This window comes from Rutilus rutilus, assembly GCF_951802725.1.
Source record: "Rutilus rutilus genome assembly, chromosome: 16".
In the NCBI taxonomy this organism is placed as follows: Eukaryota; Metazoa; Chordata; class Actinopteri; order Cypriniformes; family Leuciscidae; genus Rutilus; species Rutilus rutilus.
The window spans coordinates 8,264,383-8,336,471 of NC_140224.1; the positions used below are offsets into that span (position 1 = coordinate 8,264,383).

The 72,089-nt window shown below is 38.7% G+C and overlaps 2 protein-coding genes and 1 pseudogene across 8 annotated transcripts in view; 2 read left to right on the forward strand and 1 right to left on the reverse strand.

The window, feature by feature from the left end:
* Positions 1–4,581, forward strand: part of sun1a (Sad1 and UNC84 domain containing 1a) — a 113,695-nt gene extending 109,114 nt beyond the window's left edge. For all 5 annotated transcript variants that reach the window (XM_084434667.1, XM_084434668.1, XM_084434665.1 and 2 more), the window contains 2 exons: positions 968–1,060; positions 3,912–4,581. In XM_084434667.1, the coding sequence (XP_084290793.1) occupies positions 968–1,060; positions 3,912–4,028 (210 nt within the window). In that variant the 3' untranslated portion in view covers positions 4,029–4,581. The remainder of the gene's footprint in view (positions 1–967; positions 1,061–3,911) is intronic.
* Positions 4,582–9,267: 4,686 nt separating this feature from the next.
* Positions 9,268–44,511, forward strand: LOC311306223 (ras-related C3 botulinum toxin substrate 1-like). Of its 2 annotated transcripts, XM_084434508.1 has the most exons (8): positions 9,268–10,089; positions 10,199–10,285; positions 14,467–14,577; positions 14,964–15,026; positions 16,943–17,035; positions 26,707–26,824; positions 31,706–31,768; positions 40,520–40,635. In XM_084434508.1, exons 5-8 carry the CDS (start codon positions 16,950–16,952, stop codon positions 40,532–40,534), a joined length of 282 nt encoding a protein of 93 aa, XP_084290634.1. In that variant the 5' UTR covers positions 9,268–10,089; positions 10,199–10,285; positions 14,467–14,577; positions 14,964–15,026; positions 16,943–16,949; the 3' UTR covers positions 40,535–40,635. The 2 variants fall into 2 exon arrangements, with proteins under 2 accessions (XP_084290634.1, XP_084290633.1); XM_084434507.1 differs by lacking the exons at positions 9,268–10,089; positions 10,199–10,285; positions 14,467–14,577; positions 14,964–15,026; positions 16,943–17,035 and adding exons at positions 20,455–21,533; positions 40,759–40,926; positions 41,745–41,837; positions 43,485–44,511.
* A 16,624-nt stretch (positions 44,512–61,135) lies between these two features.
* On the reverse strand, positions 61,136–65,141 carry LOC311305690 (annotated as a pseudogene). The gene is made up of 9 exons: positions 65,087–65,141; positions 64,797–64,937; positions 62,520–62,735; positions 62,317–62,436; positions 62,194–62,241; positions 62,025–62,102; positions 61,870–61,947; positions 61,286–61,346; positions 61,136–61,190 (listed from the first exon to the last, which is right to left on the reverse strand). The product of its transcript is annotated as an uncharacterized misc_RNA (transcript).
* Between the last annotated feature and the right edge of the window lie 6,948 nt (positions 65,142–72,089).

Consider the following 72,089-nt stretch of genomic DNA (forward strand, 5'->3'; position numbering starts at 1 on the left):
GGCTTTCCTAATCAAGTCCAATCAGTATAATCAAACACAGCTGGACTCAAATGAAGGTGTAGAACCATCTCAAGGATGATCAGAAGAAATGGACAGCACCTGAGTTAAATATGAGTGTCACAGCAAAGGGTCTGAATACTTAGGACCATGTGATATTTCAGTTTTTCTTTTTTAATAAATGTGCAAAAATGTCAACAATTCTGTGTTTTTCTGTCAATATGGGGTGCTGTGTGTACAATAAGGAAAAAAAAGAACTTAAAAGATTTTAGCAAATGGCTGCAATGTAATAGAGTGAAAAATGTAAGGGGGTCTGAATACTTTCCTGTACTTTACTGTATCTTTTGTTCAGCAAGGCTGCATTTATTTGATTGAATTGACCAGTAGTGTATATCCACTGTAGAAATGTTATTAATATCCATAATTTCCCAAACCTAGAAGTCAACCTTTTTATTTTATTTTATAAAGTTTTCAATTGTCTACAGTGCTGGGTAGATTGCAAATTGAAGTCCATTACTGAATACAAATTACATTACCTAAAATGTGTCATGTAATAGATTACATCACTAACTACAATTTTTATTGTGTAATCTGACTACTTTGATTACTTTTGACCTGACTTGTTTATAACACTGATTTGAATGTTTTTTCACTAACTAAAAAAATTATATTTTATGCTGTGCTCTCAATTTACAATGAATTTATAGTCGCCTAGCCTGACTAGTGGCTGATCTAGATTAAACGATATAAAAATTAGGAAGAATCAATGATTACGTTAAGTAATGAATTCAATAAAAAAAAGTAACTATTCTGGCATAATTACAAGTTTTTAAATTTTGGAATCTGATTACGTAATCCATGTTACATATAATCAGTTACTTCCCAGCACTGACTAACTACTTTCAACATATTAGACAAAGGATGACTTATCTTTGTGTCAGTAAAAAAAGAAGTTTCTGTTCTGTTAAAGGGTCTTGATGACGAGCAGCAGGAAGAGGGGCAGTTGCTCGGACAGTTTGTCTATGAAGAAGATGGAGATGCTCTTCAGACCTTCTTGGTCTCTGTAAGTATTGTGATTTTGTTATTTCAGTCATTTATCAGCCTGTCGCTGCATAAATATTAAATCAAGGCGTAACTGATTGGCTGATGGACTGTCATGGAGAAGGATGCTTTAAAGGATTCGTTTACCCAGAAATTAAAATATCCCACAATTTACTCGCCCTCAGCCATCCTAGGTGTATATGACTTTCTTCATTCAGCCAAACGCAATCGGAGTTGTATTAAAAAATATCCTGGCTCTGTAATGGCATTGAATGGCGCCAGAGTTTTTGAAGTTCCAAAGCACATCCATTCATCATGAAATCAATCCATACGGCCATTACAAAACTGGGAAGAGCCAGGATATTATTTAATATGACGATTGTGTTCGGCTGAAAGAAGAAATTCATAAACGCCTAGAATGACTTGAGGGCGAGTAAATTATGGGACCATTTGTGACCCGTCACGGAAACCAGGGACACAAGTCGGCAGCACAACTTTCGAGCAAAATGAGAAAGAAGCTTTTTTTTTTTTAAATTTGTGATTTTCGTTTTTTAGCAGAATCTGTTAGTTGAGATCACGAAGAAGCCTCTGCATGTTTGAGATAGCAGTATTGGTATATTTAAAAGCGTACATTTTGATGTTGAAATCGGCTTGTTTTTCGGAGATTCTAGCACGCAGTAGGGGCGTGTCATTGTCGGTGTGTAGCCGGCGTGGCTACTTATTATGCAGCGCTCTGGCCGGCTCTATCTGATTTCAAAATTCAATGAAGATGGACGCCAATAACATTACGATGTCCAGCAATCGATTTAAATAGTAGGTTACATGGGGTTTAATTTATCGTTTAATGAGATGTAGCCTAATACATGTTGTCAGTGCCAAAATATAGATCCGCCAACTTATCTAATATGTATCTTAAAGGGATACTCCACTTTTTTCGGAAATATGCTCATTTTACAACTCCCCCAGAGTTAAACAGATGAGTTTTACCGTTTTAGAATCCATTCAGCCGAACTCCAGGTCTGACGGTACCACTTTTAGCATAGCTTAGCATAGATCATTGATTCAGACGAGTCCAGTAGCATTTCTTTCAAAATGACCAAAGAGTTTCAATATTTTTCCTATTTAAAACTTGACTCTTCTGTAGTTAAACCGTGTACTAAGATCGACGGAAAATGAAAAGTTGCGATTTTCTAAGCCTATATGTCTAGGAACTATACTCTCATTCCGGCGTAATAATCAAGGAACTGTGCGGCCGTACCATGGGTGCAGCAGGCGTAGTGATATGACGCAGCGCCTGAAAATAGTCCCCAGCTCGGTAACTTCTTCCAACGTGACCGGGACTAAGTTTGTCTAACCTATTAGACCTATTTTCAGGCGCTGCGTCATATCACTACGCCTGCTGCACCCATGGTACGGCCGCACAGTTCCTTGATTATTACGCCGGAATGAGAGTAGTTCCTAGCCATATAGGCTTAGAAAATCGCAACTTTTCATTTTCCGTCGATCTTAGTACACGGTTTAACTACAGAAGAGTCAAGTTTTAAATAGGAAAAATATTGAAACTCTTTGGTCATTTTGAAAGAAATGCTACTGGACTCGTCTGAATCAATGATCTATGCTAAGCTATGCTAAAAGTGGTACCGTCAGACCCGGAGTTCAGCTGAATGGATTCTAAAACGGTAAAACTCAACTGTTTAACTCTGGGGGAGTTGTAAAATGAGCATATTTCCGAAAAAAGTGGAGTATCCCTTTAATGGTCCAGTGGTAGAGCTTTCGCCAGCCGTGTCAGAGGGTCTGAGTTCGAATCCGCCCTCATATAGATTTTTTTTTTTTTTTTTCGTATAGTTTTTTTCTCTCATCAAAACGATTATGTTCAGCAGTGGTTGTATATCAAGCAGGGACACACAAACGTTTGCATTATGCTTTGTGATATTAAACAGAACGAATAGAGAGTATCCGCAACGGATTGAAGCGCGCGTCGAGTGAAGACAATGGGGTGTGTGCGCGAGCCACACGAGAAAACACTGCATCTGCGCCACTGATCGCCGCGGCAACGAGCACTTTGATCACTTGATTTAAAAAAAACACATTTCAGCTAGTATCTTATTTAAAAAACGAACAAAATGAATGCTATAGCCTACTAATAGCCTACTCATACTATATATATATACATATCACATACCACATCCTGTTTTTGATTTGAACATTGTCTAGTTTATCTTATTTTTTATTCACTGTACACAAGAGTTGCCTATACAGTTTTATCGGTAGATGCTAAGAGACATTTATTTATATATTACCTGCAAACTTTATTTTTTATTTTTTATTTGATGGCACATTTTCCTGGCCTTTCTGCTCCCCCCGTGCTTACAGCTTTACAGGGGGGTATGGCTTATCTAAATGAGATGTAAATGAGCCCTATTGTCACTCCCAGCAGGAGAGAGGTGAGAATCTTTAGACGCTGTTTTCTCCCCTTTGTGCGTTTGTGAGTGCCTACCTTTAAATGGCCATAACTTCTCCAAATATTATCAGATTTCCATGTGTTACACATAGTTGGAAAGCTTGGAGACTACACTTTCAGAATCTGTGAATAACTCAAAATGCCCCAGAACCGACTTGTGTCCCTACTTTCCGTGACTGGTCACATTTTTGGAGGAGGTGAACTATTCCTCTAAGTCACCATGAAATCAATCAATTCTATTTATTATAAAGGATTTATCCATGCACATTTTTTTTTTTTTAATTCACACATCCTCATATTCTTTAATCTTTAGTTTAGCCACCTCTGGAGTTGAGACAGTGTTTATTTGTAATCTTTATTGGATTTTGATGACTCTTGCCTAAACTTGTAATTCTGTATCTCTGTCTTCAAGGAGGAGGTGACGAGAGCTTTTCAGATCATTGAGATGAGAGTGCTGTCTAACTGGGGTCATCCTGAATACACTTGTGTGTACCGTTTCCGGGTGCATGGGAAGCTTGTTGATGAATGACTTGCAAGCACTTGGAACATTATGAACTCCTGACAATTTGTCACTCATGCACTGGAAAAAAGAGGAATAGTCACTCTTAAGAAACAAATAATGTGCCATAGAGCTACAGTTAATATACGATTGCATGCTGGTACATGTACTGTTAGGCCTCAAGGTCAGACTCAGCACTTGCACTCGTCCCATTCTGATGCATCACACTGTTTCCAATTTTGTCAGCCATCAGGGTTATGCTTTTTTCATTTATTATTATTATTATTATTATTATTATTATTATTATTATTATTCACCACAAAATTCTACAAACAAAACAGTGAAGAATGTATTTTAGACTTGATAAGTTCTTCAATTTTGTGCTTTTTTGTTTTCATTTGTTCTTTGCCAGCTGATATGTGCCCTATTTAAAAATGGCTAGAGAAATAGAACTATTTATTTTTTTGTATTTAAGTTGATATGTGAGTTTGGATTTTCATGACCTTTATGCAAAGGATTTTGTAATTGCCATGTGATCTTTATAGGTTGGCTTTTCAAATAAAATTCTATTTTTTATTATTTTAAAAAGGATTGGGTGCATTTATTATTGTGGATAAGGTGGTGCAGTAATTTTTGACAGAGGAAAAATAGAGAACAGCCTACTTAGTGCTGATAAAGTAAGTCTTTCTGCTTTGTGGCAAACTTCACTGCCGTCTGATCAACAAAATGAATAATTAGTTATGATAAATTATGTGTAGCATCTGTATTATTTTTAACCAATCTTTAGTTTAAAAAGGTCGAGTGCTCTAAACAGTAGACATGCATTAAGAGTTATGCACTAGACTGAGACTTTCTAATATGATGTTCCACGTCAAAAATGAAACCTTAAAATGTTTCAACATTTTGTGCTTCATTTTGCACATTTTAAAATGTGCTTCAACTCGCTTCATCCTCCACTAAATTTATTCCCAAAATGCTGGCAAAAAAATAGTTCATTAATGTAATTTGTATAGTTAACCCTATAAAGTCTATTGCATCATATTTGATATCAGAATATCTGAAGTCCTCTGAATCGTCAGCATGATCAACTGCTGAAAAACCTGTTGAATACAATCTGCTAAATGCCTTCTGTTGTCTTTTTTTATAAGCAAGTAAAAGGCCTTTTAGAATAATTGTAAAGATGTCCATCTTTATGTTGTGGCTTTTTGCAGTGAAATCTTTTTTTTTACTGACTTTTATAAAGTAAATATAAGAATACATTTGATATTATTTCAAGATGGAGATTAACTGGATTGAAGCAACTATGGTTTACTTGATTAACAAAAATTCATTTTTTTCAAATTAGTTCAAGTTGATTCACTTCATATTACACATGTTTTATGTTTTCATAGTCAGGAGGAGTCATGGATCTTTCAACTTTTAGTTTGCAAACTTTTTTATTTACACAGGTTAAAGGTGAGGAGGGACGATGATCTGCATTAGGAGTTGTAGTTGATGTTGTGCTTGTTGATCCTCAAGTGCTTGAGTCTCGGATCGTTCGTGTAGCGCTCAAGCAGCAACTCGTTTTCTCTTCGCTCCTTCTCTTTGATTTTCTTCTTCTCCTCCTGTTTCTTGGCCTTCTCCTCTGCCCAGGTGAACAGAAAAAGTGGCACTTTTCTTTTGGACGTTTTCTGGACGTTCACCTTGTGCTGGGTCTCAGTCTTGGGGCCGTCAGGAGAGGCTACACAGAAGAGCCTCCTCATCTGCTCATCGATCTGAGACGCCTCATCCGAATGGCCTTGCATGGCCTTGGAGTCTCCCATTTCCCTGGGGTCACCATCCTCTTCCTCAAATCCCTGGATTTCCTCCACTTCGCTCGCCCACGCTTCCTCCTGCACCTCGCTGTCCTTCTCCAACCAAGCAAACATCTTTCTTGCTCTCATTTCAGCCTCCGGAGTTTGGGAGTGTTCAGTCTTGAGTTCACTGATGGTCTTCCCTCTGTACTCCACATAGTCCTCCATGTACTCCTCATCCTCGATGTCAACCAGCATGAGTTGGGGAAGTGGCTCAAACGGGGAAGTGAACGGCTGAGGTTTCCGGGTGGGAGGACGTCGCAGAGCAACAACTTCATCAGGTGCAGGAGTGGGGCTCGGAGGAAGTCCTTTGGGAGGACGCACTTGGGATGAAGAGCGTCGGATGGAAAACAGTTCATCAGGTGCTGGAGTGGGACGTGGAGGAACCGCCAATGGATGCATCTGGGATGAAGAGCGTCGGAAGGAAACAACTTAATCTGGACATGAAGGAGCCTCCGACGGTTTGGGAAGATCCACTTGAAGCGGAGAAGATGGCAGGGATAACACATCCTCAGGTGCTGGAACTGGTTCAGGATGCACGGCTGGTTTTGTCACTGGCGGCAGGGGTTTGAGGCGAGTGCCTGGCAGAGCGAGGTGTCCGGAGACACTTGGAAGCTTTGAGAGTTCTCCCTCTATTGGCTTTAAGGAAGATCTGACTGTAGAATGCAGAGGTTTCACAAGAAGTGGTGTTGGCCCTGTGACCTTCTGTTTCCTCTGTTTTCTCACCTTCCTTTTCTTTTCTCCTGCTTCTCTGTATCCAGCCGCTAATTCTTGCGCTGCATACTGCTGTGCTCTCTGAGGTTTCTCCCTTCTGTGCAAAAAGTGAGCAAAACACCCAAACAATCGACTAAAAATACTGCTAAACAGCGCCATTATGGACACCGAATGCTAAAAGAATTCAATATCTGCAGAAAGTCTCAAGTCTTTCAATCGATTTACTCCTAACACACCAACAGTAGACCAGAGTCAGAGTTGTCGTTTAGAGTTGCTATGACGCATTCTCAATATGATGTCACCATAGTTATAACTGCTGCATCTGGAGCTGCTCAGATAGTTCAAACACAAACATTCACACTACTGGCATCAAATGAAATACTGACTGTTTCCCAAACACCCCTTCCCCTCACTGAATATTAAACTGAGATAGTGGAAATAAATGTTCCCTGGTTTTAGTTTCATATTTAAAAAGAAGCCTATTATTTAATTATTTATTTTTTCAAACATTTAATATTTCTACATTAAAACTGTTATATTTAAAACATTAATCTCCTAACAAAATTTAGTGTTGGGTACATTTGTCTAAAAAAATAATTTAATTACTACTAATTACATCTTCAACAGTGTAATTTAGCCTACTACTACTAATTACTCTCTCTCTCTCTCTCTCTCTCTCTAAAGTATCCTATTCCATTACTTACTACTAATTATTTTCTAAATCCCATATCAACCTCGACCAGATGAACAATACAACGTGAAACTGCTCTTTTAATTCTTTCAAATAAATAATAAAAAATTACAAAAATTATTTTTGAACTAACCAAAGTATTTAAAGGGAGAAGGTTACATAACATTTTAACATAAGATGTACATTTTTTATGTTAAATATATTTTTTTATAGCCTATAGATATCTATACAGCATTTCATGGAATTGAATCAGGCATTAATTTAATTACAGTTAGGCCTAAGTTACTTCCGATCATGCAAGGCATGAAAGTTTTGATAATATTTATAATTGATCTAGGACTGTTCCTGGTTAGATTAGATGCATGTGAAATGTAGATCCGCTCCAGTCCATCGAGAGGCAGCAGAGAGTGTGTTTATTTTTCGGGACGGGTCGGGATATGTGTGTGAAATATGTCAGATATGACATTTGTAGTGTCTCTGAAGTATATGCTATTAACTTTCATTCAGGTTTGATAATTATTCTGCCAATGTCATGGTCGATGGAAAGCCGGTGAACTTGGGACTGTGGGATACAGCAGGACAGGAGGATTACGACAGACTTCGACCGCTTTCCTACCCTCAGACGGTAACGTTACTGCCATAATATTTTTGACATATTTTTGAGAATATTTTTCATAAATAATTAGATGTTTAATTGAGGTTTTATAAGAGGACCCATTATTTAGATAATTGTGTTACAGCAAAAAGCCACAGGATAACATTTTTGAGAATTTTGACTCTTTGCCTTAAAAGGCTAGTTCCCCCAAAAATGAAAATTCTGCCATTAGTTACTCACCCTCATGTCGTTTCAAACCTGTAAGCCTTTCGTTCATCTTCAGAAAACAAATGAAAATCTTTTTGATGAAATCTGAGAGCTTTCAGTCCCTCCATTGGTAGTCTACGCAACAAACACTTTGACACTTCAAAAAGTTCAGAGATCGTAAAACTAATCCATATGAATTGAGCGGTTTAGTCCAAATGTTCTGAAGAGACTTGATCGCTTTATATGCTTTTATTTATTCACATATAAACATTGATGAACAAACAGCTCACCCGAAACTGCTTGACATGCGAGAACAAACCTCATTGGTTCTTTCTGAAGCTCAAACGTTGTGCGTAACACGAGAATGAATCTAATTGGTTCTCACACATCAAGCGAACATGCTTGAGCTTCCGTTTACCACAACTGATGTGTGAGTTGATGAATGTTTATATGTGAATAAAAGCCTAAATTGAACCAGTTCATCATATGAATTGAGCGGTTTAGTCTGAGTTTTCTGTAGAGGACGATCACTTTATATGGATTAGTTTTATGATCTCTTTATGAACTTTTTGAAGCATCAAAGTGCGTAGCGTTGCAAAGTAGTTTCGTAGCTGTAAACAGAGGGACAGAAAGCTCTCCGATTTCATCAAAAATATCTTCATTTGTGTTCCGAATATGAACGAAAGTCTTACGGGTTTGGAACGACATGAAGGTGAGTAATTAATGACAGAATTTTCATTTTTGGGTAAATTATCCCTTTAAGTTTTGAGAGCAGGAAGGATCTCTCAAATAGTTTGATGACATACTGCTTAGGAACTGTAATAAACACTAAGCCTTCGTGTTATGTCTGCATCAATATGCTATAATAACATATCTATTCGGTTGTGTTTCAGAATATACACGAGGGAAACCGGAGACATGACTGCACTGTTTAGACTGGTTTATTCGGCACTCCGCAACAACAACCAACAGCACCGGAGTGCCCCTCTAGTGGCCATCAGGTATAGTTGCGCATAGTTTTGCTCAGGTTTACTCAGAGTTCGGGACGCAAAGGCTATGGGTCTTTCCTGCCCATCCGGCATCATTTGTGACAATACAGCTCCCACCCCATATGGTGAAGCATCACAGGCCAAGCGAACTGGGAGTCTTGGATTATAATGTGTGAGTACACTGGGTGTTAACAGCTGCGTTTTAGCATCTTGAAACGCTTTCTCACACTCTGGCGACCACTTCCATTTTACCTCCTTGTGTAGCATTGCATTCAGGGGGTGAAGAACTGTGGCCATATTTGGCACAAATCTTGCATAATAATTAACCAGTCCCAAAAAAGATTGGAGTTGGTTAACATTATCAGGGGCTGGTGCTTCGGTGATGGCACGCAGTTTATCTGGGGACTTGTGAAGCCCTGATGCATCGATCACATGTCCCAAATACTCCAATGAGGTTTTGAAAAACTCACTCTTCTCTCTTTTCACACGAAGTCCACATTTCTCCAGCCGACTCAACACAGCCTCCAGGTTGGCTAAATGATGAGCATTATCTTTTCCTGTGACCAGGATATCATCCAAAAAACAATATACACCCGGTAGCCCTTGTAACACTTGTTCCATGACTCGTTGAAGTATCGATGGAGCTGAAGTGATGCCGAAGGGTAATCTGTTGTATACAAACATCCCCTTGTGGGTCGAGATGGTAAGATATTTACGTGAATCTTCATGCACAGGACTCTGCAGGTAGGCATGTGAAAGGTCTAGTTTGCTATATCTTTGTCCCCCAGCCAGTGAAGCAAACAAATCTTCAATACGGGGTAATGGATAATGTTCTGCACACAGAGCTGGATTCAATGTTATTTTGAAATCACCACAGATCCTAACATTACCACCTTTTTTTATTACAGGTACAATCGGGGTTGCCCATTCACTGAATCGCACAGGTGAAATGATTCCTTGCTTCAGTAAGCGATCAATTTCTTCTTCCACCTTGGGTCTGATGGCATACGGTACCACTCGAGCTTGGAAAAATTGTGGTTGGGTTCCCGGTTTCAGACTTAAGGTAGCTGTATACTCATTGAATGTCCCTAGATCTTCTCTGAAAACTTTGGCATACCTTTTTAGAAGACTGTCAAATGTCCCTTCATTAACTTGATGCACTGCTCTTACAGTTTTGATCTCACGCCAGTCTAGACGAATTCTGCGAAGCCATTCTCGTCCCAACAGAGGAGCTGCGTTTCCTGTAACAACATACAAAGGTAAGCGTACGCTTTGTCTGTTTAGCTTGACACGCACTTTGATGACGCCTTCTGGTGTGATAACTTGGCCTGTATACGTCTTGAGAACAACGTTCGTCTGGCGTAATCGAACATGGCTCAGTTTATCTCTGTACAATTCACTTGAGATAATAGAGACCGGTATCCACTTCCATCTCAATTGGCAATCCTTCAATTTTTGGTTGTACTTTTATTACAGATGACACTAAATCAATTTCACTTTTCATTTTGTTCACCTGTGGAGAATTGTGCAGTGTTGCTGTCACTTTGTGTAGTGTCAGTTCCGTATCCGTGTCTGAATTTGTCTCTTCCTCACTCTTTTCCATATTAGCATCCACTCTGTGAATTGGTCTTTTCTTTGTTTGTCCCTTCCATTTTCCACTTTTCCCTTTTACTGTAGTTCTAAGTGTTTTCTCCTCTGTCTTCTTACCTTTACACATTCGTGAAATGTGGCCTTTCTTTCCACAATTGTGACACAGCTGATCTTTGTAAAAACACTAATTTTGGAAATGGTTGGACTTTCCACATCTATAACATTTCTCCTTGGGTGATTCTGACGCCAGAGACATGGCATTTACTTTCAATGAGTTGCTCAAATGCTGTGATTCTCTAGATACAGCCTCCATTGACATCGCTATATCCACAGCCTTTTTATACGTGAGCTCTGATTCAGTCAATAGTTTCCTTTTTATTGACTCGCTACTCAGGCCACACACGAATCGGTCTCGCAGTGCGTCATTTAGATTGTCGCCAAACTCACAGTGCTCCGCCAGTTTCTTTAACACCGCCACCCCTCTGCTTGAATCCGTTTATGAAATTTGAACCTCTCTGCAATCACAATGGGCCGGGGGGTAAAATGTGCTTGGAGGGTATTCACAATCTCATCATATTCCATAGTCCCGGGCTTAAAGGAACACGTCGACTTTTTGGGACTTTGGCTTATTCACCGTATCCCCCAGAGTTAGATAAGTCCATACATACCATTTTCATCTCTGTGCGTGCCGTAACTCTGTCTGACGCACCCACCGCTAGCCTAGCTTAGCACAAAGACTGGAGGACTGGAGGTAAAAGTCCCAAGAAGTCGGCGTGTTCCTTTAACCCTCTGGGGTCTGAGGTGTTTTTGGGGTCCTTGAGATGTTCTGACATGCCCTGACATTTGTGCTTTTTTCAGTTGCTTATAAACATAGTAATGGCAAAAAAAAATTACACACTATTTAGCACAAACAGGGCTACCATAATATGTGAGCAACAAGAATGTACATGTCTGCATTTTTGAGAGAATAATGTTTATGCGTGGTTATTGAAAAAACTAAAAACTAAAGTTTCTGAAATAAGACCACAAAACACACACTAAATATGTGCCAATAAGACTTTTGTCTAATGGATGTCATCGCCTAGTGTTTTTTCTTCAAAATTATGTGAAAATCACCCTGCCTAATCCTTCACATAACACAATACATTGATTTGAATTTTGCAAAGCACTTTCTGTTTGGAAAGGCAATATTCGAGTGGGCGTCACAGATCATGCATATGTAGTGGTTCACACCTGAGGACCGCATACTTAATGAGCCATTCATTCAGGTGAGTCACTGAGCCACAAGAATGCAAGAGCAACAGTTGGAAGCATCTCAATTCTTTTTTATTTTTCCACATATTGTGCTTGCAATTTGGCCTATAATAGCCAAGGAAAACATGTAATTGTGCAGTTAATTCTCATACTGTATTTTCAGTTTTGGAATATTTATCCTCTCCCCAAATTTGTCACTAATAAAACACAATAAAACAGCTGAAACAGCTGAAAACCCATCTCTTCCGTGAGCACTTAACCTCATAAAAAAAAAAAAAATAAAAAAAAAAATTCCTTTGAAACATCACTTCAGACTTATGCTACTCTGAATAATGCCTGAACTTTGTATTCTGAGCACTTCTTGCGTTGTTGTTGTTTTTGCCTCTTCATGATGACTCGCTTTATTTAGTCCTAATTTGTAAGTCGCTTTGGATAAAAGCGTCTGCTAAATGACTAAATGTAAATGTAAATGTAAATAAAAATTATTTAAAGAAAAGGCTTATATTAACCTTTTAATAGTTTGTTTACATCTACCTTGTAAATATTTAAATAAACAACAATTCAAGTGTAATCTTTCTTTGTACAAACTAAAGTATACATTTTATCATACATATTTCAAAGTTAAGGATTTGATTGATTATTTGATTATTTTTGACAAAAAAATTGGCAAATAAAAGCTTATTTGAGGTGGCAGATATTTTACAGTAAAAATGTATAATCTATCCAAAACTAATCAACGAAATGTTGTCTTTCATATGTCTGTAATAGGTCTTTCATTTTTATTATAAGGAATATAAATGCTAATTTGCAGTTTAATACGTTGCTTATACAAATATATATATGTGCATACACACACACATATATATGTGTATATATTTATACACAAAAATAAATTTTATTTATATTTTTTATATACATTTTTTTTTCCACAGATTGTGCTTGTAAATTGTATAATATCCAAGGTAAACATGTCTAGTAATTGTGCAGTAAATTCTCATACTGTATTTTCAGTTTTGGAATATTTATCCTCTCCCCAAATTTGTTACTAATAAAACACAATAAAAATTATTTAAAGAAAAAAAAAATTATATTTACCTTTTAATAGTTTGTTTACATCTACCTTTTGAGGGACATTTTCCATTATTATTATTATTCCTCACAGCGCTGCGAGACGGTGTAAACAAGTAATGATCTGAATAAACTTGTGTTTTCTCGAGCTGATATGGGGCTCGAGAAAACACAGCCCCTCACAGGTTTGCGCCGTGGATTCCCGCGAGTCAGACGCGGATACTGTGTTTGTTTTAGGCTCGCGCAGTCTTCACTCGGACGCGCGCTTCAATCCGTTGTGGAGACTCTCTTTTCGTTCCAGTGAAATTACAAAATAAAATACACACAAGCATGTCTCTGCCTGATATACAACCACTGATAAACATAATCTGATTTGACAAAAAAAAAAAACTATATGAGTGCGGATTCGAACTCAGAACCTCTGACACGCTAGGCAAATGTTCTACCACTAGACCACTTGAGTTCACGTATTTACTCACGTGAAAACTCGGTGTTTACTCGGCGTGATCAATTCGCTCTTGAACATGCTGCCGTTCGTCTGAGTTACAATCTTCCTCTGAGGAAAAGCCAAGGTGAGTTATTCCTCGCTGTCCAGGATCATCTGAACGGCGTCTTTACCGGAGAAACGCGCCATCCTCTCTAAACGCGATGAACTATCAGTGAATCTGATCTGATGAAACTTCGTGTTTTCAAGGCATTGATCGGGGGGCGGGTGCGAAGCATAGATCACCTAAACTATTTACCATGTCAATAGCGCCGGGGGCGGGGCGGCCTCAGTTCATTATAGAGATAATTAGGCAGAAGGAAAAAACGGTACCTCTCCTTGCTTTCAAACGGATTACATGAGTTGAAAACATTTGTTTTTTTTATTAATTACTTCATTTAAAAGAAGAGATTTCAAGCTTCATAAAGACATATATCACGTGCCTGTGTGAGAAGTATTCGCTGAGTTATGATTCATTTTCGGACGCGTTTCAGAATGGACTACACGGACAGAGAGAAGGCAGAACTCGCTCCGTGATTATTTTTCTTAATTTGGCGAAAAGCACAACACTTTGTTTTTATTGTGAGTATACAGAAAAATAATACACATCTAACAGAATCGATTGATGTATGAAACTCCTATGGAAAATCAAAGTCAACAGAGTATTTATGAGTTTCTTTTACACTGATAAAAAAAAAGCGAGCTGGTATCGCCGGCGATACCGCCGACCTCAGGGGGTTAACTGGTGCAATGAGACTACGTAAAAGTCCATAAGTCGATGCCCCCATTACACTGAGAAAAACTGGCACTCTTTTCCCTTCGCTAATGCCATTAGCCTCCACAAAGTGTTCAAAACGTTCTACATACGTAGGCCATTGCTCTCTTGCCTCGTCAAATGCCTCGACATGTCCGATGATCGTAGCCATCCTTTCCATTCGACTGAAGGCTCGATATTGGCAGTGGGAACTTTTATTCTCGTCGCCAATTTATGTTATGTCTACATCATTATGCTTTAATAACATATACTATTTGGTTGTGTTTCAGAATATACACGAGGGAAACCGGAGACATGACTGCACTGTTTAGACTGGTTTATTCGGCACACCGCAACAACAACAACCAACAGCACCGGAGTGCCCCTCTAGTGGCCATCAGGTATTGGAACATCGCTCAAATACATTACATTCACTTAGGTGAAATGTTTAAAAATAGCCCAGGTCTTGATTCCTGGCAGGCTAAAATGATTTCTTATGTTACTCAGAGCATTAATGGCAGCTCTGTGTTGTCGTTGTCTTTGTTACTAAGGTTGTGAGAGTGAATGGCTCAATTGTTTGCTGTTGTCATCTAGGCACAAACCTCACTGTGTTTTTTGTTGCTCTGTTTCACTTGGGAAACAAGTGAAGTCAATTAACAGTTCATTAATGCAACAGTCTAGTTAATGCTGTGTTTTACAGATAGTCATATAATTCTAAAAGAAAATAGTTGACCATTAGACGGAATAAAAGGAGGGTTTTGTCTGATTTGTTTTTCATTTCTTATAGGATGTGTTCTTGATCCGTTTCTCTCTTGTGAGTCCAGCCTCGTTTGAGAACGTCCGTGTGAAGGTAAGCAAGCCCTCGGCTATTTTGTTGTTTAAGTCAATGTAGTCAATAACAGATCAGTGTGAAATTCATTCAAGAACATTGTGCAAGTTTACTGTAACAATGGTGCGTACTTTTGAAAATCCAGTGTTTAGTTCAGTGGTTCTCAAACTTTTTTTGTCGCGCCCCCCTTTAAACCTTTTTTAAAAAATCTGGTGCCCCCCCCCTTAAATCTCGCCCCAACCACACACACACCTCTTGTTAAGTTATGTTTCTTTTACTGCGCATGTGCGAAGAGAATTGTGGGTTAGCGTGTTTTTCTTTTTTGGTTGTTCGGTCTGGCGTCCTATGAGAGGAAGAGCGGTTATGTTGCACGTGATGGAACAATAAAGAGTTTATTGTCAGTTAACAGTTGTAGTTATTGAGTCAACACCTCTGACTACCAAATCATTTCACAAAAAATTATAAAAACTGAAAGATTTTTTGAAAGGCACAATCTGACCCTAACTGAAATTTTGATGAAACTGAAGAGGGACAACTGTGACTGGAAGACCGCTCTAGATTGGGTACTAATGGCAAAGAACTCCATCCACAATGTGCATGGTTATAGTCCCTACCAGTTAGTGTTTGGGCAGAACCCAAATCTTCCCTCAGTCCTCACCGATAAGCCTCCAGCTCTGGAAACAAGTATGAGTAGTTGGATAGCTAAACAAATCACCACACTACATGCAATGAGAACAGCATTCACAGAAGTCGAATGCTCAGAGAGAATTAGAGGAGTCCTTCATAAGCAACTGCGGCCCGTTGATGATAGATATGAAACGGGGGACAAAGTGTATTATAAGCGAGTAGATTGTAATGAGTGGAAAGGTCCAGTTGTGGTCATAGGCCAAGATAGTGTGGTTGTATTTGTTAGGCATGGTGGAAGCTATGTTCGATCGCATCAGTCCAGACTAAGAAAGGTGGATGACCCACAAACAAAACTGGAGGAGACAAAGAGAACAAATGAAAACAGATGAAAATCCCCAAATAACACCAGCAGCAGATCTCAGTGATACTGAAAGTGAAAATGAGGAAATGACACCAGAAAACGATGAACCTCTTAATGATGAAGATGTCAGTGAACCTTCTGCATCAGTGCTACCTGGAAGGAATAGTCTTGATCAATCCCACACGCCACAAACCTGCTCATCCACGAACTGTGAAGGTCTAAGACTAAAAAAAGATCAAATAGTTCAATACACAGATAATCAAAGTGGACAAATCCATACTGGAAAAATCCTCGGCCGAGCAGGAAAGGCAACCGGCAAACACAAAAACTGATACAATTTGCAGTACAGTGAGCCTGAGGAAATTGCTGGCACAACTGCATCAGTCAATCTAGGACAAATGGACAATGTTCAGGTGATTCCATCTGAACATGCTAAGTTGAGCACTGACTACAATGAAGATGATATATTGATAGTACATGATGATCTCTTCATGCCTGCAAAAAATACTCAGCACCTGGAAGAGAAATAACGTATTTGAAGAAGTGAAAGATGAAGGCCAGAAGTGTATCTCCATGAGGTGGGTGTGCACACTTAAAGAAACAACTGCTGAAGTTGTACATCAGGCTAGACTAGTGGCCAGAGGCTTTGAAGAAATGAACACTCAAGACCTTCCCAAAGACTCACCTACATGTGCAGTCATATGTCAAAATAAATGGCAGCTTAACTCCATGGACATTAAAGCAGCCTTTTTACAAGCTAAAGAGTTAACCAGAGATATTTACATTCGCCCACCACAAGAAGTGGTTACATAATTACAAGTGTTTAAATTTTGGAATATGATTACGTAATCCAGGTTACATATAATCAGTTACTACCCAGCACTGACTAACTTTCTACATATTAGACAAAGGATGACTTATCTTGGTCAAAGTCTCTGTTCTGTTAAAGGGTCTTGATGACGAGCAGCAGGAAGAGGGGCAGTTGCTCGGACAGTTTGTCTATGAAGAAGATGGAGATGCTCTTCAGACCTTCTTGGTCTCTGTAAGTATTGTGATTTTGTTATTTCAGTCATTTATCAGCCTGTCGCTGCATAAATATTAAATCAAGGCGTAACTGATTGGCTGATGGACTGTCATGGAGAAGGATGCTTTAAAGGATTCGTTTACCCAGAAATTAAAATATCCCACAATTTACTCGCCCTCAGCCATCCTAGGTGTATATGACTTTCTTCATTCAGCCAAACGCAATCGGAGTTGTATTAAAAAATATCCTGGCTCTTCCCAGCTTTGTAATGGCATTGAATGGCGCCAGAGTTTTTGAAGTTCCAAAAAGCGCATCCATCCATCATAAGATTTATCCATGCACATTTTCATTTTTTTATTCACACACCCTTGTATTCTTTAATCTTTAGTTTAGCCACCTCTGGTGTTGAGACGGTGCTAAACTTGTAATTCTGTATCTGTCTAACTGGGGTCATCCTGAATACACTTGTGTGTACCGTTTCCGGGTGCATGGGAAGCTTGTTGATGAATGACTTGCAAGCACTTGGAACATTATGAACTCCTGACAATTTGTCACTCATGCACTGGAAAAAAGAGGAATAGTCACTCTTAAGAAACAAATAATGTGCCATAGAGCTACAGTTAATATACGATTGCATGCTGGTACATGTACTGTTAGGCCTCAAGGTCAGACTCAGCACTTTCTGATGCATCACACTGTTTCCAATTTTGTCAGTCCATCAGGGTTATGCTTTTTTCATTATTATTATTTATTTATTATTATTATTATTATTATCTGATAGAATTCACCACAAAATTCTACAAATAAAACAGTGAAGAATGTATTTTAGACTTGATAAGTTCTTCAATTTTGTGCTTTTTATTTTCATTTGTTTTTTGCCAGCTGATATGTGCCCTATTTAAAAATGGCTAGAGAAAATATAACTATTTATTTTTTTGCATTTATTATTGTGGATAAGGTGGTGCAGTATTTTTTGACAGAGGAAAAATAGAGAACAGCCTACTTAGTGCTGATAAAGTAAGTCTTTCTGCTTTGTGGCAAACTTCACTGCCGTCTGATCAACAAAATTAATAATTAGTTATGATAAATTATATCTAGCATCTGTATTATTTTTAACCAATCTTTAGTTTAAAAAGGTCGAGTGCTCTAAACAGTAGACATGCATTAAGAGTTATGCACTAGACTGAGACTTTCTAATATGATGTTCCACGTCAAAAATGAAACCTTAAAATCGTCCTTCAACTCGCTTCATCCTCCACTAAATTTATTCCCAAAATGCTGGCAAAAAAATAGTTTATTAATGTAATTTGTATAGTTAACCCTATAAAGTCTATTGCATCATATTTGATATCAGAATATCTGAAGTCCTCTGAATCGTCAGCATGATCAACTGCTGAAAAACCTGTTGAATACAATCTGCTAAATGCCTTCTGTTGTCTTTTTTTATAAGCAAGTAAAAGGCCTTTTAGAATAATTGTAAAGATGTCCATCTTTATGTTGTGGCTTTTTGCAGTGAAATCTTTTTTTTACTGACTTTTATAAAGTAAATATAAGAATACATTTGATATTATTTCAAGATGGAGATTAACTGGATTGAAGCAACTATGGTTTACTTGATTAACAAAAATTAATTTTTTTCAAATTAGTTCAAGTTGATTCACTTCATATTACACATGTTTTATGTTTTCATAGTCAGGAGGAGTCATGGATCTTTCAACTTTTAGTTTGCAAACTTTTTTATTTACACAGGTTAAAGGTGAGGAGGGACGATGATCTGCTTTAGGAGTTGTAGTTGATGTTGTGCTTGTTGATCCTCAAGTGCTTGAGTCTCGGATCGTTCGTGTAGCGCTCAAGCAGCAACTCGTTTTCTCTTCGCTCCTTCTCTTTGATTTTCTTCTTCTCCTCCTGTTTCTTGGCCTTCTCCTCTGCCCAGGTGAACAGAAAAAGTGGCACTTTCCTTTTGGACGTTTTCTGGACGTTCACCTTGTGCTGGGTCTCAGTCTTGGGGCCGTCAGGAGAGGCTACACAGAAGAGCCTCCTCATCTGCTCATCGATCTGAGACGCCTCATCCGAATGGCCTTGCATGGCCTTAGAGTCTCCCATTTCCCTGGGGTCACCATCCTCTTCCTCAAATCCCTGGATTTCCTCCACTTCGCTCGCCCACGCTTCCTCCTGCACCTCGCTGTCCTTCTCCAACCAAGCAAACATCTTTCTTGCTCTCATTTCAGCCTCCGGAGTTTGGGAGCGTTCAGTCTTGAGTAAGTCACTGATGGTCTTCCCTCTGTACTCCACATACTCATCCTCCTCATCCTCCTCATCCTCGATGTCAACCAGCATGACTTGGGGAAGTGGCTCAAACGGGGAAGTGAACGGCTGAGGTTTCCGGGTGGGAGGACGTCGCAGAGCAACAACTTCATCAGGTGCAGGAGTGGGGCTCGGAGGAAGTCCTTTGGGAGGACGCACTTGGGATGAAGAGCACCGGATGGAAAACAGTTCATCAGGTGCTGGAGTGGGACGTGGAGGAACCGCAAATGGATGCATCTGTGGTTTCGCAGGACGCATTTGGGATGAAGAGCGTCGGATGGAAAACAGTGCATCAGGTGCTGGAGTGGGACGTGGAGGAACCGCCAATGGATGCATCTGGGATGAAGAGCGTCGGAAGGAAACAACTTCATCTGGACACGGAGCCGCCGACGGTTTGGGAGGATCCACTTGAAGCGGAGAAGATGGCAGGGATAACACATCCTCAGGTGCTGGAACTGGTTCAGGATGCACAGCTGGTTTTGTCACTGGCGGCAGGGGTTTGAGGCGAGTGCCTGGCAGAGCGAGGTGTCCGGAGACACTTGGAAGCTTTGAGAGTTCTCCCTCTATTGGCTTTAAGGAAGATCTGACTGTAGAATGCAGAGGTTTAACCTCCACAAAAAGTGGTGTTGGCCCTGTGACCTTCTGTTTCCTCTGTTTTCTCACCTTCCTTTTCTTTTCTCCAGCCTCTCTAACGTTACATCCAGCCGCTAATTCTTGCGCTGCATACTGCTGTGCTCTCTGAGGTTTCTCCCTTCTGTGCAAAAAGTGAGCAAAACACCCAAACAATTGACTAAAAAACTGCTAAACAGCGCCATTATGGACACCGAATGCTAAAAGAATTCAATATCTGCAGAAAGTCTCAAGTCTTTCAATCGATTTACTCCTAACACACCAACAGTAGACCAGAGTCAGAGTTGTCGTTTAGAGTTGCTATGACGCATTCTCAATATGATGTCACCACAGTTATAACTCTGCTGCATCTGGAGCTGCTCAGATAGTTCAAACACAAACATTCACACTACGGGCATCAAATGAAATACTGACTGTTTCCCAAACACCCCTTCCCCTCACTGAATATTAAACTGAGATAGTGGAAATAAATGTTCCCTGGTTTTAGTTTCATATTTAAAAAGAAGCCGGGGGATCACGTGATGCTTGCAACTAGATAGACGCACTTTCTTCGCCTCCCCACTGGGTTGACGTAAAATAACTATTTGAAGAAACAATTTCGCCGTGTGATTCACCACAACAGCTCTAATAAGTGTCAAAATGTCCCTGGATAATTTTTTTGCACCGCCCGCATCGAGTAAGAAGAGAGACGGACGAAAGAAAACGGCTAACAAGGCTAATGCTAATAGCACTGCTAACGTGACATCTGTTGCTAGCCAAATTGACACTGAACACGAAGAGGATGCGCGTGATACGGAGCAGGCGGCTATAGAATGTGAAGCGGAGCCGGAGGACGTCAATCTCCAAAGAGATGATATATTAGTCGAGAGAGTGACCACCAACATCGCTGAGATGCTAGACACCAAACTTGCTGCTGTTGTTAAACCAGTTACGGAACTGTCTCAGAAGTTGGACGGCATTTTGGAAAGAGTGACGGCTGTAGAACAGCGCGTATCTGATCTTGAGGACGCGTCAACGGTTACTGAGCCGAGACTGGAATCTTTGGAAAATGCTCTCAAAAAAGCACTGGAACGCCTTGATAATTATGAGAATCAAAGTCGTCGCCAAAATATTAAGATCACAGGGCTTAAGGCTGGCTTTGAGGGTGAAGATCCAGTTACGCTTTTTGAGAAATGGATTCCTGAAGTTTTGGATATGCAGCAGGACAGGGTCAAGATTGAGAGAGCCCATCGCACGGGACCCGCGCTTGGAGGATGAGAGAAAAGCGGCTCTCGAGCGGTCCTAGTGAGATTACACAATTATACCGATAAACAGAAGATCCTTAATGCAGCGAGGAACAAAGGCAGGCTGACAGTGGACGGTCAGGATGTGTCCTTCTACCAAGACTTTTCGGCTGAAGTGATCAAGAAGAGGCAAGAGTCGGCAAACGCTCGGCGGAGGTTACGGGAAGTGGGCATCAGATACGCTTTTGTGTACCCGGCCGTAATACGGATCTTTCAGCAGGATGGGACTACAAAAACACTTTCTAACATGAAAGACGTCAACAACTACATTAAAGGACTGACTGAGAGATAAGACACAGGTAAATAACTTTGCCTGTGTTCCGGTAAAGCAACGTCTGGCTATTAAGAAGCTCCGATGACAAATGACAGAACTTAAAAAGCGTTTAAACGAGTGCTTTGACAAATACTGGACCTCATTCTCTGTTATTTTATGTTGTGGGTTAAGACACTCAAACCATCGCTGTTTAAATGTACGTTTTAATTAGTGTTATCACATGGCTTGTTACATTGACCAACGACCCAGTTGGGAAGGTTTTTTGTTTTATTTTTTTTCTTTGCAATCCTTTTTCTGGCTCGCTAAGACCCCAGTTGGATACTCCTTAATAAGAGTATGACGAAGTTTGTTCTTGGTTTTTGTATCTTCTACCTTTTAGTAGGTTGGTGGACATTTAGGTTATTGTTCCTTACTCCAAGCTGTGTGTTTTGTTTTTGCTTGGGTTTTTTTTTTTTTTTTTTTTTTTTTACGTTTTCTTTATCAGCACAGGCAGAGTTAAACGTTGGGATTGGACTAAACTTACTTATTTTTACCTTTCTGAATACAGCATTAAGTACATAAAGTATATTATATTTAGTAATGAGTATTAGAATTCGTACTTGGAATGTTAAGGGATCCAACAATCCAGTGAAAAGGAAAGCTATCCTAAACAGTCTAAAAAAGGACAAAATCCAAATAGCCTTTTTACAGGAAACACATCTCAGTGACAATGAACATAAGAAATATCTCCGGGAGTGGGTTGGTCAGGTTTATTTTTCATCTTACTCAACAAGTAAGAGGGGGGTAATAATATTGATACATAAAAACTTGCCGTTTGTTGTTATAGACACATATAAAGATACAGAGGGGAGAATCGTTTTAACCAAAGGAATGCTTTATGGTGAAATTATTTTGCTGGGTAGCATTTATAGTCCTAACGTAAATGATGATGTTTTTTCTGCCTTGCTTTTTGATCGGCTTGTTGAGATGGACTCATCAAACATTTTGATAGGAGGCGATTTTAATTGCTCTCTTTGTCCTTTTTTGGACAGGAGCCCAGCTCAGAACAGTCAGTCTAAAACAGCAAGGTCGCTTAAAAATGTATTAGAGGAAATCGGCCTGCTAGATATTTGGAGGCATTTAAACCCTTCAACACAAAGCTTTACCTTTCACTCCTTACCTCATTCATCAATGTCCCGCATTGACTATATATTCATCTCAAGGCATTTGGCCCATCTAGTGGAGAAGTCAGATATAGGAGTTATTGCCATTTCTGACCACGCTCCTGTTAGCTTAGAGATGCAACCGCCCAGACCACTAAAGCAAACTATTTATTGGAAGTTAAACAGGCTATTACTTTTTGATGACAATTTTATTAAACTTTTAGAAGAACAGACAGATTTGTATCTAAACTTCAATGACAAAGAGGACGCTGACCCTAGAATGGTATGGGATGCTTATAAAGCCTACATGAGAGGGGTTATAATCTCATACACAAGCTGTAAAAAGAAGGAACGAATAATATTACAAAATAACCTTGAAATAAAAATTAAAAAACTGGAAGAAGAATATTATGCATCAAAATCAGATGAAGTCCTTAAGGAATTAAAGACATCCAGGTATATGTTAAGTGACTTAGTGACAAGGAAAGCTGAGAAGGATATGTTATTTGCACAACAAAGACTATTCGAATTTGGCAATAAACCAAACAAATTCTTGGCGAGGTTGGCAAACAATGCTCCCCCTAAATTCTTTATCTCGGCAGTTAAGGATGAGAATGGTCAGCGCCATATGGATAATAAGCACATTAATGAGTGTTTTAGACAATTTTATGAGGAATTGTATAGTTCTGAGACTGACTGTGACAAATTAAAAGATTGCTACTTTTTAGACAGCTTGAATATACCACGACTAACCGAAGACCAGGCTAACTTACTGGAAGGTCCCATTACATTGTTAGAAATTGATACAGCCATTTCATCACTCCAATCGGGCAAATGCCCTGGAGCTGACGGATATCCTGTTGAGTTTTTTAAGGTTTTGAAAGGCAAGATTAATAAATTATTACAGAGAGTATTTAATGCATCTTTTGAACACTCAAATCTTCCGGGGACTATGTATATTGCCAATATAACAGTAATACCAAAAAAAGATAAAGACCCAGAACTGCCTTCTTCCTATCGGCCGATAAGCTTGCTAGGAGTAGACATGAAAATATTGTCAAAGGTGTTGGCCAATAGATTAGAGCGGGTTGTATCAGACATAGTAAGCACAGACCAGACTGGATTTATTAAGGGTCGTTTGTCCTCAAACAATACAAGACGCTTGATTAATATTATCAGTCATCTCAATCATCATCAAATACCCGGCGCCATTGTTTCAATGGACGCCGAAAAAGCTTTCGACCGTGTTGAACTGGACTACATGTTCGAAGTGTTAAGAAGATTTGGTTTTAAATCCACTTTTATAGATTGGGTGAAGATCTTGTATAAGATGCCTGTAGGCTCTGTCCTGACAAATGGTCTTTTATCCACACCATTTAAACTCACACGTGGTACTGCTCAGGGCAGTCCTTTATCACCTTTGCTGTTTTCCTTGGCTATAGAGCCGCTTGCGATAGCCGTCAGACAGAATATAAATATAGAAGGAACTTTAATAGGAACAAAACAGCACAAAATTTTATTATATGCCGATGATATTCTTTTAACTTTAACAGATCCCGATAAATCAATTCCAGCATTGATTGACTGTATTAAAGAATTTGGACAAATATCAGGGTATAAGGTCAATTTTGAAAAGTCAGAAATAATGCCTTTAACAAACAGTGGTCAGGTTGAGCCTATGTTAAACCCTTCCGCTGGTCGCCTAAAGGATTTAAGTATCTAGGAATAAAAATCACACCCAAAGTTGGTCAGCTGTATGCGGAAAATATCAATCCTTTAATTAGTCACATAAAAGAAAAAGTTACAAGTTGGAAAAAGCTTCCTTTATCAATGCTTGGTAGGATTAACCTTACTAAAATGGTACTACTTCCAAAAATTTCTTATCCAGTGTCAATGCTTTTTGTGTTTTTGAACCCAAATGATCTTAAGGACATTAATAAATTGATATCAGACTTTATCTGGGCAGGCAGAAAACCTAAGATTAAAATGGATATTTTACAACTTCCAAAACAACAGGGTGGGTGGGGCTTACCAAAGATTGAGAATTATGTACTGTCTATTCATGCTAGAATTGTTTCAGTGTGGGCAACTGAACATGATGGGACACCTTGGCTTGAGATTGAAAAAGTAATTAGCCAACCCTTCTGTCTTATAAACTTATTAGATAAACGGGCAAGAGAACTGCCACCCGCTGTTAAAGACAATTACCTAATTAATAATGTTATCAAGACATGGAGTATTTTAAAGAAATTATTTGGGAAGTCTCAGGCTCTTAACTTTCTTACAATTCTGGTAGATATCCCAGATTTAACAGCAGAGGGCGCTGGTCTCAATCTCAAGTCTTGGCAAGAAGCTGGTATTAGGAGAATGTATGATCTGTGGGACAAAGGTAAATTCAAAACATTTGAAGATATAAGATCTCAATATAATATACCTGCCAAAGATTTCTACAAGTATCTCCAGATCAGGCACTACGTAAAATCAAAGACTGGATCCCTGGAGCTACCAACGAACTGTTACTTGCTTGAAAAAACTCTATTGGACTGTCAGAAACGTGGACGTTTTGTGTCTAGATTCTACTCTGAGCTACAGTCTCTAACAGTAGACAAACTGAAACACTTACGAACAACTTGGAATATGTTGCTTAAAATGTCAATTGACTCTGAGTCGTGGGAGGAAATAGTAAAACTGCCCTCCAGAATATCAATCTGTAATAGATACAAAGAAATGCAGTTCAATATTCTGCATAATGTTTACATATCACCTTATATATACAGCAAGTACACTCCAGGTGTTTCTCCGAACTGTCCTAAATGTAACGCAGCTAAGGGCACTAGATATCACTGTCTTTGGGAGTGCAAGAACATCAAGGTATTTTGGCAGGCAATATGCAGGGAAATCAGTTTGGTGATTGGACAGACAGCCCCACTCAGCCCACTCATGTGCCTACTGGGGCTTATACCTGACCCTCTGAGAGCTCACAAAGAGACTGTTCAGTTTCTCTTAATGCTGGCTCGAAAGGCTATAATGATCAAATGGGTTAGTAGCGATGCCCCCTCTAATCAGATGTGGAAATCTCTGATATCAGAAGTTGTAACTCTAGAAAGATTGAGGTATTGTCTCAATGGTAAATCGCACATGTTTAAAAAATGGGAGAATATTCTAAAATGTTTGAAGATTAAAAGGTCATAAACACAAACTGGATAAAATGTAGGTACAATCATATGATGAGATGCTGTATGTAATTTAATTTTTTTTTTTTTTTTTTTTTTTTTTGGGTTCTAATATGTTTTGTTTGAAATAACGAAAATGTTTAATAAAAAGAATATAAAAAAAAAAAAAAAAAAAAAGAAGCCTATTATTTCATTTTTTATTTTTTTTCAATCATTTAATATTTCTACATTAAAACTGTTATATTTAAAACATTAATCTCCTAACAAAATGTATGCACAGTGTTGGGTACATTTGTCTAAAAAAATAATTTAATTACTACTAATTACATCTTCAACAGTGTAATTTAGCCTACTACTACTAATTACTCTCTCTCTCTAAAGTATCCTATTCCATTAATTGTTACTAATTATTTTCTAAATCCCATATCAACCTCGACCAGTTGAACAACACAACATGAATCTGCTCTTTTAATTCTTTCAAATAAATAATATAAAATTGCATAAATTATTTTTGAACTAACCAAAGTATTTAAAGGGAGAAGGTTACATAATATTTTAACATGATGTAATTTTTTTATGTAAAATCTATTGTATTTTTGCCTATATATGTCTATACAGCATTTCATGGAATTGAATCAGGCATTTATTTAATTACAGTTAGGCCTACTTCTGATCATGCAAGGCATGAAAGTTTTGATAATATTTATAATCGATCTAGGACTGTTCCTGGTTAGATGCATGTGAGACGTAGATCCGCTCCAGTCCATCGAGAGGCAGCAGAGAGTGTGTTTATTGTTCGGGACGGGTCGGGATATGTGTGTGAAATATGTCAGATATGACATTTGTAGTGTCTCTGAAGTATATGCTATTAACTTTCATTCAGGTTTGATAATTATTCTGCCAATGTGATGGTCAATGGAAAGCCGGTGAACTTGGGACTGTGGGATACAGCAGGACAGGAGGATTACGACAGACTTCGACCGCTTTCCTACCCTCAGACGGTACTGTCATAATAATAATAGAGCTAAAACAGATGCATCACAATATTTTTCATAAATAATTAGATGTTTATTTGAGGTTTTATCAGAGGACCCATTATTTAGATAATTGTGTTACAGCAAAAAGCCATAGGATAACATTTTTGAGACTTTTGACTCTTTGCCTTAAAAGGCTAGTTCACCCAAAAATGAAAATTCTGTCGTTAGTTACTCACCCTCATGTCGTTTCAAACCTGTAAGCCTTTCGTTCATCTTCAGAACACAATTGAAGATCTTTTTGAAGAAAACTGAGAGCTTTCTGTCCCTCCATTGGTAGTCTACGCAACAAACACTTTGACACTTCAAAAAGTTCAGAGATCGTAAAACTAATCCATATGAATTGAGCAGTTTAGTCCAAATGTTCTGAAGAGACTCGATCGCTTTATATTAGGGCTGCATCTAACGATTATTTTTGTTGTCGATTAATCTATCGATTATTTCTTCGATTAGTCGACTAATCTAACGATTATTTTTCCGGTTAATCTAATGATTATTTTTGTGATTAGCTGATTTATCCATTGGCAAACTTTCCAATAAATAATAAGTACAACAATATATCAGCTGTATTTTGAAGAGGGTAGTGCATCTGTATATTATTTTAACATGAAATCTATGAATGATGACAAAAAAAAAAAAAAAAGTATTTCAGAAAGGGTAATTGTCATTTTTATTTGTGAAATATGTGAACAGGAAGCATTTTAAACTTTATTTTTAACTAATGGTACTATTTCATAAAATGTAAGATACAGTTACAGACCTATTTAGGAAATGTGTTTACTATAGTCTGTTATTAATTACCGTAGTGGGAGTATGATTTACTCAATTAACTTGTCCGAAAATGCACTTGTGTTTATCTGCAAAAAGGTTAACATACACTAGATTAGAGCCTCGGCTACTGTTAATGTAAAAGGTTAACGTTAGTTGTTTGTTTTTAAAGTCTACATTAGAGACCTGCGCGGGAATGGATTTCTCCCTTAATAATTCTTAAAAAGCTGACATCTCAGTTCATCGCGTGATCTCACAAATCTCTGTTATTATAAATGAAACTGGCTGCACAATGAATCTTTCATAATATCTACAATTTGTTTGCTATAATCATATGATTTGCCAGTATGCAGAATTCAGCACTGAACAAAGTCCATTTTGAGCGGTGAGGAGGGGATTCTATCTTAAATGCATCTGATTGGCGTTCAAGAAATCAACACACATGTCTGTGATTGGCTACATTGTTCAACGCTGCAAACATGTTATAAATAGATAGAGACTCTGGCCTGTAAATCGTTTCTATTTTGTTTTAGTTGTTCTTGTTGCTTTTGTGCAACAGATGAATGACAATTTATTCGTTTTTAGATGTTCAATTTATAGATAATTCTATTTTGCAGGAGTCCCGCGAATCGTTTTATTCTCCCGCAACCAGCACCCACACGAGTGCATTACCGTCCGCGCCCGCACTCGGCCATCAGATCTATGTTCCCGCGCCGCACTCTGTTGCGTTGGGTCCCGCGGGAGTGCAGGTCTCTAGTCCACATGTGCATACACAACTTTTAAAAACTGGCAAATCCACTGAAAGCTTGATCGTGGTCTGTCATTTTCACCATGAGCGGGAGCAGAAGCCGCCAGATATTTAAACGTAAATAATTAATGTGACGCGTCGACGCATTTCATGCGTGTCGACGTATTTTCATAGTCGACATAATCGATGACGTCGACGCGTCGTTGCAGCCCTGCTTTATATGCTTTTATTTATTCACATAAACATTGATGAACAAACAGCTCACCCGAAACTGCTTGACAAACCTCATTGGTTCTTTCTGAAGCTCAAACGTTGTGCGTAACACGAGAATGAATCTAATTGGTTCTCACACGTCAAGCGAACATGCTTGAGCTTCCGTTTACCACAACTGATGTGTGAGTTGATGAATGTTTATGTGAATAAAAGCCTAAATTCAACCAGTTCATCATATGAATTGAGCGGTTTAGTCTGAATTTTCTGTAGAGACACGATCGCTTTATATGGATTAGTTTTATGATCTCTTTATGAACTTTTTGAAGCATCAAAGTGCGTAGCGTAGCAAAGTAGTTTCGTAGCTGTAAACAGAGGGACAGAAAGCTCTCAGATTTCATCAAAAATATCTTCATTTGTTTTCCGAAGATGAATGAAACTCTTACGGGTTTGGAACGACATGAAGGTGAGTAATTAATGACAGAATTTTCACTTTTGGGTGAATTATCCCTTTAAGTTGTGAGAGCAGGAAGGATCTCGAAAATAGTTTGATGACATACTGCTTAGGAACTGTAATAAACACTAAGCCTTAGGATGGTGAAATGTTTAAAAATAGCCCTGGGCCTGTATTCATAAAATCTTAATGCAAAGAGTAGCTCCTAGTGACAAAATTCTTAGAAATGTGGGCGTTTACTCTTAAAATTAAATAAAAAAAACGTAGTAAAGAAAAAAGTAATTCAGAAAGCATCTTAACCCTTAAAAACAGGTCTTAAGGTCAAAATTGTTAGGAGAACAGACGAGGACTTTTAAGAGGCTTAAGAGTTTCTTTAGCACAGAAAATGGCAGAAAGACGAAGAGGGAGAAGAAATGTGTTGCAAACAATGGATGACAGTGAGTTAATAAGACGCTATAGATTAGATCGTGCAGGGATCATGTTTGTGACAGATCTCATTAGAGACACTCTAACATCTCAGACACAGCGCAGAAATGCCATCGCGCCAGAAATGAAAGTAATCAATACATTAAGATATTTGGCAACTGGGAAAATGCAACAATGCAGCAGTGATGATTTGGGTCTGTCACAACATTCTGTAAGCAGAGTGATCACACAAACAATTACAGCACTTTCAGAACCAGCCGCAGTTCATTTCCTTTCCACTGGGCTTTCCTGGTGCGCACAATCAGGGGGAATGAACCGTTAATAATTTATTATTAACCGCTATAAGCTCCCACGTCTGCTTCTTGCCCCGTGCTGTGACACCCGGCCCGAATTTTCCTTTAAGGATGGTCTTGTTCATCCACTAACTGGGCTAACAGTAAACACTGTTCCTCTGTCCAGTTGGGCTTTCTCATCCTTGTTTTTTATTCCATGTTTACTACATTAAAACCAACATTCAAACCACCACTTAAATAGACAGCAATCAGTGTAATTGGAAAGAGTGGAACAATTGTTTCATTCTAAGCCAATCAAATGCCTTGTAGGAAATTAACAGCATGGTAAAAAGAAAAAAGAAAAGAAAAAGGAGATAGATATAATGTGTGTGAGAGAGTAGACCCTATACTTAAAAATCGCTTTTTTTTTTTTTTTTTTTTTGGACAACCAACCAATCACAGTCTTCAAAAGATTGTGTCATACATAGCAACGGGGTCAGCCCCGCCTCCTCACTAAGATGAAAGTTTTTGTCTTTTCCTTTCTCAGAGTTGCTCTCAGATCGGTCCCGAATCGCTCTTAAGCTAAGACTCCTACGTAGAAGTTTTTAAGCTAAATTAGGAGTATTCTGAGAGGATTCTTAGAATCTTTAAAGGTCCCATTGCATGGATTATTTTATTATTTTAGAATGTTTCCTGGGGTGCCCTTATAATGTTAGTATGTTTTTTTTTAGATCAAAACTTATTATAATTTAGAAATAAAAAGCATATTTCCTAGCCTGATTTTAGCCTCTGATTTGAACGCTCTGTTTGAAAGGACGTGTCTGCTGTGAGACTTCAGTGTAAACGCCCACTGCTGTGATTGGCTGACATGCTTGCATATGAAATATCTAGCATATTGTGGAACTCTCGAAAACTTTTACTATTACAGCTATCGGGATTAACGAATCGTGAAAAGTTTAAGTATTTAGATCTATTCCCATCACATAAAAGGTTGCAGTGATGAGCATTGAGCAGATGCCTGTTGATTGCGTGAATGAAGATCTTATCATTGCAACGCAGTTTCTGCACTCGCACTAATGATTTCACCAATGCAAACATGAGGTAAGTACAGTAAGAGCTTCGTTGTGCAGTGTAACAGCGTCATTGATTTCATCACGAGTTTTGGCAAGTGTCCAGATAAACTTGTGCTGTGTGATTGACAGCTTGGGCGATTAGAAAGGGATTGTTCTTTGATCGCTTTCTGTATTAATCACAGTTTAAGTACGATTATTTTCATCCTAAGAGAAACGACGTGGAGTTGATCGTTTAGTCACTGGCTTGATTTACTGATGCATAAACAGTATTGAACGACTTTGAGAGAAAGATTATCTGTCTGAACTTGAACAATTACACATCAGAAATTCACATAACCCACTGGTTCTTCAGAGGCTCGGATGAAGGAACAAAAAAAATACCTTTGTGGTCATTTGTACATCCAAACACTGAGCAACTGCCATGCTTTGCTCGTTTGCAAGCCATGATGTCTCTCGTGGAAAAACCAATATCGCGCTCGGCTCGCGCAGCTCATTTTCTCATGGGCGGGCCAAATTCTCTTTGCGGGCAAAGAAGAGAAAGGGGAGGTAACCTTTCCCCTTATGACAACATAAGGGGAATATTCTAGATCCGGTCGTCTGAGCTTTCATTTTCTCAAAAATACCCAGGGCTTGGTTTACACCCATCAAAACGTCTAGCCACTGGGGGACCATAGGCAGGCTAGGGAAACTCAGATTAAGGTTAAAAAACCTCATAAAGTGAAATTTTCATGCAATGGGACCTTTAAGAATACGGGTTTACAGATTTACAGTTCATTAATGCAACAGTCTAATCAATGCTGTGTTTTACAGATAGTCACATAATTCTAAAAGAAAATAGTTGAACATTAAACCGAATAAAAGGAGGGTTTTGTCTGATTTGTGTTTCATTTCTTATAGGATGTGTTCTTGATCTGTTTCTCTCTTGTGAGTCCAGCCTCGTTTGAGAACGTCCGTGCGAAGGTAAGCAAGCCCTCGGCTATTTTGTTGTTTAAGTCAATGTAGTCAATAACAGATCAGTGTGAAATTCATTCAAGAACATTGTGCAAGTTTACTGCAACAATGGTGCATACTTTTGAAAATCCAGTGTTTAGTTCAGTGGTTCTCAAACTTTTTTTGGTCGCGCCCCCCTTTAAACCTTTTTTTAAAAATCTGGTGAAAAAAACAAAACAAGCCTCGGCAGTTACTTTGTCACTAACGGCAGAGCAAGGGACAGGGCTGTGGAAATTTCCGCTGAGGATTTGAATGATGACACTAGAATGCAAACACTCATAGCGAAATAGCAGACTTTTTGGTTTTTAAAAGAAGAAAAAGATCGGCAGTACACAGAGTTTGACCGGATCACCAGAGAGAGCTGTGTTTCTATGGTGGAATACATTGTCAAGTTTGAGCATCGATACAACAGGCTACGTAAGTTCAAAATGGTGATTCCTGACGCCGTACTAGCCTTTAAGCTACTCGATACTGCCGGACTTACTGTTAAAGATAAACAGTGTCGGCGCCAATAGCCCCATGGTTAACGCGCCGACATCTAGCGCAACTGCGCCTCCGGCGACCCAAGTTCGATTCCCAGCTCGAGGTCCTTTGCCGATCCCCTTCCCCTCTCCCTCCACCCCACGCTTTCCTGTCAAAATCTCTACTGTCCTATCAAATAAAGGCACAAAAAGACCAAAAACATAACTTGCAAAAAAAAAAAAAAAAAAGATAAACAGTTAGCACTTACAGCTTGCTCTAGCGTTTCTTTCACTGATATGAAATCAGCCTTAAAAAGAAATTTGGGCGATAACGTTGCTTCACCACGAGAAGGCGGCAGTGCACTGCAAAACACAGATAGTGACACTGCCTATTACACGAGATACTCAGGAAAATGGGGACAGAAGTCAAACACTACACAACAACCCCAAACCATAGCTCAAGGCCCAACCCCCCTTGATAAATATGGAAGAAGATCGAAATGTGCAATTTGCCAAAGCACGTATCACTGGGCAAAGGACTCTCCAAATAAAAAGGAACATGTAAGACTGACAAAAGATGAAGGACTAAAAGATGACGTTGAAGAATGTAACATCACTTTGTTTTCAAATGAATCTTTGTCTAACACAGAAATGTTCATGGTGGAGGCTTTAGGATCAGCTGTGATTGACACAGCCTGTACAAGAACTGTGTGTGGAGAAAAATGGCTTGAGGATTACACAAGTGGGCTGCCACAGAGTGAGTTACTGAAAATAGATGACAAACAAAGTGCAAGACCTTTCAGATTTGGTGATGGCAAGGTTGTTTATTCCACAAGGAACTATTCAAGCAAGGATAGGACATACCAGATGCAAAATAGAGACAGAAGTTGTTCCTGCAGAAATACCAATGCTTTTAAAGGAGAAACTCGGTAACTCTAGCGAACTCTAGTCACTTCTTCGCTGATTTTCCCTTTTGTTGTCGCATGTTTTCCCCACGACCTCCCCCTACAGCTGTTTTGGGGGCGTATATTTCACAACACAGTCGTAAAAAACTCACTTGCGGCGGCCTCCTCCCCCTCTCTACCGCTGCTCATGTGCGTTTGTTTTGATCAGAGCAAGCCAACTGTATTGCGTGGAGCTATGTCTACCGAGGTGGGTAACTATGGGTAATACATCATACATGCGTTTGTGTTTATGTCGAATTGCCGTAAAGCAATTTGTGTTTCGCGCTCGTTCTCGTTCTAGTTCTCGCTTCTCACGAGACTTCCAATTTCTATCTTGCCGGGACGGTAGTGCCCAAGTTGCAAGGTTGGTTTTCCGCCTGGGAACGCTGGGGGGGAGCGGGGAAAGTCACCAATATCACCAGAACAGGTTGTTTAACCATCCAAATGATTTCTAGACAGTTTTATTAAGTTAAAAAAGTTACCAAGTTCTCCTTTAAGCAAGACTTCATTGAAAAGAGCAAGTGCAGTTCTGGACATTGCACATGACAAAGCAACGATGTTTAAACAACCTGTTAAACTTGAACTAACATCTTCAGGACATTACTGTGTGAATTTGAGAGAAGACGTTCATCCAGATGAAAAGGAGACAAGTGAGAACAAGACACAAAATGAAATTCTTGCTGACAAAACATGACAACAAAAGAAAAAGAGACAGTCCTATTGAAACTACAGAGACAATTTGGACGTGCTTCAGCTGATAGAGACTGCAAAAATTACTGGCCTGCTCAGATAATCATGATGATGAAAGCAACACAATTCTCAAGAACATTGTTAAAAACTGTGATACATGTAGCAGACACAGTCCATGGAGCAATGGCCTTGTTTAAAGGCACAATCTGACCCTAACTGAAATTTTGATGAAACTGAAGAGGGACAACAACTGTGACTGGAAGACCGCTCTAGATTGGGCACTAATGGCAAAGAACTTCCTCCACAATGTGCATGGTTATAGTCCCTACCAGTTAGTGTTTGGGCAGAACCCAAATCTTCCCTCAGTCCTCACCGATAAGCCTCCAGCTCTGGAAACAAGTATGAGTAGTTGGATAGCTAAACAAATCACCACACTACATGCAATGAGAACAGCATTCACAGAAGCCGAATGCTCAGAGAGAATTAGAAGAGTCCTTCATAAGCAACTGCGGCCCGTTGATGACAGATATGAAACGGGGGACAAAGTGTATTATAAGCTAATAGATTGTAATGAGTGGAAAGGTCCAGTTGTGGTCATAGGCCAAGATAGTGTGGTTGTATTTGTTAGGCATGGTGGAAGCTATGTTCGATCGCATCAGTCCAGACTAAGAAAGGTGGATGACCCACAAACAAAACTGGAGGAGACAAAGAGAACAAATGAAAACAGATGAAAATCCCCAAATAACACCAGCAGCAGATCTCAGTGATACTGAAAGTGAAAATGAGGAAATGACACCAGAAAATGATGAACACCTTAATGCTGAAGATGTCAGTGAACCTTCTGCATCAGTGCTACCTGGAAGGGATAGTCTTGATCAATCCCACACGCTACAAACCTGCTCATCCACGAACTGTGAAGGTCTAAGACTAAAAAAAGATCAAATAGTTAAATACACAGATAATCAAAGTGGACAAATCCATACTGGAAAAATCCTCGGCCGAGCAGGAAAGGCAACCGGCAAACACAAAAACTGGTACAATTTGCAGTACAGTGAGCCTGAGGAAATTGCTGGCACAACTGCATCAGTCAATCTAGGACAAATGGACAATGTTCAGGTGATTCCATCCGAACATGCTAAGTTGAGCACTGACTACAATGAAGATGATATATTGATAGTACATGATGATCTCTTCATGCCTGCAAAAAATACTCAGCACCTGGAAGAGAAATAACATATTTGAAGAAGTGAATGAAGAAGGCCAGAAGTGTATCTCCATGAGGTGGGTGTGCACACTTAAAGGGGTCATATAATGCCATTTTTGTACAAGCTAATATGATTCTTTAGGGTCTAAATTAAAAGTTTGTAATATACTTTAATTAAAAATTCTCATTAGTATTGTAAGAAAACACTAATTTTACGTGGTCAAAAACAGCTCTGTTTTCAGCACGCCGTTTAAGTGCGTGTGTCTTTAAATAATGATAATTTGCTCACCCCGCCCCTCTGTTCTGTGCGTACACCCTTTGTAACACAATAACACAATAACCATAACGCGTGGTTCATTATAAACGTGGGATTATGAATTATATTGAGAACGTTGTACATAGAAAACATGGCGTAATGTACCCTGAGTGTAAACAGCCGCATTCATCGTGAAGTGTGCAGCAAGCGATTTGCAAAGATTAATATAAATATTAATATAAAGGTTAATAAAATGTTACACTCACTTCTTCTGCAGGTGCAGCAGGAACAGCTTCTTAGACATGAAACATGAAAGCATTGACGTTGATCGTGGGGAATATTCCCTTCGAAAAACAAACTCAGCCACTGCGTCTTCAGCGGTTCGGATTTAGGAACATCAACATGACTGCTGTGTTCGTTATTACACCCAAGAACAGAACACCACAATCGCTTAGACGCCATTCTGCTCATAGACAGTGCTCCAGCGTATCAACAATGACCGCGCCGGTCCGTGCAGACTATGATTGACAGCTCGCTCACGAGCGAGGGCGGGTCTGTGTTGAAACGCTGCTGTCAATCAACAATCGTGGTAGGGGCGTTAATTTTGTGACGTTACAAAATCGAACGGCTTGATTTGAGAGAGGGGAAAACATATAAGAAAAAACCCTGGATGGATTTTTATCATTTTATGATGGTTGTGTACAGGCACTGCCAACACATATTTCAGTACAATCAACTTGTAAAAGTGCATGTACCATTATATGACCCCTTTAAAGAAACAACTGCTGGAGTTGTACGTAAGGCTAGACTAGTGGCCAGAGGCTTTGAAGAAATGAACACTCAAGACCTTCCCAAAGACTCACCTACATGTGCCTCGGAGTCTCTAAAAATGATCATGGCAGTCATATGTCAAAATAAATGGCAGCTTAACTCCATGGACATTAAAGCAGCCTTTTTACAAGCTAAAGAGTTAACCAGAGATATTTACATTCGCCCACCACAAGAAGTGCAGAACAAAGTTACCATATGGAAGTTGAAAAAAATGTGTTTATGGCCTAACAGATGCTTCTTTATTCTGGTACAATAGAGTGAAAGACACCATGCAACAATTGGGAGCTACAGTATCAAAGGTAGATCCAGCAGTGTTTTACTGGGTGGATGATTCCTGCAAGGTGATGGGGATTCCTGCGTCACATGTGGATGACTTTATTTGGGGTGGTACAGATGCATTCTCCATAAATATCATTCCTCAATTGAAAGCTGCCTTTCAAGTCGGACGGGATGAACATGACAGTTTCAGCTACATTGGAATAGAAGTACATTCTAAGGAGGATGAAATACAAGTACAACAAGGAACGTACATAAAAATTCTGCAACCCATCCCAGTGGACCCCACCAGAGCAACACAACGTGAAGCGTCATTGACAGACGTTGAGATGGACATGCTAAAATCAAAGATTGGACAAATATTGTGGGTTGCCAGACAAAGCCGACCTGACATAATATATGACATATCCATGTTGGCATCTAACACAAAGCATGCTACTGTTCAGACCCTGCATTGTGCAAATAAACTAATCAGAAAACTGAAATCAGAAGAGGTCATATTGAGGTTCCAGTACCTGGGGGGGGAAACAGTTCTGTTAAATTGGTGGTGTACAGTGATTCCTCAATGGGAAATCTTCCGGACAGTGGCACACAGGGTGGACATTTCATCATGCTTATGGGGGAAAATGGAACATTTTCACCTATATCTTGGCAGTCAAAATGGATCAGGAGAAGATGTACGGAGTACCTTAGCAGGAGAGACTTTGGCACTTGCCGATGGAGTTGACTGCAGTTTTCCTCGCTACACTATACTCTGAGATTACCACTGGTGGCTGCTCATGCATCAATGTGGCTATTGTGTGTGTAATAGACAATCATTCCCTTCTCGATGCTCTCAAATCTACAAAATCTGTAACCGAAAAGAGACTGTGTCTAGAAATCAGCAGTATGAAGGAGCTTATACACTCTGGAACTTTTCAGCAGATCTTGTGGTCAGCCACTAAAGAGCAGCTAGCTAACTGCTTGACAAAAAATGGCGCATCTGCACTTGGCCTTCTGAAAGCTCTAGTTCAGTGTTTCAAATACGCGCATTAGTCATTTGACTGGAGGACGACGGACAAAGAGGTCGGCAGAGGCACAAACTCATTCACTGTGAGGAACTGGGACTTTTTGATTATGACGGGCTATCGGTAAGCTCACGTGGACTCTTGTTTCACAGACTCTCGTTTAAATCCTTTGTCTGTTTTGTCTGTTTGGTATTTAATGTGGTAAATGTGTTAACCCTCTGGGGACCAAAAACGCGCCTGCGCGTTTTGCTCGTTTTTTTTTTAGCAATGAAAAATAAACACTTAATGCTCTGTTAATTTTGATCTTTCATTTTCGTGTAATACATCAATCGATCCTGTTCAGTTTCTATTTTTTTTCTGTATACTCACAATAAAAATAAAGTGTTTTGCTTTTTGACAAATAAAGAAAAACTAACATGATGCTATTTCTGCCTTCTCTCTGTCAGTAAACTCCCATTTGAAACGCGTTCGAAAATGATCTATAACTCCGCGAAAATTCAGTCAAACAGGCAAACAGACCCACGGGCATAAAGCTTGAGATCGCATCTTTTAAATGAAGTAATTTATATAAAAAACAAATATTATCAGCTTCTGTAATCTGTATAAAAAGAGAGAGATTCCAGTCGAGCTCATTACGAGCTCATTCAAAAGTAATGTGACCACTCCCCGGAGAGCGCGTGCTATTCAAATGCAAATTCTGAGAACCATTTCACACCTGTGAAACGCCCACATCAGCTGTAAACAAAGCGCCGCGAGTGAGGCATAATATAGCCTACCTTATGGAGAAAAGTTTCCTCAGAACAGTGCTGATATGAGGAGCAATATCTCCTGATATGAGGAGCAGATCCCGCTGAGGAGTGAGGTAGGCTGTTATCTTTTCTCAAGTGTTAATGTGGAATAACGTTAGTGTAGGCCTATGCAAACAAAAAGATGAATCGCGTTTCTATAATATGAATCGCGTTTCTGTGAGATGAATGAAGGGTACATATTTGTAAAGACTGTTTAGCCTAAATATGAATCGCGCGTCTGTGTGTGAAAGAATAAACTGCTTTGCTATAGCCTACTGAGATGAGTAAAAATCGACTGAAATATGTTGAAATAAAATGTATTTGTATAAGCAACGTATTAAACTGCAAATTAACATTTATAGGCTATGCCCTAATATTTCATAAAAACGTTACAGTCAGGCGAAGTATGAAAGACAACATTTTGTTGACTAGATTTGGGTACAGTTTTTACTGTAGAATATACTGTCACATCAAATAAGCTTTTGTTTAGCAATTTCTGCTCATATATATATATATATATATATATATATATATATATAAAATACTATTTTTGTCAAAAATAAAGTCATAGCCTAAGATGTTAGATGTTCCAATGTTGGCTATATTCAAACTAATGAATACATATGATAAAATGTAGGCCTATAATCTTCTTTTTTTTACAAAGAAAGAGTACACTTGAAATATTGTTGAAATTGTAATTATTGTTGTAATTGTAACCTTTTTAATAAAATAGCAAAACATATTTACAAGATAGATGTAAGCAAAATCTTAAATGGTCAATATAAGTCGCCCCCTCGCATATTGGCTTTCCAAGCAAAACCTGTTTTACACCATTTAAATCAATGTATTTTTTTTTGTGAAGGATAAAGCAAGACTATTTTCACATAATTTTGAAGCCAGAACTCGAAGAGACAACATCCATTAGTCAAAAGTCTTGTGGGCACATATTTTGTATGAGTTTTGTGGTCTTATTTCAGCAACTTTCATTTTTTTTTTTTTAAATAACCATTATTCTCTTAAAAATACAAACATCTACATACATGTTGCTCGCATATTATGGTTGGCCTGTTTGTGCTATATAGAGTGAATTTACACCTTTGCCATTAACATGTTTATAAATAACTGAAAAAAGCACAAATGTCAGAGCATGTCAGAACATCTCAAGGGCCCCAAAAACACCTTGGTCCCCAGAGGGTTAATGTTACAGGTGAAGTCTGAAAGTAATTATTACTGCATGGTTTAAAGAGATACTGATAAACTGATAAGACCAAATGCTTAGATTGGTATAGTGTTGCTTGTAAAATGCAGAGTAAAAGACCAAGCTGTGTTGCCTGTAAAAATGCATTTGACCTTTCCTGTGTTAGGAAAATACCTGTTTATTTAAAATGTTTGTTTTTCTTTTTTCTTTTATTTATTTAAAGGTTTTTCACCTGTTACATCTGATCCTACTACATTGCTACATCAACTGATCAAAATAAATATTATTCTGAGTGAAATCCCAAGTCTGGTCCTTTTCAAGTGTGGGCACCTCACAGTTAAAATACACTTGACAATGTCACTGAATCATGTAACAGTAAGAGAATGATAGATCAGAACGTAACATTTAAATATTTAGTGATGCTTTGGATGAACAATAATATAAAAGAGCCAATATATATACATGTATAACAGTTTTTCTTCTCACCAGAACACACACACAGCAGCGGAGTGGCATGTTCACAATAGCAGCTTGTGATTCGGTCCTCTGAAGAGGTGCTTTTTTATGGCGAGCAACTTCTATGTTGGGCTTGTTCCAAAGGTGACAAGTCAACGGTCTGAACAACGATTCGGTGTGATTGCCGTTCGATGCCGCTTTATAAATGCAGAGCGCTAACCGCTATTCACTCTGCAATGGCTGTTTTTCTTTTTTCTGCTGATCTTTTTTCTGCCGCAGTATCTGTGCACCCCCACACTATGAGAACCAATGATTTAGTTGCTCCTGATAAGCGCTCATTGTCACAGCTGTGAACACAACTTTTTTTATTCCATGAGGGAGTTTGACGTCACAACGACTTTGTTTTCAGGCGGATGCGCGATACACGTCTCCTTCAAATCCTGTAGAATTCAACCAATCAAATGACGACTTTGAATCTCGTGTTTACTTCGAAAGTGTTTCCCATTTTGTGTGCCTTTGCCTCAGACGTCACACCCACAGACTGTTGGGCAAACGTCTAATGCATGATACTAGCCTAAATATGACAAGATCTGCATTTCTTTGTCTGTAGGCGGCAGCATCATAAGCACTCGTTGCTCAGAGTCCTTCAACACCAAAACGGCACTGATGAGTCTGTTTGGCCTCCCGCTGTGGTACTTCTCTCAGTCACCACGTGTAGTCATACAGGTCTGAAACCTTTGAGAACTCTCATTTCATGTGTATTAATTTGTAAAGTCAAGCTTTGATTTCCAATGGTTTCTTTCTCTTCTGTCTTTATCACTGTTTCTCTTCATCCATTTGTCCCTACAGCCAGATGTGCATCCTGGGAACTGCTGGGCATTTAAAGGTTCATATGGTTATCTGGAGATCGGCTTGTCCATGAAGATTGTGCCTACAGCCTTTTCTCTGGATCATACGCCCAAATCCCTGTCGCCCACCGGCAACATTAGCAGTGCCCCACGAGACTTCAATGTATATGTAAGTACACATAATATAATAGTTCAAATAATATCAGGGTTTCTACATCTCTCCAATTAATATATTAATGAATAAGATTTGTTTTAATTTTTTTTTTTTTTTTGCCATTTCTAGCAAATAATATATTATAGAGTGAAACTAGAATATACACTATCAGTCATTTGTTTGGAATAATTGATTTTTGTTTTTGAGTGTCTTTTGTTCAGCAAGGCTGCATTTATTTGATTGAATTGACCAGTAGTGTATATCCACTGTAGAAATGTTATTAATATCCATAGTTTCCCAAACCTAGAAGTCAACCTTTTTATTTTATCAAGTTTCCTGGTTTTCAATTGTCTACAGTGCTGGGTAGATTGCAAATTGAAGTCCATTACTGAATACAAATTACATTACCTAAAATGTGTCATGTAATAGATTACATCACTAACTACAATTTTTATAGTGTAATCAGACTATTTTTGATTACTTTTGACCTGACTTGTTTATAACACTGATTTGAATATAATGTGTTTTTTCACTAACTAAAAAAATTATATTTTATGCTGTGCTCTCAATTTACCATGAATTTATAGTCGTCTAGCCTGACTAGTGGCTGATCTAGATTAAACTATATAAAAATTAGGAAGAATCAATGATTACGTTAAGTAATGAATTCAATAAAAAAGTAACTATTCTTACATAATTACAAGTGTTTAAATTTTGGAATCTGATTACGTAATCCAGGTTACATATAATCAGTTACTACCCAGCACTGACTAACTTTCTACATATTAGACAAAGGATGACTTATCTTGGTCAAAGTCTCTGTTCTGTTAAAGGGTCTTGATGACGAGCAGCAGGAAGAGGGGCAGTTGCTCGGACAGTTTGTCTATGAAGAAGATGGAGATGCTCTTTAGACCTTTTTGGTCTCTGTAAGTATTGTGATTTTGTTATTTCAGTCATTTATCAGCCTGTCACTGCATAAATATTAAATCAAGGCGTAACTGATTGGCTGATGGACTGTCTTGGAGAAGGATGCTTTAACACTAGAACTGCCATGGCGGTCATTTTGACCGTTTTGAATTTTATATCTGCAATAACTTTGTTGAAAAAATTAATTCAATCCTGCTGGTACCTGACTTTTCCTAAAAGTGTCTGTATTTTCATTTAAAATGTTTTTCATATAAATTACACATAAGGCAAAAAAACAAATGAACATATTTACCTATTTCGGCCATAGACGGTCATATTGACCGCACTGAATTTCGCGGTATTATTATAGGCTATACCAATATACACAACAATAAAATGTGGTAAAAAATACACTAAACATATTCAACAACAAATCATTTTAAATGTAATGATATTCAGAACAGAACAAGAATGAAAAAAATAACTATAAACAAGCCAAAATGAAATACTTTATAAGCGAAAGTGAAAGTAAGCGGCGTTGGGCTCACGTAACTCTCTAATTAGAATCAAAATGTTTCAACATTTGCGATGTATTTGGATGGTAAACTATTCTTTATTATAGGCTTTGTACTTCACTCACGTTCCAATATCGACCGAAAAAATCATTCTCTTCACATGTGCAAAATGGTACGAATTGTACTAGGCTACTGACAAACAGAGCAGTGGAATTTTTATATGTTAGGTTGACTATTTTATTATTATATTTTATTATGGCTATAATGAACAGGCTGCAATGTCAAGATTGCAATGCTGGAATATGGTGTGTGTGTGTGTCGGCGGGAGTGATCAAACAGTGGAAACATGAAAACATAGGCTACTCCGTCATTTTGTTCAGGACATCTACGGATATTATTTATTTATAAATGTATAATTAAACTTGTTTAAATGTACAGTTTGGTGTTGTTTTGTTTTTAAAAGACATCCTAATACAATAAATGCATTAATCTCTCAATTGGGTATTTATCATTAAAGATACAGAGTTTTGAATCTAGCGGTCAAAATGACCGCTTGCGGCAGTTCTAGTAGTTATGGAATTCTGGCACTTCTAGTGTTAAAGGATTCGTTTACCCAAAAATTTAAATATCCCACAATTTACTCGCCCTCAGCCATCCTAGGTGTATATGACTTTCTTCATTCAGCCAAACGCAATCGGAGTTATATTAAAAAAATATCCTGGCTCTTCCCAGCTTTGTAATGGCATTGAATGGCGCAAGAGTTTTTGAAGTTCCAAAGCGCATCCATCCATCATAAAATTAATCCATACGGCCATTACAAAACTGGGAAGAGCCAGGATATTATTTAATATGACGATTGTGTTCGGCTGAAAGAAGAAATTCATAAACGCCTAGAATGACTTGAGGGCGAGTAAATTATGGGACCATTTTTGGAGGAGGTGAACTATTCCTCTAAGTCACCATGAAATCAATCAATTCTATTTATTATAAAGGATTTATCCATGCACATTTTCATTTTTTTATTCACACACCCTCGTATTCTTTAATCTTTAGTTTAGCCACCTCTGGTGTTGAGACAGTGTTTATTTGTAATCTTTATTGGATTTTGATGACTCTTGCCTAAACTTGTAATTCTGTATCTCTGTCTTCAAGGAGGAGGTGACGAGAGCTTTTCAGATCATTGAGATGAGAGTGCTGTCTAACTGGGGTCTTCCTGAATACACTTGTGTGTACCGTTTCCGGGTGCATGGGAAGCTTGTTGATGAATGACTTGCAAGCACTTGGAACATTATGAACTCCTGACAATTTGTCACTCATGCACTGGAAAAAAGAGGAATAGTCACTCTTAAGAAACAAATAATGTGCCATAGAGCTACAGTTAATATACGATTGCATGCTGGTACATGTACTGTTAGGCCTCAAGGTCAGACTCAGCACTTGCACTCGTCTCATTCTGATGCATCACACTGTTTCCAATTTTGTCAGTCATCAGGGTTATGCTTTTTTCATTATTATTATCTGATAGAATTCACCACAAAATTCTACAAACAAAACAGTGAAGAATGTATTTTAGACTAAATGTAAATTTAGTTGATAAGTTCTTCAATTTTGTGCTTTTTATTTTCATTTGTTTTTTGCCAGCTGATATGTGCCCTATTTAAAAATGGCTAGAGAAATTTATTTTTTTGCATTTATTATTGTGGATAAGGTGGTGCAGTATTTTTTGTCAGAGGAAAAATAGAGAACAGCCTACTTAGTGCTGATAAAGTAAGTCTTTCTGCTTTGTGGCAAACTTCACTGCCGTCTGATCTAATAATTAGTTATGATAAATTATATCTAGCATCTGTATTATTTTTAACCAATCTTTAGTTTAAAAAGGTCGAGTGCTCTAAACAGTAGACATGCATTAAGAGTTATGCACTAGACTGAGACTTTCTAATATGATGTTCCACGTCAAAAATGAAACCTTAAAATCGTCCTTCAACTCGCTTCATCCTCCACTAAATTTATTCCCAATTCCCAAAATGCTGGCAAAAAAATATAGTTTATTAATGTAATTTGTATAGTTAACCCTATAAAGTCTATTGCATCATATTTGATATCAGAATATCTGAAGTCCTCTGAATCGTCAGCAGCATCAACTGCTGAAAAACCTGTTGAATACAATCTGCTAAATGCCTTCTGTTGTCTTTTTTTATAAGCAAGTAAAAGGCCTTTTAGAATAATTGTAAAGATGTCCATCTTTATGTTGTGGCTTTTTGCAGTGAAATCTTTTTTTTTTTTTTACTGACTTTTATAAAGTAAATATAAGAATACATTTGATATTATTTCAAGATGGAGATTAACTGGATTGAAGCAACTATGGTTTACTTGATTAACACATTTTTTATTTTTCTAATTAGTTCAAATTGATTCACTTCATATTACACGTGTTTTATGTTTTCATAGTCAGGAGGAGTCATGGATCTTTCAACTTTTAGTTTGCAAACTTGTTTATTTACACAGGTTAAAGGTGAGGAGGGACGATGATCTGCTTTAGGAGTTGTAGTTGATGTTGTGCTTGTTGATCCTCAAGTGCTTGAGTCTCGGATCGTTCGTGTAGCGCTCAAGCAGCAACTCGTTTTCCCTTCGCTCCTTCTCTTTGATTTTCTTCTTCTCCTCCTGTTTCTTGGCCTTCTCCTCTGCCCAGGTGAACAGAAAAAGTGGCACTTTTCTTTTGCACGTTTTCTGGACGTTCACCTTGTGCTGGGTCTCAGTCTTGGGGCCGTCAGGAGAGGCTACACAGAAGAGCCTCCTCATCTGCTCATCGATCTGAGACGCCTCATCCGAATGGCCTTGCATGGCCTTAGAGTCTCCCATTTCCCTGGGGTCACCTTCCTCTTCCTTAAATCCCTGGATCTCCTCCACTTCGCTCGCCCACGCTTCCTCCTGCACCTCGCTGTCCTTCTCCAACCAAGCAAACATCTTTCTTGGTCTCATTTCAGCCTCCGGAGTTTGGGAGCGTTCAGTCTTGAGTAAGTCACTGATGGTCTTCCCTCTGTACTCCACATACTCATCCTCCTCATCCTCGATGTCAACCAGCATGACTTGGGGAAGTGGCTCAAACGGGGAAGTGAACGGCTGAGGTTTCCGGGTGGGAGGACGTCGCAGAGCAACAACTTCATCAGGTGCAGGAGTGGGGCTCGGAGGAAGTCCTTTGGGAGGACGCACTTGGGATGAAGAGCACCGGATGGAAAACAGTTCATCAGGTGCTGGAGTGGGACGTGGAGGAACCGCCAATGGATGCATCTGGGATGAAGAGCGTCGGAAGGAAACAACTTCATCTGGACATGAAGGAGCCGCCGACGGTTTGGGAAGATCCACTTGAAGCGGAGAAGATGGCAGGGATAACACATCCTCAGGTGCTGGAACTGGTTCAGGATGCACGGCTGGTTTTGTCACTGGCGGCAGGGGTTTGAGGCGAGTGCCTGGCAGAGCGAGGTGTCCGGAGACACTTGGAAGCTTTGAGAGTTCTCCCTCTATTGGCTTTAAGGAGGAAGATCTGACTGTAGAATGCAGAGGTTTCACAAGAAGTGGTGTTGGCCCTGTGACCTTCTGTTTCCTCTGTTTTCTCACCTTCCTTTTCTTTTCTCCAGCCTCTCTAACGTTACATCCAGCCGCTAATTCTTGCGCTGCATACTGCTGTGCTCTCTGAGGTTTCTCCCTTCTGTGCAAAAAGTGAGCAAAACACCCAAACAATTGACTAAAAATACTGCTAAACAGCGCCATTATGGACACCGAATGCTAAAAGAATTCAATATCTGCAGAAAGTCTCAAGTCTTTCAATCGATTTACTCCTAACACACCAACAGTAGACCAGAGTCAGAGTTGTCGTTTAGAGTTGCTATGACGTGTCGTGGAAATTTTAAACTGTATATTAAACTAACCATGTTTCTAACATCTAACCTTATTTAACATCTAACAATGGAACAGGATGTACTGTACGAAACCAATGGAAAACTTGTGTCTTTGACTATGTGCGTATGTATGTAAAAATAACACAGTTTTGGGAAATGAAACTAGACAGTCTGTTAGAATCTTGTGATTAACAGATGAAGTCACCACAAGATCAGAGTTTTCTTTACCTAGTAACATAAGGGTTTGCATATGAAATATATATTTCTTCTCAAATATTATAAACAGCAATTTAAACAACACACGCACTCTTTTTGCCACTGTAGAGAGACTGACAAAAACCCTCCAAGCCAGATTCCCAGTGAAATGCTCTCAGACAGCAAGTGCAGTGAGTTTGCTTCTTTCTTCTCTGAGAAAATCAATAATATCAGAAAGGTGATCAGCACATCCTTGACTTGCGCTGGGGTCAGACAGATCAGACCACCTGAGAAAGTAGTTACTATGTCTGATTTCAAAGAAATTGATGGCAAAATTTTGGAAGAAACCGTACAGCACCTTAAAACATCAACCTGCGCTCTTGACACACTTCCCACATCTTTTTTCAAAAGTGTGTTAAACAGTTTAGAAGCAGATCTTCTAGAAGTGGTAAATGCTTCACTTCTATCTGGGAGTTTTCCAAACTCCCTGAAAACTGCACTTGTCAAGCCCCTCCTGAAAAAGAGCAATCTGGTTAAGACCATATTAAGCAACTATAGACCGATCTCAAATCTTCCTTTCATAGGCAAGATCATTGAAAAAGTTGTCTTCAATCAGCTGAACAAATTCTTATGCTCGAATGGATCCTTTGACCATTTTCGATCTGGTTTCCGACCGCACCACAGCACAGAGACAGCGCTCATAAAGATAATAAACAATATCCGCTTAAATACTGATTCAGGCAAATTATCAGTGCTGGTACTACTCGACCTCAGTGCTGCATTTGACACTGTCGATCACAACATACTTCTTGACAGGCTGGAAAACTGGGTGGGGCTTTCTGGGATAATCCTAAAATGGTTCAGGTCATACTTAGATGGGAGAGGTTATTATGTGAGTATAGGAGACCATAAGTCTAAGTGGACATCCATGACATGCGGAGTCCCTCAAGGCTCGATTCTTGCGCCACTCCTGTTCAACCTGTATATGCTCCCAATGAGCCAAATAATGAGAAAGAACCAAATTGCTTACCACAGCTATGCAGACGACACACAGCTCTACTTGATTATCACTATCACCTAGCCCTATCACCTAACGATTACAGCCTCATTGACTCCTTGTGCCAATGCATTGATGAAGTCAACAGTTGGATGTGTCAAAACTTTCTTCAATTAAACAAAGACAAAACTGAAGTCATTGCGTTTGGAAACAAAGATGAGGTTCTCAAGGTGAACGCATACCTTCACTCTAGGGGTCAAACAACCAAAAATCAAGTCAGGAATCTTGGTGTGACACTAGAGTCAGACCTTAGTTTCAGTAGTCATGTCAAAGCAATAACTAAATCAGCATACTATCATCTGAAAAATATTGCAAGAATAAGATGCTTTGTTTCCAGACAAGACTTAGAGAAACTTGTGCATGCTTTCATCACCAGCAGGGTGGATTACTGTAATGGACTCCTCACTGGCCTTCCCAAAAAGACCATAAGACAGTTGCAGCTCGTACAGAACGCTGCCGCCAGGATTCTGAGCAGAACCAGAAAATATGAACATATCACACCAGTCCTCAGGTCTTTACACTGGCTCCCAGTTAGATTTAGGATTGATTTTAAAGTATTACTGGTATATAAATCATTCAATGGCCTAGGACCTCAATACATTGCAGATATGCTCACTGAATATAAACCCAACAGATCACTCAGATCATTAGGATCATATCAGCTAGAAATACCAAGGGTTCACTCGCATGGCGAGTCCGCTTTTAGCTATTATGCCAGCCGCAGCTGGAACCAGCTTCCAGAGGAGATCAGATGTGCTCCTACAGTAGTCATATTCAAATCCAAACTCAAAACACATCTGTTTAGTTATGCATTTACTGAATGAGCACTGTGCCACTGTTCGTCACTGCCACTGCTTTTTAGTATATATATAAATGACCTTCCACTAGTATGTAATGATATTGATATAATGTATGCGGATGATACTGTGCTGTACACTCATGGGAAGAATGCTACAGAGGTTGCTTTAAAATTAACAAATGTAATGCATAAGGTTGTTGAATGGTTACATAATTCATGTCTCACTTTGAATACTGAAAAGACGGTAACCATGTTTTTTAAAAATAGATGTAAACTTAAGGAATGTCCTGAGGTTTTAGTAAATGGGCATGCAATTAAAAATGTGGATGAATTCAAATATTTGGGTGTTACCCTGGACCCAACTCTTAGTTTTAAAAAACATGTTAAAAGATTGAGTAGTATACTAAAATTTAATCTTATAAATTACAGATATATAAGAAACTCTCTTACCATTGAGGCATCAAATACTTAAGTGCAATGATTGTTCCACATTTTTTGTATTGCATGACAAGTTGGTCACAAGCGGGTAAGACAGTCTTAAGACCACTTGAATCATTATATAAAACAGCACTTAAGATCCTTGATAAAAAAACACGTCAATATCACCACTGCAAAATAATTACTAATTACAATATTTTAAATTTTGGAAATTTGATAATGCATTCAAATGTTTGCTTACTTTTTAAAATCATTAAAAATGCTGTCGCTCCTCCTTTAAAAAAATGTATTACGCTCAACTCAGAAAAAAAAAGAGCTACTCGGTCAGCCACTAGAGGAGAGTGCACTATTCCCAATCGCAAAACTTCTTTTGGGAAATCAACTTTTTCTTTTGTGGCCATAACTCAGTGGAATACTCTCCCTACACACCTTATTACATGTACAAATCCTCTAACCTTTTCGAGTTTGACAGAGGCATGGTTGCTGTCACAACAAAATTGTACACATTTATGAAGTGTGTGTGTGTGTTTTGGTTTAAGGAAGGGGGAACAATTGAGCATATGATAGTTTTAATTGAAAATTAAGTGTGACTGTAGTTGTAAAATTGTATATTTTAATGTTTTGTATTTTACTTTTATGAAATTTTGTCTTATTGATCTGTCAAGGGACTACGGGCGGAAAATAGCACTTGTGCTATAACCTGGCACAATGCATCTGTCTTTGTTTTGATACAAGGTTAATGTTATTTTGTGCATTGTCCCTGTTTAAATAAAATGAATCTGAACATTCGTCCGACTGTTTATATTGTACTGTATTTTATTTGTTTTAATTTTTTTAAACTGTTTTAATCTTATTATTTTAATTTCTTCTATGTAAAGCACTTTGAATTGCCATTGTGTATGAAATGTGCTATATAAATAAACTTGCCTTGCCTTGCCTTGCCTATGAAGAACCAATCAAATAGTGGGGAAATTATGTAATGCAGCCTGACATTATGCCATACCTCTATACTATAAAAACTGTTGTATATGTGTTTTACGGTGGGATGTCTCAATGGAATTTGTCTGAGATCCTCCGGCCTTGATTCTTCTTGGGAGAGTTCTCTGAGAACTGCTCGAAGACTCTCCCGGCCGTTATTAAAGCATTTAGAGGACATTTGCTGAAAGTCTGTCTGTTCATTTCTGCTGCGCAGCAGGTCAGTTTAGGGAAGCAAGTAAGTTAGGGTAAGAGACTCGGCCAGTTGTCGACTGAAGACGCAAAGAGCTGGAGTATAAAGGTTATTAAGTGTCGATTTGTAGACGCAACAGATTTATTTTATTAAGTGTCGATTTGTAGACGCTAGTTAGTCGGGTTTTAGGGGAAAAATCCACTACAGACGCATTCTCCATATGATGTCACCACAGTTATAACTCTGCTGCATCTGGAGCTGCTCAGATAGTTCAAACACAAACATTCACACTACTGGCATCAAATGAAATACTGACTGTTTCCCAAACACCCCTTCCCCTCACTGAATATTAAACTGAGATAGTGGAAATAAATGTTCCCTGGTTTTAGTTTCATATTTAAAAAGAAGCCTATTATTTACTTATTTATTTTTTCAATCATTTAATATTTCTACATTAAAACTGTTATATTTAAAACATTAATCTCCTAACAAAATGTATGCACAGTGTTGGGTACATTTGTCTAAAAAAAATAATTTAATTACTACTTATTACATCTTCAACAGTGTAATTTAGCCTACTACTACTAATTACTCTCTCTCTCTAAAGTATCCTATTCCATTACTTATTACTAATTATTTTCTAAATCCCATATCAACCTCGACAGTTGAACAATACAACATGAATCTGCTCTTTTAATTCTTTCAAATAAATAATATAAAATTGCAAAAATTATTTTTGAACTAACCAAAGTATTTAAAGGGAGAAGGTTACATAACATTTTAACATAAGATGTACATTTTTTATGTTAAATATATTGTTTTATAGCCTTTATAGGTCTATACAGCATTTCATGGAATTGAATCAGGCATTAATTTAATTACAGTTAGGCCTAAGTTACTTCCGATCATGCAAGGCATGAAAGTTTTGATAATATTTATAATTGATCTAGGACTGTTCCTGGTTAGATTAGATGCATGTGAAATGTAGATCCGCTCCAGTCCATCGAGAGGCAGCAGAGAGTGTGTTTATTTTTCGGGACGGGTCGGGATATGTGTGTGAAATATGTCAGATATGACATTTGTAGTGTCTCTGAAGTATATGCTATTAACTTTCATTCAGGTTTGATAGTTATTCTGCCAATGTGATGGTCGATGGAAAGCCGGTGAACTTGGGACTGTGGGATACAGCAGGACAGGAGTATTACGACAGACGCATTCTCCATATGATGTCACCACAGTTATAACTCTGCTGCATCTGGAGCTGCTCAGATAGTTCAAACACAAACATTCACACTACTGGCATCAAATGAAATACTGACTGTTTCCCAAACACCCCTTCCCCTCACTGAATATTAAACTGAGATAGTGGAAATAAATGTTCCCTGGTTTTAGTTTCATATTTAAAAAGAAGCCTATTATTTAATTATTTATTTTTCCAATCATTTAATATTTCTACATTAAAACTGTTATATTTAAAACATTAATCTCCTAACAAAATGTATGCACAGTGTTGGGTACATTTGTCTAAAAAAAGAATTTAAGTACTACTAATTACATCTTCAACGGTGTAATTTAGCCTACTACTACTAATTACTCTCTCTCTCAAGTATCCTATTCCATTACTTAGAACTAATTATTTTCTAAATCAATCAAATTTTTTGTCTAGTAATTTGAAAATTGTCTAGTAAACAAAGAAATTACACATTGCTGGGTGTTAGATTTTTTAGAGTTACTTATTTGCTTTAAAAAGTCTTTTAAAGTGTCAATGACGTCATGCACATCGTACGACCAGAGATACTGCTTTATGGCAATCCTTCAGTCACTCTGGTGCTTTCGCGCTCTGCACTTTCTTTTCTCTCCAGGCATCGACAACACAGCTGACACAGGTAAATACACATGCTAGACGAGTTTTTGTTTTGTTTGTTTCTGGTCCCGCTTCGGATGCCACGATGCCATCAAGCGGTATCTCTGGTCGTAATCAGTCCTTCACTGACCAATCAGCGTTCATTAGCAGAATGCTAGCGTGTTATGGGCAACAACAACTCAACCTGTAAGAAATCGAAAGGACATAAGTACTCGTTCATTCAACTTTCGACCTATAACCCATGTTGAACTTGCAAAACCTACTATCGAATCTGAGATTTCTCAACGCCAATCGGGTGAAAGAGACAAATTTAGCCGTCTAGCCCCATAGACTCCCATTCAATCTGCACTCATGGGCGATCGCCCCCAGTGGAACTCTGGTGGAACTACAACCAAAATTCAGTACAATAGGACTTAATAGGGAGTGGGCAGGCTCTCCGTAGACGGGCTCTGATAATATTTATAATCGATCTAGGACTGTTCCTGGTTAGATGCATGTGAGACGTAGATCCGCTCCAGTCCATCAAGAGGCAGCAGAGAGTGTGTTTATTGTCTTATCCTGAGTTTCTGTGATGATCCAAGGGGCTGTGGTGCTTTGTTTTGCCAGTAGGTGTCTCTCTGGGTAACACTTTTTGTGTCTTCAGGTTAATTGATGTGTCGCAGGTGTGGAGAATTGGTTGATTAACCATGCTGCTTATAAGATGCTGGTTTTCTCACCCTCGGGAGGAAAACAATTGGGCTTGGTCTCTGCTGGTCTTGTTGCTTGTTGGACATGCTGACTTTTCATCCTCTCCAGTCCAAGGCTTGATGTGGTTGTTTTGTGTTTGTAGATTTTTTACTGTAAATGTAGTTATGTCTGTTTTATAATTAAAATACTTATTTGTACAAATTTGATTATGTGTTTGGCCTCCCCATTCATGTTGCTGCTCCTTGAGCCAAGGGGTTGTAACATATGGGGGCTCGTTCGAGATTAACTAAATTGGCTAAGGGTTTGGATAATTCTTTAATTAGAATTATAATTTGGGTAATTCTTTAATTAGAATTATGATTTGGATAGTTCTTTAATTAGAATTATGATTTGGACAATTCTTTAATTAGAGTTGTGATTTGGATGATTCTTTAATTAGAATTATTATTTGGATAGTTCTTTAATTAGAATTATGATTTGGACAATTCTTTAATTAGAGTTGTGATTTGGATGATTCTTTAATTAGAATTATGATTTGGATAGTTCTTTAATTGGAATTATGATTTGGACAATTCTTTAATTAGAGTTGTGATTTGGATGATTCTTTAATTAGAATTGTGATTTGGGTAATTCTTTAGAATTACAGTTTGGTTTATTCTTTAGGTTAATTATTGGTTGGGTAAAATAAGTTTTGGGGAGTGCCATATGAAAGTATTTTTGTTTTGATTAGTGGCTTTGGACTGGAGAGAGAATTGTCCAGCGGTTGCACTAAATTGCTCAGATGTTGCGGTTTAGACTGCATAAGCCAAAAATAACCCTGTGTTAGGCTGAAGAGCGCTTAACGCTTTTTGTTATTTTAGTTTGTTATTTTAGTTTGTTGTTTTTGGTGCGTCGGACGCGGGTAGACTGGTTAGCAGTTGAGCTGCATGTGGGCGTGCCGAAGACCAGGGTTGAGTATAATTAGTTGTGTATGTATATTATTTAGATACGGGGTGGCTTTAACGAATTTTTCTGGCAGTTGAAGTGTGATCTGTTGGCTTTGGTGAGTATTATATACTTTATTGTTCAAACGTTCTTTTTAGTAACAAAGTAAAATTAAAATGGATTTGTTACAGGATTTTATTGTTGCCCCTACGATGGGTAAGTTAGAGCGTCTTTCAAAAGAGCAATTGTTTAAAGTAGCTGAACATTTTGATTTTGAATTGGCTTTAACAAAAAGTACTAAGGTAAAACCTCTGCGAGGGGCTGTAGAGGAGAAATTAAGTGAGATGTTGGTTTTGACTTCAGAGTCACAGTCTGATGAGGAGGTGATACCTGAAGGTACTTCGACACCTCATGCGTTGTTAGATCCTAAAAGGTTAACCTATGAGCAACAGTTAGAAATCCTTAAGATACAAAATAAAGAACGTGAATTGGACAGAGAACTTGAGTTACAGAAATTGAAAAGCCAAGAGCGAGAACAAGAACGCAAATTTGAAATTTTCAGAATGCAACAAAGAATGGAGGAGATGAAATTAGCTCAGGACGCAGAACGGTTACATTTGATCGGACAAGGAAAGCTTTCTGGTGGTAATGGTGATTCCTTACATGATCAGGGAATTGCAGGGGCGAGTGGAAATCGAATGACCGGTCTAGTACAGATGATTAAACTCTTACCTAAATTCAATGATCGAGATCCAGATCATGTGTTTTTTTCTCTGTTCGAAAGCTTGGCTGAGGATAGAGGCTGGAGCGACGCGGAACGTACACTCTTACTACAAAGTGTTTTTGAAAATAAAGCTCAGGAAGCCTTCATCTCCCTTTCTTCTGAAAACCGAAAGAACTATAAAGTAGTAAAAGATGCTGTTTTGAAAGCCTATGAACTTGTCCCTGAGGCGTATCGGCGACGGTTTAGGGGTTGGAGTCAAGATGAGCGTAAAACACACGTTGAAGTGGCAAGGGAATTGGCAAGTCTTTTTAATCGTTGGCGTACATCATTGTGTGTTAGTACCTTTGAAGAGCTTTCTAATCTAATAGTTTTGGAGCAGTTTAAAAACATCATTCCAGAGCGTGTCGCTATGTATGTAAATGAACATAAAGTGACAACGGCTGCTGAGGCTGCCATTCTTGCGGACGAATATGTACTAATTCATAAAAACACCGGTGATTCTTTTTATAAAAAGGAAGATGGTAGCGGAAATGTAGTGCGAATGAGTCCGAACAAATCCGAGTACACTGGAAAAGTAGATCCGGATTCGAGTTGCAGGTATTGTTTGGAAAAGGGTCATTGGAAAAAGGAATGCCCCATATTGAGAAATAAGTTTAAAACCGTGGATCTAAAGGCCGTTGGTCTTGCGTCTAATACCGCATGAAGCTGAAAAGTAAATACCTTGTTACAAGCTCACGAGTAATCTATAAAACTATTGTTGGTTCTTGTCTTTGTTTCTTTCACCTCATTTGTGTTCTCAATGCGCCTGAGAGCATTGCGAGGTGGAGTTGATGAAGGGTAGGTGGTGAGTGAGAGAGGGTAAGTGGATCCAATAGTTTTGTTTGATTTTTAAATCTGATTAAATCTCATTTTGTGAATTAGATTATGTTTTGTATGTGTTTTTGTATTATGTTTACAGAGTACCTTTTATAAGGGCCTCTGTCTTTGGGAGGGAGGTGTGATGATCCAAGGGGCTGTGGTGCTTTGTTTTGCCAGTAGGTGTCTCTCTGGGTAACACTTTTTGTGTCTTCAGGTTAATTGATGTGTCGCAGGTGTGGAGAATTGGTTGATTAACCATGCTGCTTATAAGATGCTGGTTTTCTCACCCTCGGGAGGAAAACAATTGGGCTTGGTCTCTGCTGGTCTTGTTGCTTGTTGGACATGCTGACTTTTCATCCTCTCCAGTCCAAGGCTTGATGTGGTTGTTTTGTGTTTGTAGATTTTTTTACTGTAAATGTAGTTATGTCTGTTTTATAATTAAAATATTTATTTGTACAAATTTGATTATGTGTTTGGCCTCCCCATTCATGTTGCTGCTCCTTGAGCCAAGGGGTTGTAACAGTTTCCTAAAGGGACAGTTCAGCCAGAATGAACATTATTGTCATTATTAGGGGTTCAAGCACGAAGCACGAAGTTCACACCGCCTACAGCGTCACCAAGGCCCGCCCCGATCGGCCTGACGGGGGCGCTACAGCGGTCAAAAGTACGAAACGGCTCATAACTCATCAACCGTGAGGCGTAGGCTCAAGTGTCTTATATCGCTGGAATCCTTGGCTCGAGGCGGACAAGATGCATGCCTCGGATTTGCTCACCCGTCAGGCGCCAATTTTGAGTAAATTGAGGTTTTTCGAAAAAGCTACTTTTGCGAACTACTCCTAGGTTTTTGGCCCGATCGGAACCAAACCAGTGCAGAAATATTCTCTGGACAGTGATTATCAATAATCATAATTAATTATGTTTATGTAAATAAAAAATTATTAATTTAAATTCACGGTCGCTAAGGGAAACCAAAATGTTTGATGGCACCAGGGCCACTTTTACTAAAACAATTATAACTTGTGAACGGAAAGAGATATTTTCGCTAAACTCGAGACACATGTTCATGAGCTCATTCTGAGGTTACTTGAAAAAAATCTCGAAGATTGGCCAAGTGGTGGCGCTACAACATGGAAAAAAGTCATGAAAATGGCTATAAACGCACCCAACCGTTAGTCCTTTGAAATTCTGAATCCTTCTCGAGTCCAACGATACCAAACATGCCAGGTTTCGCCTTGTAGTTTGTGTATCATTGTCATTTAGCACTTTAAAAAACTTGCGATTATCTTCGAAACCATTAGTCCAATCGAGACAAAAACACCACAGGAAATTTGAAAACATAGGTCGATAGCTAAACAATAACGGCCAAATGTCAAAATTATGATAGGAACTAACAAAAATAAATAAATAAATAAATACAAAATTCAAATCATTGTCACCCATGGATTATTTTTATGCTCTCATAAATAGAAGTGTCTAAACTTCAAAACAAAATGAGGTATTTACAACGAATTTGACAGACATGTATGGGCACACTTTGAGGACACTTAATAAAAGTGGTGGAGATCAGGCAAGACGTGGTGCTATAACTGTCAAAAAAAAAAAAAAAAAGTTCCTCAGTAAATTGCCTCTATTGGCTGTAAATGGTATTTTCCAACAAATCTAAGTTTATTTGTTTATTTGGATCCCCATTAGCCACTACCTTGGCAGTGGCTACCCTTCCTGGGGTCCCAACAAGTAAAAAATACAAAACTACATTTAATCAACAACAATAAAAAGTCAAGTCAATGAAACATACTAACCCAACATTCATTCCAAATATCAAAATCAACAATTTACTATATATTTTTACATTAAATGTTCCTTTAAATATTTTTTTTTTATTAATTTTTCTTGTAAAAATGTGTAATCAATGGTAAATCACTCCATATTTTCATTCCTCTATACATTACAGTCCGTTGTTTTGCAGTGGTTTTCGAAACAGGAAATAAATAAAAAACACCCCTTTTATGCATGCCTGGTGTAAAAATTATGACTAGTACTACTATACAAAAGTTGAGAGTACAGGACATTAGGAACTCTAGACACAGAAATATTTATTATAAAATAAAGCAGAGAGACTATCCTTCACCAGTGCATTCTTAGTATATTAGCTCTTCTATAACAGTTTAAATTCAGTCTTGTCGCTCTGTTCTGTACAAATGTAATAGGCCCATTTCATTATATCATTTTTTATTTTTTTATTGGTTGCCACACCACTGGGAAATAACACGCGATTCATCCAATCACTGATTGTGCTGCAGTGACTGACGCCCCTGAGAGCCAACAGTAGCGGCATATTCTTAAGGCCCGCCCACTGTTCGCGCCGACGCCGCCGCTGTCAGCATGAAGAGAGAACAGATCAGATGAGACAACAGCACGGAGCATTTCTCCAGAAACTCTTTGTATTAAATGATAATCATAATCTATCGGAAACTGTGATTGTGTGCGCTTGGAAACTTTGGATGCATCAACCTGGAGTGTTGTCGTGAGTGTTGAGAGAGAAAGGTGAAGTGGAAATCGGAGTAAAGATTTAGTGTATCCCAGAGTGATAATCTTTATTGAATAATCTTCTTTAATTGAATATGTGATGCAGTCTCGTTTTGGTGAGTGACATTTTTTTATCATATGTTATCTTATGACAGATATGTCCACTTCAGAAATGATCTGATATTCAGCTGAGTGTAGGCCGCAGCCGCAGTCACAGGGCGAGCAGTTAGCAGCTAGCCGTGGGCTAAAGCTATCATGTATAATAATGATCATTGTACATGAGTTGAGACAGTGAGTGATTTATGAGTGTCTATTTGTTAAATAACTGCGAAAAGTTGGATTAATGTGTCATTTGAGCTGCGCATGTATATCATTTGTTACTGAAATGTTGAGACAGAAATGAATTATTGTACGTTTGCCTTGTGTTTTCCAAGGCTGCATTTTCTTGTTCTGTTTTTTCCCTATGTGAACGTGATCGGCAAGTGTATCCTGTTTTGTGCCATAAATAATCCTGTGGAGGTGAATCATCTGCCAATTGAATGCAATTACATATGCACAAATGGTTAGCAGACCAGTGCCCATGGACCTGTTTCCCCTGTGAACCGTAATTTGAAACCATCAACGGGTAGGATAATTACAATTTTATTTTGTTTTTTGGACTCAAAGGACTTTGATTTGTGGAATTGATTGATTGTTTTTACTTCTGAAATGGAGAGACTTTGTTTTTTGTACTTTAACTGATCGAGAGAAGTTTGAACAACTCTTTAAACTGAATCATTCATTGATCATTGATTCACGAACTCTGATCAGCTGAGTCGTTCAATATTATGAAGCTGCAGACTCGGAGCCTGCTGCATCTACAGCATAGACAGTATATAAACTGGACACAGCGACCCCATAGGTTTCAACGGAGAGAAGTGAAGCAAATTGGAAGCTTTCACTTCCTGATGGCTGAGTGTACTGCGCAGACTCAAACTGAGCTTAACGACGTGGATGTGACGTGAGCAGCCTGCCTGACAAATGTAAGTTTTCTAGTAGCTGTGCCAAACGAAATCTGAACCATTCCCTTCCGAATCTCGCAGAGACGGAGAGCGTGAGTAGGAGCTGTCCATGAGCTAGGAGCAGGAGCAACGTCATGACTCTCTATGGGCTTCTCCCTTAACTTTATCGGACTTTATGCCTCCACGTCCCCCCGATTGACTGCGAGATTCTCTTCCTGTCTCTACGGTAATTTCCAGAGAGTCGCGTGGTTATGACGCAATCGTTAGCCTACTTTTACAAAAACTGCTTCTACGGGGCCATAATGGAAGATACAAGGTAATGGAGCCTTTTATACATTGTCGAGTTTCTTTAGAAATAAACAATGGACAAATGGAGTCTTTAAACGCCTCAGATGTAAAGTTATTCGCTGTCAAAGTGACGCCAAAATGAATGGGAGTCAATGGGATGCTAACAGCAGGTGAAGGCTTGTTAGCCAATGGCGGCTTCCGGGGGTGGTATGGAAATCGAGCGCTCGGTTACCCCCCTGATCTACAGTCCCGCACCCAGAGTCCCGCATTCTCAGACCCCTAGTTTTTCGAGACAGCGCCTCCTGCTGTTCGGAAGATCGTATAACACCTTTATCCAAATGCCATTGAAAACATTATAGGATGCAATATTACGGTCTCTTTTCATTTAAAGTTACCCAAATAAATATTTGTGTTCCCTGCTTAACGCAAGTGCCAAAAAAAAAATCATTGTGTTCTTAAACTAACTAATTACCCAGTAGTTATTTTTTGAGCGTCGGTGTAATTGAAAGAAAATTACTGATGTAAGAGATACAAATACAGATTGAACTATCTTGTGAAAAATATTATGTGATATTATATTGCTACAATGTTTTAGTTTTGTTTTTGTACAATGTTTCAAATTCCAATTTTTCTTTCAGTTCAACCTATAATGGTCTAATTAACATTATACCATGCTAACATTACAAAACCTTTTTTTTGATATTTTGAATGCGAAGCAAAACTCAAATAATAGACAAAACACCAATAATAAACAATTCTGTACTTTATTTAACGATCACCTTGATCACCGTCATCTTGCTGTAAACAGGACAAAGCAAAGAAAAAAGGAAGAAAGAATTGTGTTAGTGGCTTTACTTTTCGTCTTCAATTGCATTAAAAAAAAACTCCTCATTTATAAGTCGCTTTGGATAAAAGCGTCTGCTAAATGAATAAATGTAAAATGTAATGTAAATGCATAAGGTAAAATAATTACTTTCTGGTAGGCAAATGTTGCTTCTTTTCTCATTCGTTTTGCAATCACCCTGTCAAATTCCTCAACTTCACTAAAATAAAAGATGAATGCCATTGTCAAAAATATTGTGTAATAATAAATATTTTTTTTGCAAATGCAAATTACAAGCATACCTAGGGTGATAAGTAGGGCCACGGAGGAACACCTCCTCAGCCTCCTGCCAGGATAATGCCTGCAGCTCACATAGGCCATGAATGATGGCCTGTCCATATAAATAAATACATTAATTAATTAATGTATAAAACATTGCATATATGGCAATAATAGAAACAATCCAATTGACAAACATGTTCAGGCCTACCTCAGGAAAAAGAAAACTACAAATGAACTCCACTTCATTTGTGAAGTTGAGTTTTAGAATTATGCAGCAGAGCTTTGAGGTGTTCAAAAAGAATGGCACACTGCTGCTCACTGTCCATGTAGACTGGCACACGTGGCTTTAGGGGGAACCACTTTGATGGTTTCCCATTGAGAACATCCTGCGGGGCAAACAAAAAGTGTTGTTTTATATATACACAAGCCATCAATGAATAATTGGCATAACCATTAAAAATATAGTTAAGAGCATATTGGATAATCAATTGACAATGTTGAAGTTGACAATGATCACAGCCCTGGGTGAGTCATTTAGGAATGCTAATCTTTAAATGGTGAAAAAGGACCATTTCAGTACCACTAAATGCTGCTCTGTTCCCTTTGAAGTCACAATGCAGTCCACCAGTGCTTCTTCGGTTCTTGTCCGATCTTGGGCTGCTTGGACGTGCTGTGGGACATCATGTGTGGTGCTTCTGCTTCTTTTTAGCCTATACAGAGGTTGAGTTTTTGCCTCTAATAAGCATTTTGCCTCGTCTGTCCAGAAGGCAAACCTGTGCCCATAGCTTGCAAACAATAATAATAAAAAAAAATTATAGGAATAAAAAAAGAAAAAAAAAGAAATTGTCTCTTAAGAGAATTATTAAGGGTGTTTTGTTACTCATGCTAAATAAAATGTTGTATTGACAAAATATTCATAAGTAACATGACAGATTTAACTCATATATGGGACCTCTGAATAATATTTTACCAAAATGTACAATACTTTTTGATATACCCGTCAATTTGAAATCGTTCCATTAGCACAAGGCACCACCATTTTCTAATCATGGGCATGTCAACCTGAAAGAAATGCCCAATTAAAGGTCATACTGTTTTCTACTTTTACCAAATAAACTTAAAGTAAATAAAATAAACATAAATTTCTTTTTATTAACTTACCTCCTGGAAATCGAACTCGATGTCACAGACCATTGAGAGGCTGTACTGAAATACAGGAGACAAGCTGTTGTTAACACTGTTCACTAGACCTTACTTATAAACAAATTAAAGACCCTACCATCAGCACAAAAACACCAGTCATTCCCTCTTGTCTGACGTGGCAAAGCCTATGATTGAGAAAAGGAGAAAAAGTCAGTTTAGAAATTATTAATAGATCAAAGGTACGGATGCAAAATAATAATTTTTGCAGTAGAATTATCACCGAAAAATCCTTTCCAGTCATTTCTGTCCAGATCCCTGGATCAATTTGGTTGGCAATTTGTCTGTAGAAAAAAACATGAATATGATTGATCAAATTTAAATGACAGCTCATCTGTAACCTGAGAACAGACACACCATGCAAAAAAGGCTAAATGAACGTAGCCAAAACATGCAAGAAATGGCTAGGAGAACATAGCCAAAAATTAGAGTTAAGGCAATAAAACATGGCCTTTAAACTTTGAACAAAGCTAATTGTATAGTAGAACAAAAGCTAGAAATGGCTAAAGGAACATAGCCAAAATTAGAGCCTGAAACTGCATGTCTAAATTCATAGCTGGACCTAAAAATTTCTCTGTATTCCTCATCTCCAAAGTCGGATTCGTGCTCTGCGTACTGAGAGTCTAAAAAGACTATTTCCCTTCGAAGTGGCCTCATAATCTATAATGTGTTAAGGTGTAACAAGATTTCATTTTAAAGTTCTTGGAAGAAGCATTGATGATTAGTTTAGTTTTAGAAACACACCAATTACGCTGTAATCAGCATATCTATGAGACATTCAATATCTAGTAAGAAATAATTCCTTACACAGACAATGTAGTGGTCAGGGCCATTAGCTTTTGTCCATGCTGGGAAGACTAGCAAGTCTTTCATATCTGCATCCTCCTAAAATTGATTTCAGAAAATATGAAATTTTATGAATTTTTTATAGTTTTTACCTCCCACTCACTATATACACTCACCGGTAATGCTGTAACAATGTTTGGGGTTTCCTTCCAAGTAGGAACAACATAAAAGTTCTCTATGCATATATCTTTGCCCTATGGAAAAAGAAAGCAAGCAAAAATGTAGGTTGATTCAGACACATGTATACTCTTTGACAGTTTACATTGTAATATTTTATATACATACAATATTCCGAGCCATTTCAATAATAAGCTGCATGCAGGTGTTTCCAATCTGCAATAAATAAATTAGTCACTCATTAGTGAATGTTTAAATACAAATATAGCTTTCCAAATGCAGACTGCTTACGTGGGAATCCATATCCCTCAGCAAACCCAAGCTCCAAAACTCCTCTCTAATGAGACACAATTTCCCCTCCTTGACAATAATTTCAGCTCCAGGCCGATTGACATCCAGCACGTAATCAAGCTATAAATTTTTTTTTGTTAAATAGTCAAACAATAGTGCTCGACTGCAAATGCATGCACATTAAATTTCAACAATAATTTTACCAGTTTTTCTTGGAAATGGATGCCAGTCCCTTTCCCACGGCTTTACTGGTGAAAAATATTCCAACAGGGTTGTTGGTCCCAAAGCAGCGGCTTCTGGTGATGCAGTCTCACTCACTGCAGGGATGGCAATGGTTGCTGTAATGGCTGGTGATGCAGTCTCACTCACTGCAGGGATGGCAATGGTTGCTGTAATGGCTGGTGATGCAGTGTCACTCACTGCAGAAATGGCAGTGGTTGCTGTAGTGTTGCACGGTGTATCGATACTTCAAAAGTATCGCGATACTCGGAAATTAAAAACGCCGCGATACCTAAATTTATCAGTATCGATACTTAAAAAAAAAAAAAAAAAAAAAAAACCCCTATGGACGTCTGTGTTTTTTTCCTGACGCACGCAGCAAAGAACTTGCCGCTGTCAGTGTCATGATGTGACAAAACACTACAGCGAGATGGCTGCATGTGCGAGCACAAGTGGTCCACGACTTGATGACGCGAGGAGTGACATATGGAAGTAAGTTGCCTACCTTGCTCTGTTGCACGGTGCACCAATACTTCAAAAGTAAATCGGAAATTAACAACGTCACGATTCCTTAATTTATTAGTATCCATACTACTAAGAATGACCGCGTTCCAGATTTGTAAGGCCGGCGACACACTGGCTGCGTGTCGTGTCCGTTTTTATTTCGGCTCCCATGTTAACTACCTGGGTGACACACGCGTCTGGGCGCAGCTCGAGACGCGCGGAAAATGCGTGCATGCTAGAAATAGAACCGACGCCTATTTTTCGCGTGTTGGAAGCGTTCCCAGGCAAAATAGAATAGGAAAAGATGTTTCTATGTCATTTTGACACGAATACATATTAATAAATGACATTTTGATGTTTGAAAGTTTTGACATAAATACAATATAAATGTAATTTTAAAAAATATAATCGATTTTCAAATATTGCACCTCTCAATACAGAACGAATTATTCTGTAGCCTATTTTGCCGTCAACACTGCCGACGTTGTCTTTGCTGCTATATTCCACAACTCTCTCCCCACGTCAAATATATCACCAATGAGGCTTATCATATGTTACCAATATTAAACATTGTTTAATATAATCGCTGTTCATATTTGTATTCAAAGTTCAGAATCAAGATAAAGCTCTTATGTTTCTTATGATAAATGAGAAAATGCTGCTAAATTTATTTAAAAAAATGACCTTGAATGTCATTGCTCTAATAATTTTTTTATATTTTGATATTTCATATTTTGTTCAAATGTTTAATATATCTGCTGTTCATATGTTCATTTATTAGTGTGTTATATGATTAGAATGTTGTCCCGGTTTTAAAATAAAGCACAGTAATGATATTTGAGAGTGTTTCTCCCTTTTCAGGAAAAGTATCGAAAAAGTATCGAAATCGCAATACTTGACTTGGTATCGGTATCGAAACAATACTTTTGGTATCGTGACAACACTAGGTTGCTGTAATGGCTGGTGATGCATTGTCACTCACTGCAGGGATGGCAATGGTTGCTGAGGGTTTTAAAATGGTGTCTGGTACTGCTACTGAAAGTAAGGTAAAAAAACAATCAAGCTTAGAAATCATAAACTTTGTGTAGCTCCACCTGAGGGAGGGGACTGGACACAACAATTGACTTACCTACTGACACATCCATGGATTCCTCAGATGTTATATGTTCTACAAAAACATAAATTAACAGATCAGTCCAATGAGTAATAAAATGTTACATTCATAACAAAAGTGCACAAGTACAGTGAAAAATTACCCAAAACAGCCTGGCTGTGGACATTCATTACAATGTTTGTCTGAAACTCCTTTTTCATGTGCTTAAGTCGTTCTTCATTTTTGCGAATATTGTAATGGTGAATTATGTTTCGCATGAGGAACACATGAGTCGACGGCAAAGCCATGTTTAGGAAGTAGTTTTTTTGTTTTTGTTTTGCAAATAACTGTTCCACGACTTGGCTGTTAACTTTTCCAGCCAGTTGCAGGACCAGGCGAAGCTTCCGCAGTGAATCTCGAGCGTCCTTTGTGTTGTCCTCATGGAACCGGTCATACAGAACATAATGTTCTGCTGAACCAGTAATAGGGTGGCCATCAGGGTCAGGATTTTCCTTTTTGCATGTCAGCCAGGGTAGTGACACCTTTACGTTTCCAGCTTTGGCTTTCGCAATGTTTTCTGCTGTTGGGTCCATTAACCTCCCTTCAAATGGTGTGAAGGGTATTGTTTGTGGTTGTCTTAGGTTAGTGTGGGCTGACAGTCTACGTGCAAAGTCGTAGATGACAATGTTCGGCATATGCTTCCATGAAAGAAGCATGTCCGCAAAATCACGCGGGATCTCTGCTCGGATGTTGCATTTCAAACTGTAGACAATGCCACATGGACACATAATCACAGCCCAGCCACCTAAAATGCAAATACATAAAAGAAAAGCAGATTTTTAGAAACGGTAATCCTTTGTATACTCATGCAAGACCTAATCATGTTATCAATGTCACATTGTATATTTTAGAGTTACTGCTATTACTGTTCTCATTTGCAATATTGAGGTTTACCTGAGGCAGCCCAAATTTTCTCAAAAACTTTGTCATATGCCTCTCGTGACTTCATTTCTTGCGAAAGTCTTAAAAAGAGGTCAGTTCGAGATCCAGTGGCATCCAAACCACACTCTCTGCATAAATTTCTAATCACCTGCACCTATTAACCCTCTGGGGTCTGAGGTGTTTTCTGGGCCCTGGAGGTGTTCTGACATGCTCTGACATTTGTGCTTATTTCTGTTACTTGTGACATTTTCATGGCTAAAGTCTAATTACACTGTATTCAGCACAAACTCTGCTACAATAATATATCAGCAGCATGTATGTAAAAGTTTGTAGTTTTGAGATAATGACATTTATGCATGGTTTGTGAAAATACAAAAAAAGATTCTCACTGAAATAAGGCCATGAAACCCATACTGATTATTTCTTTACAAGACTTTTGAAAATTGTATGACGTAGCCTAGAATATTTGCTCTAAAATGATGTGAAAATCACCCTGACTGCTCATTCAGATAAGACAATATATTGATTTAAAATTTTTACGACGTGTTTTGTGCCACAAAGCTTTATGCGGGAGCTCATTAATATGTAAGCTTTTCACACCTGAGAAAGACAAAGACCCTCCCCTAACTGCCCTATTAGGAGCTATCAGGCCCTGTCATTCTGAGCAACCTTGCACAAAGAATGAGGAGATTTAAAAAAGAATGGCTTTTAGATTGTTTGATTTATTTACAACACAACATAATCCAAAGATAACCAATGATCCAAAGACAGAGACCTTTGTGCCATTCCTAAAAACATTGTACATACCTTTCATTTCCAAGGTGTTTGATTTTCACTTTACCATGTTCATGTACAGAGACTCATGTGAATGTTGAAGTCAGCAGGACTCAGTGGCATCTGGGCCCTGAAAAAAAAAAAAAAGTGAACATACTGATATCAAGAGAAAGGCCTGCACGATTTGGGGAATACATTTTAGATTTTTCTGGTTAAAATTGCTTTTTAAAATTCACAGAATACACACACACAAATGTTTCCAACAATAATATTTACATTTAGTCATTTAGCAGACGCTTTTATCCAAAGCGACTTACAAATTAGGACTAAATTAAGCGAGTCATCATGAAGAGGCAAAAACAACAACGCAAGAAGTGCTCAAAATACGAAGTTCAGGCATTATTCAGAGTAGCATAAGCCCGATAAGTGAGGTTTTAAAGGGAAAGGTGTTTTTTTTTATTTTTTTTTTTTTATGAAGTATAATTTTTTTTTATATCATATCAATATATAAATGATATTATATCATTTATAATATAATGAACACCAGGTTTGTTGTGCCTTGTAGGCATAGGCTATGCGCAGTGCTGCATAAAATAACAATAACCATAGCAGCCTATAAATCTTCAAAAAGATTTCAGTAACAACTAAGCTAGAGAAAAATATATTATCATGTTACTTCAAATGTTTCCATTCGTTATGATGATATGAAATGAGATAATAGTAAAAACATGAAGCCGTTTGGTGCGTTTTGCTTTTCGAATGTATCAAATATGATACATTCAAACGCGACCGCGCTCAAATATAAAACATTATGGTTACCATATACATATCTACGTTTGAGCAGATATCCACAAACACAGTAACAGTAAACACGGGTCTAAATATTACAATATTCACCATATATCTAGCAACAGTTCAACTGCAATGTGAAATTTATGCAACAATAACAAACTAATATGTAAGAATGTCTTACCTTACACCTTTCTTGTCTTCAAATCGCGTTCTTCTTCTTCTGAGGTAGCCTAAATCCAATGTAAGCTCACGGTGCGCCTTTCAAACTCAACGAAAAGCAGAGACTTGTGAAGTGTTTTGGTGTTTTTTTTTTTGAGGTAATGTTCGCTTTCCATGTGGAGATTTGCATGTGAATGTGTTTTGCGCGAGTGGGCGTGTTCAAATTAAAAGTAATTAGGAAGCGTTTGAGAAGCTGGACATCTTGTTGGTTTTATACAAATTACTTAAACAGAGAATATTTGTTTTCAGTTTGAATCCGATCATTTAAAAGTACACACTTAAATGTTTATAAAGGTATATGGCTCATAAATGTGTGACAAGTATTCGCTGAGTTTTGTTTCAGTTTATTCACCTTATTTTTAACGGAAATACGGACGCAGCCAGTTGACGGTATTTTGTGCGAGACTTCCGGTAAGGCACTTCCGGTCACTGGCGAGCGTTGTTCGTAACAACAAACTCATCGTTATGGCTTCGAGGAAGACCGGGATTGTTTGTGCAGTTAGAGGTTGTCATAATAACTGGCACAAAAGAAAGATTTACTTGGAGCAGGAGTGTTTTAATCATCGAATTATTGACATTTTAATAATCAGGCGCCCTATACGACCGGCGACACACTGGCTGCGTGGCGTTTCTGTTGCGTGGTGTTTTCTATGTCTTTGCACACCAGAAACGTCTCTGACGAGGCGTTGCTGCTGCTAGGTGACATGATAAGCCTCATTGGTGATATATTCGACATATGGGGAGAGAGTTGTGGAAGGCACTTAATGTTAAACATAAATATATAGCAGCAAAGACAACGTCGGCAGTATTAACGGCAAAATAGGCTACAGAATATTTCGTTCTGTATTGACAGGTGCAATATTTGAAAATCGATAATATATATATATATTTTTACATTTAGGCTATATCTGCATTTATGTCAAAACCTAAATTCAAACATCAAAATGTCATTAATATGTATTCATATCAAAATGACATACAAACATATTTTCCTATTCTATTTTGCCTGGAAGCGCTTCCAAAACGCTTGCGTGTCGCGTGAAAAATAGGCATCGATTCTATTTCTAGCATGCACGCATTTTCCCTGAGACGCGCGTGTCACGCAGGCAGTGTGCAAGCTCTAAATAACCGGTTAACATGGAAGCCGAAATAACGGACACGCCACGCAGCCCATTTGAAGAAACGACCGTATGTTTGTTCTTTTCATTTCGTGAACACAAGACCTACAGAAGACCACCCGATACCAGAAAAGTGGCTGGGCTACGAAGTCTGAATAAAAACTCCAAGGAGAAACAAAATCATTATAGTAACCCCTGTATAAAATCTAGTCATCATGGCATGATCATCATGGCATTTATTTTGTATGATTTATAATTATTTATAGCCATCTATGATCTACTTATTGCTATCATGTGCTTTGGTTGCATTCTGATGACATTATTAATACATTTGACATGACAAAATAGCCTACCTCCATAGATATATTAACTTAGTCCAGCGTTGGCTCGACCGTGTTTAGGGCGGTGCTGAAGGCGCCGGCGAAGTTTTGGCAATCTGCCAGCTAGATGCATGAGTGTTTTCAACCAGGTCCAGAACCCGACCTGGGTGAGGCGGGGCTTTAGTTCTTTATTGTATTCATCTGCTACGGCATGTGTAACATTTTTCTGTCAACTCTGCATAATCCTTCGCAATCGATATCGTTAGTTAGCCCAGAGAAGCGAGGAAACGGAAGTGCCGCACAAAAACCGGAAACTGGACCCATATTTACTTCCGCGTTCGAAAATAAGGTGAATAGACGTGCTCAAGAAAAAAAAGTTCACCGCGACGGAGAGGCAGAACGCACACCCTGTTTATTTTCTTTATTTTACAAAAGCACAATGTTTTGATTTGATTGTAAGTGGACACATACAAAAGTAGAAATATCACAGATTCTTTTTTTATATTTCTTTTTTTCTGTATGACCATAAATGACGGAGTAATTTAAGTTTATAGTTCTACAATGTGAAGAAAATCCAGCAAAACGCGCAGGCTAGACTAGTGGCCAGAGGCTTTGAAGAAATGAACACTCAAGACCTTCCCAAAGACTCACCTACATGTGCCTCGGAGTCTCTAAAAATGATCATGGCAGTCATATGTCAAAATAAATGGCAGCTTAACTCCATGGACATTAAAGCAGCCTTTTTACAAGGTAAAGAGTTAACCAGAGATATTTACATTCGCCCACCACAAGAAGTGCAGAACAAAGTTACCATATGGAAGTTGAAAAAAAATGTTTATGGCCTAACAGATGCTTCTTTATTCGGGTACAATAGAGTGAAAGACACCATGCAACAATTGGGAGCTACAGTATCAAAGGTAGATCCAGCAGTATTTTACTGGGTGGATGATTCCTGCAAAGTGATGGGGATTCTTGCGTCACATGTGGATGACTTTATTTGGGGTGGTACAGATGCATTCTCCATAAATATCATTCCTCAATTGAAAGCTGCCTTTCAAGTCGGACGGGATGAACATGACAGTTTCAGCTACATTGGAATAGAAGTACATTCTTAGGAGGATGAAATACAAGTACAACAAGGAACGTACATAAAAAATCTGCAACCCATCCCAGTGGACCCCACCAGAGCAACACAACGTGAAGCGTCATTGACAGACGTTGAGATGGACATGCTAAAATCAAAGATTGGACAAATATTGTGGGTTGCCAGACAAAGCCGACCTGACATAATATATGACATATCCATGTTGGCATCTAACACAAAGCATGCTACTGTTCAGACCCTGCATTGTGCAAATAAACTAATCAGAAAACTGAAATCAGAAGAGGTCATCTTGAGGTTCCAGTACTTGGGGGGAAAACAGTTCTGTTAAATTGGTGGTGTACAGTGATTCCTCAATGGGAAATCTTCCGGACAGTGGCACACAGGGTGGACATTTCATCATGCTTATGGGGGAAAATGGAACATTTTCACCTATATCTTGGCAGTCAAAATGGATCAGGAGAGATGTACGGAGTACCTTCTCAGGAGAGACTTTGGCACTTGCCGATGGAGTTGACTGCAGTTTTCCTCGCTACACTATACTCTGAGATTACCACTGGTGGCTGCTCATGCATCAATGTGCCTATTGTGTGTGTAATAGACAATCATTCCCTTCTCGATGCTCTCAAATCTACAAAATCTGTAACCGAAAAGAGACTGCGTCTAGAAATCAGCAGTATGAAGGAGCTTATACACTCTGGAACTATTCAGCAGATCTTGTGGTCAGCCACTAAAGAGCAGCTAGCTAACTGCTTGACAAAAAATGGCGCATCTGCACTTGGCCTTCTGAAAGCTCTAGTTCAGTGTTTCAAATACGCGCATTAGTCATTTGACTGGAGGACGACGGACAAAGAGGTCGGCAGAGGCACAAACTCATTCACTGTGAGGAACTGGGACTTTTTGATTATGACGGGCTATCGGTAAGCTCACGTGGACTCTTGTTTCACAGACTCTCGTTTAAATCCTTTGTCTGTTTTGTCTGTTTGGTATTTAATGTGGTAAATGTGTTAATGTTACAGGTGAAGTTTGAAAGTAATTATTACTGCATGGTTTAAAGAGATACTGATAAACTGATAAGACCAAATGCTTAGATTGGTATAGTGTTGCTTGTAAAATGCAGAGTAAAAGACCAAGCTGTGTTGCCTGTAAAAATGCATTTTACCTTTCCTGTGTTAGGAAAATACCTGTTTATTTAAAATGTGTGTGTTTTTCTTTTTTCTTTTATTTATTTAAAGGTTTTTCACCTGTTACATCTGATCCTACTACATTGCTACATCAACTGATCAAAATAAATATTATTCTGAGTGAAATCCCAAGTCTAGTCCTTTTCAAGTGTGGGCACCTCACAGTTAAAATACACTTGACAGTGAAAAACCGGCCTTGACCAGTGAAGACTCCACAAAAAGCCTGCCACAAGAGGGGAAGATTCCACCTGGGGGCCTGGAGGAAAGCCAACTATCTGCCGTCCACCTGTTCGTCCAACAGCCAGAAAAGCAACATGGCCGAGTCCAAGTCACTCGAAGAGCTGAAAATGGAGCGAACAACAGCAAAGAAACTTTTTTCCCGACTTACCAACCATATAATGAGGACCCACATGGAGATGTCTGTGGAGGAGCTACAGAGTAACTTCAAAAGACTCACAGCGGAGGGCTCCAAAGTGATGGATGTAAATGAGGAGATTGAGGCTGCTTACATTGCACAGTGCGAGGAGACTGACGCACCTGAGTTAAGCGACCAGCAGAGAGCCGACCTCGAGAAGACGGAGAAAGAGTGTGAGCAGCAGTGGAAGACGGCCTATACTGCGCAAATCCATGAGATGGTGAACAACAGAGCTGCAATAAAGCTGTCCGAAGACGTCCTGCAGAGTTGGACCGGACCAGTGTGGTACATAAGCCATCTCATCGCGCCGAATCCACACTCAGTTTCCACCCCAGTCAGACTAGTGTGGAACAGCAGCCAAAAGTACAGAGGTCTCAGTCTGAAGAGGTCCTGACGTCCTGAACCCGATCAGAGCTGTCCTGCTGAGGTTCCGAACTGGTGTCTATGCTGCCCTTGGTGACATCCGCAAGATGTATAACTCCGTCTGGCTGGAAGATCGAGAGGTCCACCTGCACAGATTCCTGTGGCGTAACAGTGAAGATACTGAAATAGAGGATTATGCCATCACAAGAGTCAACATTGGAGACAAACCTGCTGGTTGCATAGCCCAAGTCGCCATGCGAGAGACTGCAAACTTGCCTTCATTCAGTCACTTCAAAGAAGAGAGACGCGTGCTGGAAGAAGATGCCTACGTCGACGACATTCTGACTTCGCACAACGACCTTGACCATCTGAAATGCCTCACAGCTAACATCGAGCACATCCTGAAAGCTGGAGGATTCTACATGAAGCCCTGGGTCTACTCTTTTCGAAGTGGGAGGAAAGATCCCAAGAGTGAAATGCCCAGAACAGAGCCAAAGACTATGATCCTGCCAAACCAGCTGATGGAAGATGACAACAAAGCCCTTGGCCTTGGTTACACCATCGATGATGACAAGCTTCATGTCATGGTTGCAGTGAACTTTTCAAAGAAAAAGAGGAAGATGCGCCTTGGTCAAAACCTGCTGAGAGAAGAAGTTAGAAATCAAACTCCTGATCCACTCACTAGAAGAGAGCTTCTAAGCCAAGTTTCTGGCCTGTACGACCCACTC

What these genes read in the sequence shown, in the direction of transcription:
- LOC311306223 (XM_084434507.1), top strand. Translation starts at nt 40,576, where the DNA reads ATGAGTCTGTTTGGCCTCCCGCTGTGGTACTTCTCTCAGTCACCACGT. An exon ending in CACCACGTGTAGTCATACAG is followed by an intron (nt 40,636 to 40,758) that starts GTCTGAAACCTT and finishes TTGTCCCTACAG; the next exon opens with CCAGATGTGCATCCTGGGAA. An exon ending in CACGAGACTTCAATGTATAT is followed by an intron (nt 40,927 to 41,744) that starts GTAAGTACACAT and finishes GTTCTGTTAAAG; the next exon opens with GGTCTTGATGACGAGCAGCA.